The 67,883-nt window shown below is 58.8% G+C and overlaps 7 protein-coding genes across 7 annotated transcripts in view; 4 read left to right on the top strand and 3 right to left on the bottom strand.

Annotated features, from left to right (window-relative positions):
* TCF7L1 (transcription factor 7 like 1) overlaps window positions 1-2,339 on the top strand; it is a gene marked incomplete at its 3' end in the record, with an annotated part of 10,485 nt that extends 8,146 nt beyond the window's left edge. The window contains 5 exon segments of the mRNA XM_079547363.1: window positions 171-314; window positions 818-977; window positions 1,092-1,199; window positions 1,824-1,884; window positions 1,960-2,339. Coding sequence (XP_079403489.1) covers window positions 171-314; window positions 818-977; window positions 1,092-1,199; window positions 1,824-1,884; window positions 1,960-2,339 — 853 coding nt within the window.
* An 8,292-nt stretch (window positions 2,340-10,631) lies between these two features.
* On the bottom strand, window positions 10,632-13,492 carry LOC306956043 (caspase-7-like; the record flags this gene model as incomplete). Its single annotated transcript, XM_079547441.1, has 4 exons — window positions 10,632-10,924; window positions 11,573-11,702; window positions 12,893-13,065; window positions 13,291-13,492. 4 exons carry the CDS (start codon window positions 13,490-13,492, stop codon window positions 10,632-10,634), a joined length of 798 nt encoding a protein of 265 aa, XP_079403567.1.
* A 1,886-nt stretch (window positions 13,493-15,378) lies between these two features.
* On the bottom strand, window positions 15,379-20,806 carry RETSAT (retinol saturase; the record flags this gene model as incomplete). Its single annotated transcript, XM_079547491.1, has 11 exons — window positions 15,379-15,524; window positions 15,831-15,990; window positions 16,253-16,419; window positions 16,733-16,842; window positions 16,931-17,069; window positions 17,480-17,599; window positions 17,676-17,873; window positions 18,576-18,777; window positions 19,417-19,658; window positions 20,167-20,349; window positions 20,638-20,806. 11 exons carry the CDS (start codon window positions 20,804-20,806, stop codon window positions 15,379-15,381), a joined length of 1,836 nt encoding a protein of 611 aa, XP_079403617.1.
* On the top strand, window positions 20,805-26,292 carry ELMOD3 (ELMO domain containing 3; the record flags this gene model as incomplete). The annotated part of the gene is given in 13 exon segments (XM_079547490.1): window positions 20,805-20,849; window positions 21,009-21,167; window positions 21,538-21,619; window positions 21,848-21,910; window positions 22,109-22,138; window positions 22,141-22,160; window positions 22,164-22,295; window positions 22,508-22,631; window positions 23,488-23,610; window positions 24,461-24,591; window positions 25,188-25,264; window positions 25,364-25,491; window positions 26,087-26,292. Coding segments are annotated over 13 exon segments (1,320 nt in total).
* A 1,500-nt stretch (window positions 26,293-27,792) lies between these two features.
* ADRA2B (adrenoceptor alpha 2B) lies at window positions 27,793-28,914 on the top strand (the record flags this gene model as incomplete). The annotated part of the gene is made up of 1 exon (XM_079547414.1): window positions 27,793-28,914. One exon carries the CDS (start codon window positions 27,793-27,795, stop codon window positions 28,912-28,914), a length of 1,122 nt encoding a protein of 373 aa, XP_079403540.1.
* A 2,874-nt stretch (window positions 28,915-31,788) lies between these two features.
* Window positions 31,789-40,095, top strand: LOC306956076 (glycerol-3-phosphate acyltransferase 2, mitochondrial-like; the record flags this gene model as incomplete). The annotated part of the gene is given in 20 exon segments (XM_079547489.1): window positions 31,789-31,833; window positions 33,552-33,665; window positions 33,740-33,813; window positions 34,967-35,077; window positions 35,328-35,456; window positions 36,254-36,411; window positions 36,414-36,561; window positions 36,729-36,828; window positions 37,102-37,308; window positions 37,394-37,504; window positions 37,744-37,826; window positions 37,909-38,015; window positions 38,187-38,257; window positions 38,362-38,626; window positions 38,697-38,845; window positions 38,927-39,004; window positions 39,144-39,263; window positions 39,356-39,476; window positions 39,842-39,906; window positions 39,979-40,095. Coding segments are annotated over 20 exon segments (2,373 nt in total).
* A 49-nt stretch (window positions 40,096-40,144) lies between these two features.
* LOC306955990 (oxaloacetate tautomerase FAHD2B, mitochondrial-like) lies at window positions 40,145-41,968 on the bottom strand (the record flags this gene model as incomplete). The annotated part of the gene is made up of 7 exons (XM_079547375.1): window positions 40,145-40,267; window positions 40,553-40,640; window positions 40,724-40,832; window positions 40,898-41,060; window positions 41,155-41,214; window positions 41,291-41,507; window positions 41,763-41,968. The coding sequence occupies 7 exons, from the start codon at window positions 41,966-41,968 to the stop codon at window positions 40,205-40,207; spliced, it is 906 nt and encodes a 301-aa protein (XP_079403501.1). The 3' UTR covers window positions 40,145-40,204.
* Window positions 41,969-67,883: the final 25,915 nt, after the last annotated feature.

Here is a 67,883-nt window from a genome sequence, read left to right as displayed (position 1 = left end):
CAATGTCCCCTGGCTCCACTGTGCCACGTGCCAAGCTCATCCGCAAAGCAGTCCCCAGCAGGTCGGGGTTGAGGATCTCTAATCCTGGGAGGTCCTCAGTAGGATTTGGGGTGACATTCGGGGCCGTCGGTGCCTGTTTGGGGCTGACAACTTCGCTCCCTCCGCTGCAGCCTGATGTCCAGCCGCTTCTCCCCACACATGGTCCCACCGCCCACCCACGGGCTGCACCCCTCAGGCATCCCACACCCCACCATCGTCTCACCCATCGTGAAGCAGGAGCCAGCCCAGCCCAGTGCCAGCCCCGGCAGCAGCTCGTGAGTGGGGACCTGAGCAGGGGCAGTGGCCTTGGGGATGGGGACAAGATGGGGACAGAATGGGATGGGGATGTGGATGGGAGTGGGGATGGGATGAGGGTAAGAATGAGGGGGAGGTTAAAGGTGAGGATGGGATGGCATGGTGATGGGGATGGGGATGAAGATGATGATGAGGATGGCATGGGGTGGAACAGGAATGGGGATGGAATGGGATGGGAACAGGGACATGAGTGAGGATGGGATGGGATGGGATGGGATGGGATGGGATGGGATGGGGATGAGGATGAGGATGGTGACGGAAATGGGATAGCATGGAGATGGGGATGGGATGGGGGTGGGAATGGGATGGGATTGGGGTTGGGGTGGGGATGGGGTGGAGTTGGGATGGGATTGGAATGGAAACAAGAATGGGGACAGGGATGGGGATTGGATGGGGATGAGGATGGAAGGGGATTGGGATTGGGCTGGGGATGGGGAACTGAGCTGCGTGTTGCTCCCTGCAGGAAGTCCCCCGTCACAGTGAAGAAGGAGGAGGAGAAGAAGCCCCACATCAAGAAGCCGCTCAATGCCTTCATGTTGTACATGAAGGAGATGAGGGCCAAGGTGGTGGCTGAATGCACGCTGAAGGAGAGTGCGGCCATCAACCAGATCCTGGGCCGGCGGGTACGCGTCTCCCTCGCGCCTTCAGCTGCCTGCACACCGCTGTGGTGGCGCTGGGGACCTGCCGGTGGTGCTGCCCTGTGTCCCCGGGCTCCGCAGCACTCTTTCCCCTCGCAGTGGCACTCGCTGTCGCGGGAGGAGCAGGCCAAGTACTACGAGCTGGCACGGAAGGAGCGGCAGCTGCACTCGCAGCTCTACCCCACGTGGTCAGCCCGCGACAACTACGTGAGTGTGACCCACGTCCCCAGAAGTCTGGTGGGGTTGGGGGCTGACGTTGGTGGGGCAGAGGACCTGGGGATGCTGTGCTGCTGGCTCATGTCACCTGCCCTGTGTCACCATGACCCCAGTGTCACCGTGAGCCTCTGTTCACTGCGATCCCATGTCACTGTGACCCCAGCGTCACTGTGATCAGCCCAGTGTCACCGTGATGCCATGTCACCACGTCCCCTGTGTCACCATGATCTCCAGTGTCACAGTGATCCCGTGCCACTGTGTCCCGTGTCACCGTGATCTCAGTGTCACTGCAACCCCCTCTGTCACAACGATACCCCGTGTCACCATGAGCCTTGATGTCACTGTGATCCCCAGTGTCACCACAGCCCTAGTGTCACCATGATCCTAGTGTCACTGTGATCCCAATGCCACTGCAATCCACCACGTCCCAGTGTCACCACAGCCCAGTGTCACCACAGCCCTAGTGTCACCATGATCCTGGTGTCACTGTGATCCCAGTGTCACCTCGTCCCAGTGTCACCACGACCCCAGCATCGCAGTGCGCCAAGACACCGCATCCCTGCCCCTCACGTTTTGTCCCTCCATCGCACCTCAGTGCTTTGCAATATTTCACAGGGCAAGAAAAAGAAGAGGAAGCGAGAGAAGCTGGCCCAGCAGCAAAGCCACGAGGCAGACAGTGAGTACCCGGGCGGGAAGGGGCCACCATGTCCCCCCCCACCCCCACCCTCAGCGCCCACCCCGCACCCCGCAGGCGCGCTGCCCTCCAGGAGCAAGAAGCCGTGCGCCCCGCACCACCTGCCTCCCGACAAACCCTGCGACAGCCCGGCCTCGTCCCACGGCAGCATGCTGGATTCGCCTGCCACGCCGTCGGCCGCCCTGGCCTCGCCGGCTGCGCCCGCCGCCACGCACTCGGAGCAGGCGCAGCCGCTGTCGCTCACCACCAAGCCGGAGGCCAGGGCTCAGCTCGCCTTCCTCTCCAGCAAATCCTCCTCCTCCTCCTCCTCCTCCTCCCTGGGCTCCCCCCCGTCGCTGCTCCCCAGGCCCATCGCCTTCCCCTCGCTGCTGCTCTCCTCCCCGCCGGCCCCGCAGCAGACGCAGCCGCTCGCGCTGGTCACCAAACCGGCCGACTGAGGGGGGCTGAAGATGAGCCCCCGCCTGCTGAGCGCCACCGACGCCACAATCACGATTCCCGACGCAGCCAAACCATTATTGGTCAATATTTGACCTTTTCTGAACTGGTTTTTTTTTGGTGGGTTTTTTATTTTTTTATTTTTCCTCTTTTGGGAAGCAGACTCTGGAAGAAGAGCCGCTTTCCCTTACCAGCAGTCGACCTGAAGACTGTTTTGATTAAAAAAGAAGAAAAAAAAAAGGGGGAAAAGAAGGGTTGTTTTTTTTTTAATTTTTATTTTTAAGAAAGAATAAAAGAAAAAAAAAAAAAAGGACCCTTCCTCAAGGGAGAGTGCTGGGCATCCAGCGCCGGTGCCCCCAATGCTCCCAGTGCCCCCAGTTCCATCCCACTGCAGCTGGACGTGGCCCCCAGCGCGGTGCTGGGCTGGGGGCTGGGGGGTGGGGATGGGGGTGGAGGGCTTTGCCATCGAATCCCTGTTATTTTTCACAAAAACAAAGAAAGAAAAAAAGGAAATAAAACCACAGCTGCAACTTTGCTGTGTGAGCGTGGTGCGTGCAGGAAGACCCAGATTGGTGGAGCTCTGCTTTCCTCTGCTGTCCTCTGCAAATCACTGCTGCTGATATCAGCCTGGAGCCCCCGCGGCTCCCAAAGAGCCAAAACGCCGCTTTTTTTTTGGTCAGAAAAACCAAAAATCCGCAGTCCTGCGAGGGAATGCAGCCGTGTTCAGCCGACACCGGGAGCGGGATGCGGCCAGCAACCTTGAATGGGATTTCATGGGAAATTAAAGGCATGAAGAGACCTGTCACAAGAATTAAAGTCTGGACCGCGGCCAGACAGCTTCAAACAGATGTTGGACTTCAGCAGGAGAATATTTCTTTGTTTCACTTGGAGTTTTCCCATACGGAGAAGGAACATCTGTTGGGTGCTCTCCGGGTTCGGAGACCCTCCTGCTGCAGGGGAGAGGCACACGGAGCTGCTGCTCGTGGGGCTGTATGAAGGCATCAAGTCCTGCACGGCCGCATTCAGCCCTGCACAGGGCTCTGTGGCTGGGGCAGCAGCACACGTCCCCCCGTCCCCGTGCCACCAGGCAGCTGCCATCTCCCTTTGGATGGCATCTCGCTGTGCTCCGCTGGCACACAGCACCCGGAACCCATTTTTCTTTGGGTCACCCCATCCCTTGTCCTTATTGCGGCCATCAAACAGCCCTCCGGCACGTCGCGTCTCCCCCACCCTCCCAGAGCAGCGCTGGCCATTCATTAATTGAAATGCCTAATGAGGTCCCGGGGGTCTCCTGCGGACACGGAGCTAATTAGGGGCTCCCCGGGACCGCTCCTTGCGGGGGGTCGCGCCAGATGTCGCCCTGCCGCTCCGTACCGCGCTGGGCCGTACCGAAGCAGCCGGGAGCAGAGGCTCATACATTTTAATTAGCGTCGTCCACTTCTCCCATTTGCTAAGGGCTTTGATCCCGTATCCCGCCCAGCTCAGCGGACCTCGGGGCGCAGCGGCGGGGCCACGGGATGGGAGGGGAGGGGGTCCGCTGCCGCCGGGAAGCCTGGCCGTGCTCCGAAGGGGTCGTAGCCAAGAAGCGACGTCCCACGAGCAGGAGGGCACCGCGAGCCCCGCACCGCCGGCTCTTCTGCCAAACCCCGCTCTGACCCCAAAGCGCAGCCACGCAGTTCTGCGCCTGCGCGCGGCCCTCCCGCCAAGCACCGACGTCTGATTTGCATAGCCGAGCCCCTGATCTGCAAGCCCCGCCTCCTTCCACATAGTTCCCGCCCCCTGGCGGGGCGCGGCCCACGTGCGCGACCTCCTGCCGGAAGTTACGTTTCCTAGCGGAACCGGAAGCGGAAGCAGTCTGTAGCCGGTTGAGAGGAGCGGGGTCGGCATGGCGCTGCGGCTGCTCTCGCTTTTGCTGCTGCTGCTGCTTGGCATCGCTGCCGAGACCACAAACCGGGATGGTGCCGGGACCGGGACCTTAGGTAGCGCGGGGTGACCGGGGTGCTGGGGGGAACCGGGAGCGGCTGGGGGTCCGACTGCCGCGGGTTTTACACCGGCGCTGGGTCTGCGGGGGGGTCTGGGCGCCTCCTGAGCGCGGTGGGAGGCGGCGCAGGGCTGGGGGCGGTCCCCGGAGGACGCCGTGCCGCCGGGTTTCCCCCGTTTGGGCGCTGCCCTTCCAGCCCCCTTACGGGAGACTGTGGGCTCCTTTTGGCGGAGGTGGGCTGTAGTGGCCGGGAGCTGCTTAGCGCAGCCACACGTGCTTTTGGCACTGACTGCGAGCGCAGGTGGTAACTGCGGTCCCGGTGTGTTTGCTGACAGGTGTTGAGCAGGGATCAGAGAACTCGAAGTCCACCAAGCCTTCAACAAGCGCTGGAGAAGATGGCAGTGCACGTTATGGAGGTAATGGAGGGGCAACAGGTGAGAAGGGAGGTGCAGGTGATACAGATCAAAGCGAAGTTCTGAGAAAGGAGGAGGAGAACCAGCACAAAGAGGCAGGGAAACAAGATGAGAAATGGAAACGAAGCACTCAGGGCCAAGACACCAGCCAGAGCAACAGCAACAATAACAATCCATCTGGCAGTAACACTGCTAGCCAACCCAACACCCAGAACAGCAACAGCCAAACTGACACCCAGGGTGGTGCCCACGAGCAAAACACCCCCAATGACAACCGTCAGGACAGCAGGACGGACAGCCAAGGCAATCCGACCAAGCAAAATGGCAACACTGGTGGCCAAAATGGACCAAAAGGTGGCAACACCAATGGCCAAAATGGCCAGAAGGAGCATAGTGACAACACCAACAGCCAGAATAATGAACACCAGGACAACACCAACAGCCAGAATAATGAACACCAGGACAGCACCAACAGCCAGGCCAATGAACACCAGGACAACACCAACAGCCAGAATAATGAACACCAGGATGGCACCAACAGCCAGAATAATGAACACCAGGACAACACCAACAGCCAGAATAATGAACACCAGGACAACACCAACAGCCAGACCAGTGAACACCAGGACAGCACCAACAGCCAGACCAATGAACACCAGGACAGCACCAACAGCCAGAATAATGAACACCAGGACAGCACCAACAGCCGGAATAATGAACACCAGGACAGCACCAACAGCCAGACCAATGAACACCAGGACAGCACCAACAGCCAGAATAATGAACACCAGGACAACACCAACAACCAGAATAATGAACACCAGGACAGCACCAACAGCCAGAATAATGAACACCAGGACAGCACCAACAGCCAGAATAATGAACACCAGGACAACACCAACAACCAGACCAGTGAACACCAGGACAGCACCAACAGCCAGAATAATGAACACCAGGACAACACCAACAGCCAGACCAGTGAACACCAGGACAGTACCAACAGCCAGAATAATGAACACCAGGACAGCACCAACAGCCAGAATAATGAACACCAGGATGGCACCAACAACCAGAATGACCAGCAAGGCAGCAGCAACCAGCAACATGACAATGCCAACACACAGGACAGCAGCCAGGGCGCCCAGGCAGGCTCACTGGGAAATAACAGCCCATCCTCGCCGTCAGTTTCATCTGTTCATGACACCGAAGGCTCTCCAGATGGTGACGAACTCCCTGAGGAAGAGGATGGGATTGGAAATGGGAACGGTGCTGCCTTATTTAATAAGGAGAGAGAGAAGAGTGTTCGCATTTCTCCGGGGCAGAAGTCAGAGAACAGCCACTTCTTCGCCTATCTGGTGACCACGGCAATTATCGTCGCTGCTCTCTACGTTGCCTATCACAACAAACGGAAGGTGAGTGGCTCTGCTCCTTGCCCAGGTTCCCCCCTGTGGTTTAAGAGCTTCCTTCCCAGTCGTTGGGCAGTGCTGCAGGTGGGGGCACGCTCCACTGAAGATCTTTCTCCTTTGCTGCTCTCATTCTTGCCTTTTGCTTCCTGCTCAGGCCTCCTGCCTGCTGCCTGGGTTTGGTTAATGTTTAATTGGAGGCCTTGATCTCAACAGCTTTGAGATGAGCAGGGAGGAGTGTTGTAACAGGAAAGCGTTTGGATCTCGGTGGAGATGGAGGGGCCTTGGCTCCAGTGGGTATTTTCAGCAGTGAGAAATGGAGCTGAGGGAGGAGAAAAGGAAAAGACGTGTGCAGCTGCTCCGTGTTTCTCACAGATGCTGTTTTCTGCAGCAGGTTGCCAAAGGCTTGTCTTTAACTCGCACTGCAGGGAGAACGCAGCCCAAGTGACAACGCTCATCTTTTCTGCTGTTTTTCTCCCTCCTGCAAAGCTGTTTTTGAAGTAGGAGAGGGAGCAGCTTTTTTACTGTTTTCTGCATGTTGGGAAAGCCTAATGATTTCTTGTTTTCAGTCTTATTGCTTTTGAACGATGACGTTTGTTTCAAGTGCTTTTAGAAGGAGGCAAGCGAGGCTTCTCATTGGCCCACTAGAAAGCTGTTAGAGGTCAGAAAGACTGCAGGAGGTCGTTGATGTTCCTGCTCACCTTGTCCCTGCCTCTCTCTCCAAAGATCATCGCTTTTGCCCTGGAAGGGAAGCGATCCAAGGGCGGCCGGCGGCCCAAATCCGGCGATTATCAGCGGCTGGATCAGAAGGTAGGGGGGGCTTGGAGAAGTCCGTCTTGTTTTCCCCTTGAAACTGTTTTTCTTCTCTTGTCTTTCGTGCATCTTTCACATCGTTTTAGCTTTCCTTTTTTCCCTTTCCAGATCTAGATTCCTCCTCAGGTGTTCAGTGGAAGAAAGGTGCTTGGCGGCGATGAGACCGGAATGGCAGGGCCGCGCCGGCTGGCTGCCTGCTGTAGCACTGAATCGTAGCTTTGCTGTCGTCTTCAGACCTCGGAGAGCAGGAGGAAGGGGAAATGCTTTTACTTTTGCACCTGCACCTTGGTAATGTTTGATTCTCACTTCCTAAAAATGTGTTTCTCCTTTCTCAACTGCCTGAACCGGTTTCCGCTTGGGTGCCTGGCTTCTAGATGTGGCCCAAGAGAAGCCAGCTCTGGCACTTGACAGAACTTTTGTGTCCAAATGAAATGGGCCTTTCCATCTGCTGTACCGACGTCTCCTCTTGAAAACAAATCCGCCTGCAAAATGAGCCACGTGATTCCTTTCAGTCACGGAGCTGCTGTGAGCAGCGCTGTCCTGCTGGAGGCACGGACGTTCTCTTTCTCTGTCCATTGTATTTGGATGCTAAAGTTGGAGCGTGATTGCACTAGCTTGGAAATGATCTGCCAAGGACTCTGTTTGGCTTTGTTTCTTTTCTTCCTCTCCGCGATGAAGGCAATGTTCGCTTCACGTCTCACTCCTCACTCAATGCACTTATTGGAGCTGCCTTCGACCCTCGGTTCTGTCTTAGACTCCCTCACTTGCCCTGTGGCAGTTGTGCTCCGTGTGGCTCTGTTCTGTCGTGGTCCTTGCAGCTGAGATGCTTGCACTAATGAGGACAATTAGTTTGATGCTGTGAAAGCGAGCCGCTCAGGCTTATGAGGTTCTGTGCCGAACAGCTGCAGCGATGGAGCGAATTTCACCTCCAAGGATGACTGCGTTCCCTGTTGTTAAAATGTCATCGTGATGATGCTGAGTGGTTGACAGTCCTGAAGCATTTGGGATGAATGAAACTCACAGTCATTCAAACCTCTTCCTCTCCTTCAGTGCTGAGCTCTGCAGCAGGAGAGGCGCAGCTCCTGCTGTGAGCAGAAGGTTTGTCCTGCAGCTCCCAAACCCCTCTCTCCTCTCCTGCTGCTCTGTGCTCCCCTGCTTTGGGAGGTTTCATGTGGTTGATGTTCACCTCACCAGCAGCTTATTGCTGTTTTCTCAGCTTCGCTGTGGGACACTGAAATGAGGGCCGGGGATGGACTAGCACTGGTTGTATTGAAGGCTGCAAAACATGTTGATTCCTGAGCTGTTTTGCTGGTCTTATTTTTGTAGTTCTGCTCCAAAGATGTTTTACTTGAGACAGGGCGCTTCTGAAGGATGTGTGTAAAGTGCCTGCCTGGCTTTTTTCTTTCTTGGTTTTTCCTAATGGGCAGAAAGTGACGGCTGTGGCTCCTGGAGGGCTCTTCACACGGGTGCTCATCCCCCCCAGAGCTGCACAGAGGAGTCCTGTCCCCACTGTGAGGCCGGGGGGGGCTGCCTGTCCCCAGCCCTGCACCAAGGGTGAGCCGCCCACAGCTGCGGGGTGACGAGGGCAGGAAGTTCCCTTGTCTGGCCATGAAGGCTACAGCTGTGTTCTGATTTCCCAGCACAGAGGGAGAGAGGGAGAAAGCCCCTCTTGCCTCGGACCTCTGGGAACGACTCCTAGGGCTTCTTTTCCCTTCTTAATGCTGTTAGGATTTGTGCCACGTGTTTCAAACTGCTCAAGGAGCGCGAAGCCTTTTCCCTTTGGCCGTGGCATGTCTCTGAATGGTGGTGTCTGTGGGGATGGTGTCTGTGGGTACGTGTTTCCTTCAGGTGGGGCTGCTCCTGGGCCCGCTGCCTTGCTGGTGCGAAGCAGCGCAGTTTGTTTCCTGCTGCAGTGCAACGCGACTTGCTTTGAAGGACCAGAATTTTTGTATTTCTTTGTACTTTTTTTTTTTTTCCCCCTGTGTGGTAAAGTCAATAAATGGTTTAAAAAAATATGGAGTTTTGAGCCCTGTTCTGTGTGTGCGTGTCTGTAAAAGCTTTGAAGCTCCGTCTCCGGTCTCTTTGATCATCGCTTATGCTCTGGGCTCTGTGCAGAGCCTCCGTTTGTGGATGCAGGCTCAGCCCTCACACGACCAAGCACCCTGCAGCCGGAACAGAAGGAGAATTCCTTTTGCTTGGAGGCTGTTTGAAAAGTTCCTGCCTGCTTTGCCTCTCACCCAGCTGGCCCTTGGTCAGCAGCAGGCGAGGGTCTGCATTCCCTGCTTCGCCCACAGGGAGGCTTTTGGAGCAGCACCCAGCGCCGGGTGGCTGAGGAGCACAGGGCAGGGTGCTGCGGGCAGGCGAGGTGCAGCGCGGTGCTTCCTGCAATGGAACTTCCCCCCGCTTTCTGCCCTTGTGCCTCCAGTGTGGCAGAGGACGAGCTGGGAGGAGGAGGGGGCTGTGTGTGGCTTTTTACTTCTCACCTTGACTGGGTCGCTGAGGGCCTGAGGGAGGCAGAACGGTGAAAACGGGAGATTAAAAATGAAAGCTTTGATGGTGTGTTGGGCTCTTCGGAGCCTTCCTAAGGGGTGGAAGCACTGCCGTGTGCACCTTCAGTGTCATTTCCCAGAGAAGCAAGAATCGGGCTCCTCCAACAGCTCCAAGCCCCATGCCCAGCTTCACCCTGACCTGCTGCAGGGGTCTCCAAACTGTTCTCTTGCTACGGGCAGAGCCAGTGCACAGGGAGGGAGCAGCTCAGGAGGTCCCCCAACAAGAGGCAGTGCCATGAGACGCTGCAGCGCGGAGCTGTCGGGGCCGTGGCACCAGCGGTGTGCCGAGGGTCGAAGTCCTGCTGATGGAGCCCAAAGTTCTCTGAGGGCAGGGCTCTGCTATCGGAGCTGTGCTGCTCAGGGTTGAGAAATACCAACACCAGCCCAGATTGTCTGAGAGGCTCTCGGGGTGGAGACGAAGCAGATTTAATGGCTGAGCACACAGGGTGAGCCATGCAGGCGCTGCGGGGAGGCTCCGTTGTGCTCAGTTGTGTGCCAGAGACAAGGAGAAGCCTTGAGCAAAAGCATGGGGCCACGGGGTGTCCCAGCCCCTCCGTCCCAATGGAGCATCACCCTCCCCTTCCCCGCAGCAGGAGGAGGTTCACAAAGATGCAGCTTTTGGTCGTGAGCTGAGATCTGCCTTGGTGAACGTTCCCAAAGCCGTGCCCTGACTCCCGGTCTGAGTCAACCCGCCGGGTCTGACCATCGGTCTCTGTTTATTTTTTAGGTTTGGAACGAAGAATCAATCGTAAGGACCAACAGCTTGGGCCTGCTGCCATCTTTACACCACTGCTGTGTTTTTCTTGCGGGCAGGGCAGCAGGCAGGCAAACATCGGCCTTTCCTCCCTCAGAAGAAAAGCCTGTGTTTTGTGCAGGGTCACCCGGATAACAGGATCGATAAAGCGGAGCTCACAGCACTGAGGCTCTTTCATGAAGGAGGCGGAGGGGAGAAGTGAGCGCCGCTGGAGGGTGCGCAGCCACAGCCTGGGCTGCCATGGGGCAGCAGGTGACGTCCAGCCCAATACGTCGTGATGGGGGAACGACGCACCCCAGAATTTCCTCGCACCCTGGGCAGCTCCAGCACAACCCGGGGCGCCTTTCTGCTGGGGTTTCTGTCGTGTTTCTTCTTTTCCCCTTAAGAGGCTGCAGGCTTCTGCCTCTCCTCCTCTGTCCCTCCCTGTGTGTCTGTGCTGGGCAGGGCTTCACCCGCAGCCGAGAAGGGGAAGATGTCCCGCAGCAGGTTGGTGACGAAGCAGGGCATCTGCTTGCAGCCCTCGTAGGCGCCGCGGGCCTGGCAGCCCAGGGCTACGGCCGCATTGAGGCGGGTGGCCATGCGGCTCAGCGCCAGGCTGCGCTCCTCCCCGGCCAGCGCCGCCAGCAGGGCCTGCAGGAACATGGATCCCGCGGGGTTCAGGAAGGCGCCATATCCTGGGGGGTGCAGAGGGAGGAATGGTGTGATGGAGGCAGGAGGGAGGGCCTCACGCTGCCCCTTATGGGAAAAAGAAGTGCTGGAAATGGAACGTTTGGGTGCCTCGGAGTCAGAGGGACAAAAACTGCGAGCGTCCAGAGGAGGGCAGTGGGGGTGGGATGGGGCTGGGGGCAAAGCGGGAGGACTGCTCGGCACAGAGGGGGGGCTGAGGGGAGGACTTGTGGCCCTGCAGCCCCACATGGCTCTACAGCTCATTGTGATCCACCCCACATGGCCCTACAGCTCTACAGCCCCATGATCCCACAGCTCATTGTGATCCTACAGCTCCACATGGCCCTACAGCCCAATGGTCCCACAGTTCATTGTGATCCTACAGCCCCAAATGGCCCTACAGCTCAGTGTGATCCACCCCAAATGGCCCTACAGCTCTACACAGCCCTACAGCCCCATGGTCCCACAGCTCATTGTGTTCCTACAGCCCCTCTTGGCCTTACAGCTCCTTGTGGCCCTACAGCCCCTCATAGCCCTGCAGGGCCACGCGGCCTGACAGCTCTGCCATGACCCTACAGCCACGCATGGCCCCCCAGGAACACGGAAGCGCAGGTGCTGACCCTGCTCCTGCTGACCCTCCCTGGGGGTTTCCTCACCGGGGCTGCAGGCGAACATCACAGCGGTGTTGGGGGGGATGCACAGGTACTCCGAGAAGCTGTCTGGCTCCAGCTGCCCGCCGTCAGTCTCCACAAACACCCCCCTGTCCAGCGCAGCCCCCCGACATGCCTGCAGGCAGAACATGGCCGTTGGCTTCTCTGTGCTCCACTCCTGAACAAGGGAGATCCAGGGGGGCTTTGGGGCTGCTGTGCACCCCCATCCTGTGAAGAACCGTGGGGATGTGGCACTGAGGGACAGCGGGCATGGTGGGATGTGCTGGGGTTTGAACTTGGGGGTGTCAGAGGTCTTTTCCAACCTTAATGGTTCTGTGATTCTCTCTCCCCCCAGGAGAGGGGCAGCCTCTCTTCCCCTCATGTTCCTGCAGGCTCCAGGATTACGCCAGCAGACACCAGAGCCCTCTTGGGGAGATTCCCCTTGGAGCACAGCAGTCACTGATCCTATGCAATGGTTGGAGCTTTCTTCCAAGGATGGGATTTCAGGCAATGATGAGGAGCACCACCCCGAGGACACACACAGCCCCCTCCGAGAGCCTCCTCTGCTCTGCGTCACTGCCTGCAGGATCCTCACGGGCTGCCTGGAAGGAGCGGCAGCACGCTGGTACTCAGCATGCCGGCACTCAGCATGCCCTAAGGGGACAGCCCTAAGGGCACCAGCCACCCATCCTGGTCTGCAGTTCTGGCTGCTGGAGGTGGCCCATACTGTAGCCAGGCATGCAGGCTAAGCCCTCTTTCCAGCAGGAAATGAGTGCCACCAGCGATCTGTGCTTGCTCTCACGCGAGGATTTCCGTGTATTTGCACGTCTGCAGAGCCGACCTGCTGAGATCTGCCCAGGCTGCAGGTTGCTGCACTATTTGCTCTCATCTAATCCTCCCTAATCCACGGAGCACTCCAGGGCTCGCTTCCTGTGGGGTGTTTCTAACCAGCCCCCCCACGCTGCTCTTTGCCCAAATATCGACGTCATGGAATCTGAGGGCAACTTTTAGCAACTCATCAACACCCCGCTGGCATCTGGGAGGGAGGCTGAGCCCAGCAAGGTCACCTTTCCTGGAAGGGAGAAACCTGGTGAAAGTTGAGGCGGATGCAGGGCGCTCAGGGGCAGGGGAAGCGCTGCTGTCCTGGGCACGGGGCTGCTGCCAGCTGGGGAGAGGTGACCTGAGAATCAGCAAAAGCATCAAAGATAGAGCAGAGTGGCGAATGGCAGCTGGGCAGCAAAGTCTGCAATTAGAACAGCGCTCGTGCCTGTCTCTGCGTGCAGAGCCAACAAGATGGGGTGCAGTTTTGCCCAGCAGTGGTGTTACCTGGATGAAGAAGACCTTGGGTGTCTGTGCGAGCACTGGGCAGTTCTGCGCCGACAAGGTGCGGAAGATGCGGGTGAGCCGCAGCGGCCTGCAGTCACAGCCCAACACGGCCCCCTCCTCCCCGTGGCTGGAGATGATGCTCACGAAGTAATCCCCGTGCTCACGGCTGCACTCTGTGGGGCACAGCCACCCTCAGCTACCAGCCTCCAGCTGAGTGCTGTGTGAGGGTGCAGGGAGGCCCATCTCCGGCTCTGAGCCCCCGCTGTGTGATGAAGGGACCACAAGGGCCTGGGTGTGGGTGGGGGTTGGTCCCTATCTGTCCCAAACTGCCTTTGGGTGGTGATGTGGGGCACTGTGGAGGTGGGAGCCGGGAGCAGGAAGGCGGTTTGGGGGCTCACCTTGCTGGTAGAGGTCCTCCATCTCCTTGGCCGTCCTGTTGTGCAGCAGCTTCACCCTGTAGTTGAGCTGCGCCAGCACACGAGAGAGCTTCTCAGCTTCCCTCCTGGCTCCTCTGCGGGGCCTGAGCCCCACATCGCCATCACTGCTGCGGAAATCAGTGTTGACGATGATGAGAGCCCGGCTTTGCCGTGGCCGGGACATGCTGGGGTGGCCCCTCGGAGGGCTCAGAGGCTTTTAAATCCTGGGGCAGGAGCAGCGAGAGCCGGGTGCTCCTTCGGGACACGTCTGCTGCTGATGCAGTGCCTGCAGGGCAATGCCTGTCAGCTGCTGCGGAGCCAGATTTCATCTGGGTGTGAGTCACAGGGGCAGGAGATCCGGGCTCACCCCTGGGCACTCAGCTTGGGGAAGAGAAGGGCTGGGGAGGGCAGCAGGTTGCAGGGAGATGCCTGCAAGGTGCAGAGTGTGGGAGCAGCTGGAAAAGCCCTCCCTGCCTCTCCGCCAAGGGCTGCAGCGCTCCGCTTCCCCCACATCCCGGCTGCTCCCGCTTCTATTGCTGGCGGTGGGAAAACCACTCCTTCGTGGGCTCCCAGCAGGACTTTAACACAGACTGAAGTCCACAGAGCAGAGCCAGCGCTGCAGTGCTCACTGCCTGGTGCTGGGGCACCCACTGATGGCACACACACAGCGCTGCCAGCCGCAGAGCCGCCTGTGCTGCTGCAGGACGGGCACACAGATGGCTCCAAACCGCATCTCCTCTCTCCTCTCCTTCCCAAACTCTGCCTTCCCTCACGCTGCTGTCCCCCAGCTGCAGGACCCAGGCTCAGCCCCAATGCCAGCAGCACCCCGCTGCTCCCCCACCGCAAGGCACACTGCTCCCATCACAGCACAGTTTTATTTCTTGCCTTCTCGCCCTTCCCAGCACCAGCGCAGCGGTGAAGGCTTTGGTCGTGCTCCCAAATGTTTCCCAGCAGACAGACAGACAGACGCGACATCCGCTCAGGGCAGAACCGACAGCGCCACAGCATGGCAGGGCCACATTCATGGCGAGATCCCATCTGGAAACACTGCTGCTGCTTCTGAGCAGCTTTACATTGCCTTAAGTCAATCCATCCTGAGTGCAACCCATCCTGGCGCACAACAGCGCTTCCTCCGCTGCTCCGCTGAGCTCAGCCTGGAGCAGGGCTCCTCAGCACAGGCAATGCAGCCTGGAGCCTCTCCCTCACAGCACTGGGTGCGGAGCGTGGGAGTAGATGTGCATAGAGCACTGCAGATGTGCACAGAGCATTGTAAATGTGCATAGAGCATTGTAAATGTGCATAGAGCATTGCAGATGTGCACAGAGCATTGTAAATGTGCATAGAGCATTGCAGATGTGCATAGAGCATTGTAAATGTGCATAGAGCATTGCAGATGTGCATAGAGCATTGTAAATGTGCATAGAGCATTGTAAATGTGCATAGAGCATTGCAGATGTGCACAGAGCATTGCAGATGTGCACAGAGCATTGTAAATGTGCATAGAGCATTGCAGATGTGCATAGAGCATTGTAAATGTGCACAGAGCATTGTGCAGGGCTGACAGAAATGGGTCTGACAGAAAACCGGTTCAACACTGCTCAGGCAGCTCTGTGTGCAGAGGGAGGGATTCATTCCTCAGCCTCCACCACCCCGGGCATGGAGGCACCATGAGAAGCTTTCCCAGCCTCATTCAGTCCAAAGCTGCTGCCTGCAAGGGAAAAGCAGCTGTGTGGGGCTCGCTGCCCTCAGCCAGGCAAGTGCCCATGGAGCTGGATGCTCCTCTGGCAGCCCAAGCAGAGGGCATCCAGCGGTGCTGGGTGGTGCAGTGGTTGTGTAGGATCTTTTCCTTGTGTTGGGAAAAGGGCTTTTCCCTTCAAACAGGCAGTGGGGAGGAGGCAGCAGTGTGCGTGGTGGTGCGGTGAGATGAGCTGCAGTGAGATGGGACCCTGCTGGGAGCAGGAGTGGCTTCACGACCGGCGTTGATCCCACAGAGCCATTAGGGAAGAGCAGAGCTAGCTATCCAAGCAAGCCATCAGGGAGGGGAGGGGGTCCCACCGGTGGGACCCAGCCTCAGATCTTCTTCTTGCTATTGGAGCTCTGCACGCGCTTCCGCAGCTGCATGGCGTCCAGGTAGATGTTGCGCTTGAGGATGGCGCTGGTGCAGAGGAAGGCTCCCTGCAGTGCTCCGGCAAAGCCACACAGAGCCACGTCCTGCCCTGCGAGACAGAGGGGACAGTGCCACCCCCAGCTCTGCATCCCAGCCCCTCTTCATCCCCAGCACGGAGAGGGCTTTGCCTTGCCCAGCTCAGCACAACAGTGCCAGGCGGAGAGGCTGCACCCGGGGCTGGGGGACACGCGATGCCCCCCATTGGGGCTGAGTGGCTCGGAGGAACTTTGATGCGGCCCAAGCATCACCCCGTAGCGTGGCAGCAGCTCATCCCAGTATTTCATAGCAGGATTGAAGGCTTTGTCCTCCTACTCCGCTTCCCCAGAGTCACCCCCCGGAACGGAGGACGCGGTACCTGTCAGGTAGAGGTTGGGGACAGCGGTGTGCGGCCGCGCGGTGGCGATGGCTTCGATCTGCGTGCGCGCCATGTCGTGCTCCATGCCGTAGAACTCCCCGCGGGGGCTGGCGATGTAGTGCTGGTTGGTCAGCGGTGTCCCCCCCGAGATGTGCTCAACCTGTGGGGGACAAAAGGACATGGCGGTCCCAATGGAGCAGGCCACAGTGTGGGGTGCCTCGTGCTCAGGAATGCTGTTTTTATGGGGCATGGTATGGGACAAACCTCCTTGCAGACTTTCGGGTGGTGGCTGAGGCCACGTTTGGTCCGATGGGTTGGTGCCCCTCTGCCCAGCCAAACCTCACCCCTGCAGCCCCAGTGTGTGCTGGGCAGGCAGGAGCCGGGATCTGACCCCAACAGCCACAAACCCCGTGTCCCCTCACCTTGTCCTCGATGTGGGGGTACAGTTTGAAGACGGTCTGCATGATGGCATCCACAAAGGTCTTCTTCACGTCCTCATAAGCATCTCCCCGCTTATGGACTGGCCTGTCCTTCCACTCCTCAAACCACTCGTACTTGGCCATGGTGATGATAGACAGCGTGCTTTTACCTGCAGGGAGACAAGGTTGGGGCATGCATCCCTCTGCCACCTGGCGCCACAAAACCCAAATCCCCATTCTCACACCAACAATGGGGCAGCTCTGGTCCCAAGCCTTTGGTGCAGGCATCCAGCAGAGCCTCTCCTCCCTTCCTTGTATCTGCAGTGAACTTTCCACAAGCTCAGCAGCTTGGAGGCCCTCGGCCCGCTTTCCGAATGAAACCAACTCACAGCCCCCGTTTGCAGAGACCCGCAGTGCGACGTGGCAGCACTGGGGGTTGGCCAAGGAACCCCTGCCTGGTGAGGTTCAGCAGCGCTGCATCACCTGGGTACCGCATCTCCCACGTGGGGTCTTTGGCAGACGGGCTGGTGACAAACAGCAGGGGGATGTTGGCGGCCGCCTCGTCGCGGGAGCTGCTGTAGTAGCGCCACATTCTGCAGAGAGACGCAGAGGTCTGGGGTGCGGCTGGGGCTCCGAGTCCCCACCCAGAAACCATCTCTCCTCCATGCTTAGCGAACATACATTTGGTCCAGATTGGTATCTGGGTAGATGTAGTAGTTGGTGGCTTCCAGCCCCAGCTCCTGGCTCGAGCCTCTGAGTCCCACGAATACGGAGAAGCCAGCTTCGCCGTGAGTTGCCATGCGCAGCCGGGACTGAATCTCTGCGGAACGAAGGAAGGGGTGGAAAGTGAGGGTGGAGAGGAAGCTGTGCGCAGCCCCACATCGCCCCCATCGCTGCAAATCTAGCTGAGAGCATCCTATGTGCACCCACGGGGCGGGAGGACCACTGGGAGCCATAAAGCGGTGGTGCCTCCCTGTCTGGGGAGGTTTTGCTGATCGGTCCGTTCCCATTTGGGAGTTTTAGGGCAAGCCCAGTGTGGGGCTGGGCGTATTTAACCATGTTCTGTGATTCCCGTGCTCCTTTTCTGAATGTCTGCAGTCCCCAGCAGGTTGCACTGGGCTTTGCCGCTGTCTGGGAAGGAATTACCACGACACTCACTGATGGTTGGAGCTGAGAGGGGATCAGTGCCCTGATCCCAATTAAACCCAGCACTGCACGGGGGGCTTTTACCAGGCAAAGCGCGCGCCTCGGGCGGCAGTAGCCGCTCATAGGTGTTGAATATCCCCGCATCCGAGATGACGATGGGAGCGAAGATGTTCACCACGTCCTCGCCCTTCTTGACGCTCACACCTGGAAGGGAGGAGGGCTGAGGGTAATGGCAGCACAGAGGGAACGGGGGGAGCCGCGTCCCGGATGCGTCGCTCACCGCAGGCTTTGCCCTGGGAGTCCAGCAGGATGCTCTGCACCGGCGCCCGGCCCAGCACGTTGCCACCGGCCCTCTGGATGATGGGGATGGTGCGGAAGACGATCTCCCCCGAGCCGCCCTTGGGGTACCATGCGCCCCACAGGTAGTGGTGCACCAGGATGCTGTGCAGGGAGAAGCTGGCCTTGGAGGGCAGCACTCCTGGAAGGGGAGCACAGCGCGGTCTTACTGGGTTTGCAGCATGACCCAAAGGGGTTGGGATGAGGGATGGTTTAGCTGGAGGGACGCGTGTGGGAAATGAGGAGCAGAGGAGCAGAGGTCCATGTGAGGAGCTGGCACTGACGTGCCTGGGGCATCGCCCCGCAGATCTGGGTTTCACAACCCTTGGCTGCGCTCCAGCATCCTGAGTCACTCAGAACTGGGACAGGAGGGAGGAAAGTCAGGGCCAAAGGGCTGTGGGCGCTGGGTCAGGGCAGGACAGCCACTCCTCCACCTGAGGGGGTACTGCGGTCTGCAGGGAAGCTGAAGGACATGGGAAAGGCCCCGGGATGGGGTGGGTGCAGAGGATGCAGCACGAGGCGTCCTGCCCTCAGGGGTTCCATTAAGGTGGTGAAATGCAAAGGCAAAGCGGGGGTGTGAGGTGGGACGGGTCTGGTGTGCAAAATGAGGGCCTCTAAAAGGAAAGGAGGGGAAGGGAAAGGGAAAGAGGAAAGAATAAAGGGGAAAGGGGAAAAAAGAGGAAAGGGGAAGAGAAAGGGGAAGAGAAAGGAGAAAAAGGGTGAGAGAAGGGAAGGGAAAGGGAAAAGAAGGGACAGGAGAGGATAAGAAGCCTTTTGTTTTTGCTCTATCCAAAATTGAGGATCCAACTTTGCTCTGGTGTGCCCGAGCGCCCTGGCAATTTACCGTAGGTGGGGAAGATGTAGCTGAACACGGCCCTGAGCTTGGCGTTGGTGGTGAGGCCATCAACCACGTCCTTAACGCTGCGTGAGGTCATCTGGCAGAAGGGGCTGAGCAGGGACAGCAGCCCCAAGCGGCTCAGCAGCCGCACCAGTGGCAGTGGCAGCAGTTTTAGCACACCCAGAATCCAGAACCCAGTAGTGACACTCTGCAAGAGAGGAGAGCAATGTGCAGAGCTCACTGGGGGGACCTTTAGGGACTCCTGAGATCATCTTGAGAATCCCTGGGGACTTCTGAGGAACCCTTGAGCAATTCTGGGGTCCCCTAGGCCACCTTAGGACCCCTTTGGGGACCTCTGGGTACCCCCCCACTATGGGGGAGGCTGACAGGGGATGGATGCAAAATGGGATTTCTCCCTTTATCTGCTATTAGAAAATGGCACTGATGTGAATCTGCAGCACTGTGGGGAGGGGAGCACCCGACCCCACAAAACATCCCCAGAGTGCAGCCCCATTTCCCAGGGGTGGCAGAGCACAAATCCCACTTTCACCCCACGTGATGTTAATGGTGATGACCCAGGAGGTCCTGGAGCATCGCCCCGCAAATGTGGGGGCTGCAGGGTTTGTGCCCCCGTGCCCCACTCAGAGCACAGCTTATGGGCACCCTCTGAGCAGGGTCAGGAGCTCCGGGTGCAACATGCTGGGGCAGTTGTGCAACGTGGCTGCGCTGTACCGCTGCCAAACAGCTGCCCCCGGGCAGGGGGGCAGGAATTTCCCCCCCCCAGGAAGGAGCACGTGAGCCACGAGTGGAGCCACGCGCTGCGAGCGCAGCCCCACGGCCCCATTACCTTCACCAGCCGCTTGAACTCATCGATGGCGGCTTCCTCACTGGGGAACTGCTCCTTCAGCCTGCTGAAGTAAGTCCTGGCCCCGGAGCAGAGCTGGATGGCTTTGTCACGGCCGGGCTCTCCCAGCACCACAGCATCGAAGGTGGGAGGCATGGGGGCCCACTCCAGCTGCCCGTCTGTCAGTTGGTCCACCAGGAAGCGCCACAGCGAGCCGTCATGCAGCTGCCCCACGTAGTGGATCCCTGTGGAGTAACGCTGCGTGAAGTCGTGTGTGTGTGTGTGTGAGATTGGGGGTGCTTCTTCTCCCTACACTGCTGTCCCCACCCACTGCCCCACTTGGGGTGCAGAGTCCGTGCTCCGAGGGAAACCCACCTGCCCAGCACTGCATATTAGGAAGGTGGGTACTCATTAATAGAACCCCGTGCTGCGCTGCTGTAAATAACGGCGTACGGGCTGAGGGGCACACGGAGCTCAGTGGGGGCTCTGCGTGTGCAGGGGGTGCTGTGGGCTCTGGGCCCATTCCTGCAGCATGCCAGCAGGGCATGCCACAGCGCCAGCACTGCTATGGGCAGCACCGCCGCCACGTCCTCCAACAGAAAGAGGATGTGGGGCAAAGGCAGCTCTGCCATCCACCTCTGCTCATCCCACTGGGACCACAGAGCGACACCCTATGGGTGCTGGCCAACCAGCCAGATCCTCTCCAAAAAGGTTTGGGTCGCAGCCCCCTGCCCTCCCCGTGCCCACACGTACCAGTGTCGAACTCGAAGCCCTTCTCGCTGAACGCATGGCAGCAGCCCCCCAGCCTGCCGTGCTGCTCCAGCACCAGCACCCGCCGGCCCACCTTGGCCAGCAGCACGGCCACCGCCAGCCCCCCGATGCCGCTGCCGATGACGATGGCATCGAGCTTCTCCGGGACTTTTTCTGGAGAGAAAGCTGAGGGATGGGGGGTCCTCAGTGCGGGGTGACACCCAAAATGTCATCCGTGCTCGGATGGCATGGGGACGGGAGCAGCGGGAGCGGGGGTCTCGGGGTTTGCTGGGGGAGCGTAGGGAGGCACGGGGGGCATTTCGGGGGGATAATGGGCATGGCAGTCCCAGGGCATCCTGGGGAAGAATAGGGACGGGGCACCCGGAGAACCCCGGGGAAGTACGGGGATCCCGTGACATCTCGAGGTTGAGGGTCCCGGGGCATTCCTGGGGGGCGGTTCGGGGATGCGGATACCTGCTTTCAGCACCGTCCGACGAACCGCCTTATCGGTGATCAGCGGGGCCGGCGGGCGCCGGGTATCGACGGCAAAGGGGTTGGGGCCGCGGGACCCGATCCAGCGATACAAGGCGAGGACGGCGAGGAGGAGGAGGAGAAGGAAGGCGAGCACCGCGTACAGCGCCATGCCGCTGCCGGCAGCTCTGGGCTGCCTCTGCCCGCAGCCCTCCGTTTGGCCCCGCCCTCAGCCCCGCCCCCTCGACAAATCCCAGCCCCCCTCGCTAAGCCCCGCCCCTCTCCGCTAAGCCCTTCCCCCTCCGTGCTCCACACGCGCGGTGCATGCCGGCTGCTGCAGTCCCGCGCGCCCCCCGCCGGCTCCAGGACTACAGCTCCCGGCAGGCAGCGCGGCGGCGCCTGCGCACTGCGGGGCGGCCGGGAGGGTCGCGGCCGGGAGGTCCCGCCGCCGCTTCCGGTGGGCCTGGGGTCAGAGGGCAGAGCTGGGGGCAGCGGCGGGGGTAGAGGGGTGCGGGGCCAGCGGGGGGCCTGGGGTAGCCGTGGCAGGGATCGGGGGCGGGGTTACGGAGTGGAGGCCACCGGGGGTGGGCAGGGCCCCTTTAAGCACCTGGAGACCTCCTGGGCCGCGCTGGGGACTCTCTGGGGACCTTTGAGGCTTCCTGGCCGTGCTGGGGGTGTCTGGGGATCCCGCAGGCCGCATCGAGGACTCTTTGCAACTCCTTGAGGACCTCTTAGGTCGTTTTGGGACCCCTTCGGGTACGTCTCACACAGTCCTGGGGACCCTTGGGTACATTTGGGCTCCCGTAGGCCACCTTGGAAACCACTGGGGCCACCTTTGGGAGCTCTGCGGACCCTTGAGAAACCCAGGGCCTTCCACTGACCGGCACCGCCTTCCCCCCACAGGCCATGAACGCCCAGCCGGCAGACACCACACAGCCCGAGGAGCCCCCGCTGCCCCCTGAGCCCCTTCCCACACATGTCAGGGGTGAGCAGCACTGGGCCTGGGAGCAGCAGGGGACAAGGGCTCTAGGCTGAGATCCCAGCCCTGAGGCCTCCCAGCCTCCTGTAGGCATTGGGGTAGGATTGTTGGGTTTCATTATGGCACGTGGGGCAGGGGATGCCATGAAAGTGTCCTGATAAAGGCTATGGGGGGCACATGACCCCCTCGGGGTCTTTCCCAGCTCTTGCCTCCAGTGTGTGCTTCCCTTGGCAGGGATCAGTGTGGAGCAGCGGAGCGCCCAGGAAGAATGGGAGGCAGTGGAGGATATCCAGTCAGGTACAGGTCCCAGAAGTGCGTGGGATGGGGCCACAGCTCACAGAGGGGCTGGGGAGGGGCTTGGTTGGGGTGGTGGAGGAGAGCTGGGGAAAGGGCAGAAGGGCTGGGAGGAGGAGTTGGCTGCAGGCTCCCTTCATTCCCCACTATCCTAAGCCTTGGTGTTACTGTAGCACCAAGGTGTGTAGAGCAGCTCCCCAGGATGCAGCTGCTGCTCTGGGGTCAGGCACAACAGTTCTGGCACTCATTGCCCTGACGTGGATGCAGGGCTGACGCTGCCCCATGCTGTTCTGCAGTGCTGCTGGGGAGATCAGCTGGTCCTGTGCCCCTCATATCCTTCAATGAAGCACTGCAGTTCTTCCAGACCACAGACCTGTCCGAGTGCAGGGTATGTGCAGGACCAGAGGCTCCAACCTTCACTCCAGAGTTGTTCCCTGGCTCGTGCTCTCTAGTTGGGCAGCTCTGTCTTGTGCTCCTCTTTCCCATTGCTTCTGCCCTCCCTCAGCCGAGCTCTGTGGGACCCTTTTTCCTCCCAGCTCACCTGCTGGCTTTTCTCTCAGGGGATGGATGTGCCCTCATTTCTTTGCCTTCTCTCCGCAGAAGAAGATCCAAGCAACGGTGCACAGGCAGGGCCTGGCTGCTCTGCTTCACTTCCTCTTCGGGCCCCCCCGGCTCCAGCAGCAGCTGCAGGGCGAGCGGGACCTGGCTCTTGCCATTGCTCAGTGTGAGTGCTCCCTCACATCCCCCAAACTGCCACTCCTGTACTGTTGTCCCCAGCAGTGTCACGCTGAGCACTGCTGCTCCTGCATGGGATTCATGTGGAGCAGCTCAGTGGGTCTCGGGCACAGCACAGTCTGTTCTTTACCTGTGGCAGCGTGCTTGTCCCAAAGGACGTGATCCCTGTTTGCTTTACTGACACACTGATGTTTGCTGGTGGAGGAGGACAGATCTCTTGACTCTTCTGCCACAGAAGCTCTTCCATGTGTCTGCTTCCAGCGAGAGAGCTGCATGGTGCCAGGCATGGGCTGCACAGCCCTTCCTTGCTCAGTGACCAAAGCAAACGAGGTGTGAACCCAGAATCGTAGGGTTGGAAGGGACTTCTGGAGATCATCCAGCCCAACCCTGCTGCTAAAGCAGGTTCCTTGGGGTGGCATTCGTTCTGCCACGGCTCCTGTCCTGGCTCTGCATCCAGCACAGCCTTTGGGTCTGGCTGTCCCATGGCAGGTTGCTTGTGCTGAGCACATTTGTGCCAGGAGAATCCTCACCTGTGCCCCTGGTTTGTAGTTTGTCAAGGTTCCCTTGGCAGTGCTGCCTCAGCCAGCAAAATTCCACAGTGTTGGAGTTCCGTAGCACCAGCACTTATAAATGCACTGTATGGTGTTTCTGCGCCTCTCGTGCGTTGTTTTTTCCCTCTGTTCACCTCTAGCAGGATAAACGTGGGGAGGACATCCTCCCTGTTGCCCTAAGCAGCTTTTTGTGGGGTTTTGTTCCCCGCTGCAGCTGGTGGTGGTTGCTGTCCCACCACGTCCCCCTGGAGGCAGCTGAGGGCAGCAGGCTGCTCGGTGTCTTTCCTCCACCAGGTGGCTTGGATGATAAGCAAGCAGTGCACATGAGAATCCTGCAGACCATCTACAAGAAGCTGACCTGCTCCCCGCTGGGATGCCCGCGCTACGGCACGCACTGGGAGGAGCTTGGCTTTCAAGGTACAGCACGGAGGGACCTCAAGAACAAACCTCTGCCCAGAGAGCTCTTGCTGTTCCCATTCCCTCCTCCAGAGGTGGGATCTGGAGCCGCACTCCTTCCCTTTCCCTTCGTGCAGCTGCTGGTCGTGCTGTTGTTTCGGAGCAGGCATGTGGCTGCTGTCACAGGTGGGACGACATCTGGCCTGGTTTGCCCAGTGTCAGCTGCTGCCCCTGGGACAGTTACCTGTATCCAACCAGTGCTACAGAAGTAGCTGCTGTAACTGCTTCTCTGGGGCCGTTAATGTTCTTCATTAGCATGCAATTGCTGTGGCTAATGAGGCGTCTCTGGAAGGCTGGTTTATTAGTGAAGCTCTGGTCAGGGCTCTGGCGCTGGAGTTGTGTCACAGGTTGCTTTCAGCCTCTGCTGGGTAATGAAAACAGTGATTAAAGCTGTCTCTGCCTTGTTGGACGCAGTTTCACCCGAGTTTTCAGCCTGCCTGGCTAGAGTTAATAAGCCAGTTCTTAATGAAGGCTGAAACCCTCAGCAGAAGGTGAACGACTCCCTGTCCTCTATAGCAACAAGTAAACACCTGGTTTTGGGCTTCAGCCTTGGGATGGGCAGAGCTGCTAATTCCTAGAGATGTTATGGAAGCAGGCGTGTGAGTGGGAGCTCAGTGCCTGTTGGTGCCCATGTGAAAGAGGCTGTGGCGCAGTTCAGTGCCTGCATGGTGGATTCCCAAAAGCTTTGCCCCAGGCTGCCACTGCCAAGAATAATAAATGTGGTTCCACCACCTGTGAGATGCCAGGCCTGTGTGTGGGTGGCCCAGGAAGGAGGAGAGGCGTCAGGCTCATCAGAGGCCCTTTTTTCCAGGTGCAGATCCAGGGACCGACCTGCGAGGGACGGGGATGCTGGGCTTGATGCAAATACTGTACTTCGTGATGGACTCTCAAATGCTGCCTCTAGCTCTAGAGATTTTCAGGCTCTCCCAACACGAGACACAGGCACGTCCTTCCTCCTTCTTTGCTCGCCCTCTGCTGTGGTATTTACCTTTTTCTTTCTAAAGCTCAGGGGAAGGTAAGCAATGAAAACCTGCTGCTGTTCAGAGTTAGGGTTTGGCATTTTGCTCTTCGCTTGGTGGCAGTCTGTCAGTGATTTCTCCGTCAGCCTGAGGAACTCGAATGTCGTTGGTCCTCCTCCCACCGGTCAGGTGAGGAAGGGCCCTGAAGTGCTGAGGAGTGCTGATAAGGGCGGAAGCCAAACCATTTGAGTTGGCTTTCTGCTGGGAAAAAGATTTTGATGAACAGAGCTTCCCTGGATCAAAAGTTTTTTTAACTTGAGATGCCGGTCTTAAGCTTGCACCCTAAGTTTGCATGTTAAGCTTACTTCTTGAGCCTGGATGGGAGCTTGGTTGGAGACACAACGTCCATCTGAGCCCATACTCACAGTATCACTGCTCCATCCCTGACTCTGTTGCCTGCATCTGAAGCACGGCTTTAGGGCCATGCGGGTGCAGCGTAACGGGGCCAGGGCGCCTCTGAGTGCTGGAAGAGAGGAGCTCCCTTCCAGCAGAGCTGACGCAAGGCTGGTTCTCCTGCAGAATTTCCCCTTCTGCATCATGTCTGTGAACATCACCCGCCTCGTGCTGCAGGCGCTGAGGGAGGAGTGCCTTTCCAGGTGAGCTGTGAGCCGCCCTGAGCTGGGCGGGAGGAGCAAAGGCCTCCCCTGGGCTGGGGGGGGTGGGCAGCGCTGGCTGAGGCCGCTGCCCCCGGCCAGGGAGTGCAACCGCAGGCAGCAAGTCATCGCCGTGCTGAACGACCTGTACGCGGCGGCATTCCTGCAGCTCTACCGAGTGTGGAAGTCGCAGCACAAGACCGTCGCTGACTCTGGCTTCCTCCTGAAGGGTGCGTTGCGCCGTGCTTTGCCCCATGATCCTGGCTGGGACGGCGGCCCGAGGCTCAGGGAAGGAGCCCGGTGTGTCTGGAGCGTGCTGTGGGGTCCTGTGGAGATGAGGGGCTGCACGCGCAGCCTCACTTCGTCTGCACACAGAGGTTTCGTACGGCTGTGATGCTGACCTCAGTGCTGTGTTGTTTTTTTCCCCCTTCGACATCTCCAATATTAAAACCAGCCCCCTGCACTCAGAGGTGCGTGTTGCCGCCTTTGGGTGCCACGCTGTGCTCTGGTTCTCACAGCTCACTGATGTCTGTGGCACACGGTTGCTTAAGCTCTGTTTGCAGCGCGCTATGTGCGTGGAGCAGTGTGCACTGAACAGCAGGGATGTTTCAGGGCTTCTGCTGCTGAGCTCCGCTGGGGGGTGACAAGCAGCCTTTCGTGCTTTGTGAGCAAATGTAACTGTGAGCTTTGCAGGAGGGGATGCGGTGAGACGCTGGGACTCAAGAAATTAAGCTCATTGATGTTTGGTAGCACCTTATGCAGGAGCGCGTTTCCCCAGCGCCATCCCGGCCCTGCTGTTCTGATGCTTCTCTTTGACCTCTGCAGAGCTGGAGTTCTCCACCAAAAAGAAACCGAAGCAGCTCCTGAAATCCTTGGAGACCTACGTGAGCAGAAGCCCAGTGTCCACAGCAGATGGCGTCCAGCAACCGTCCCCTCTGTCCGTCAGCAGCAGCCGGGCTGGTGAAGAGATAAACTTCACGGGCATCTGTGACCTGCAGGTTGAGCTGGAGGGAGAGGCACGGCTGATCTGAAGTGAGGGGCTCAGTTCTGTGTGGGTTTGCAGCTCAGGGAGGGGAGCTGGGGAGCCGGGCAGTCAGCAGGGCGCTGCAGAGTGAGCATTCGGCAGCAGGGTGGTTGTGTCCATCCCTGCGTGCTGCCTGCAGTTTGTTGGCGTCGCTTGGAGCTGTAGGTGCAAACTGCAGCCTTTGACCCTTTCCAAGTAGAGGTGGTCAGGCTGGTGGTCACACAGTGTTCAAGGCAGGGTTTTCCAGCCTAAATGGGTCTGTGATTTGAAATCTGGCAATGTAGGAGAAAATAAAACAGCTGGGTTTTGTTAGCCACCGGCCTTACGCTGGGCTCCACGCCTGCCTTGCTGGCTCAGATGCGTGGCGTTGCCCATCCTTACCCAACACAGGTGGGAAACTTGAGGTTTCGACCTGCTGCAGGGCTCACTGCACGTGGAGGGGTGCGAAAGCCGGGGCTTTGCGTTGGAGCTCCTGGTTGCCCGTGGTGCTGATGGCACCCGTGGCTGAGGCTGGGGTGGGCAGCAGCTTCTCATTTGGGGAGCCCTCCTCAGCACCTCCAGGGAGTGGCTGTGCATGGATGTACCAAAATAAGCTGTTAAAAGGAAAATAAAACCAAACCAAACCAAACACTCCTTGGCGTTCTGAGGCTTCTTGCTGTGGGCTTGCTGGCGGTTTCCCTGGCTGGGCTGGGAGGGGAAAGTGGGCAGGGAAGGGGGCTCGTTCCCTTCTCCCCTTCTCAGCCCACATTTCAGCCTAGGGCTGTGCTGGAGGCAGCCCCTGCAGCATCCCCGGGGCTGGGATAGAAACGAGTGAGCGCAGGTTTGGGGTCAGCAACCCTAGTGGTGGCTGGGGCCGGGGGGGCTCAGGGCAGTGGGGGATTGTGGCTCGGGTACCGAAAGGGATACGGGAGCCGGGGGGGGGTCAGGGGGACACGCGCTGGCAAAGGGATGGGGCGTCATGGAGGTCCTGGGGTGAGGATGGCAGCCCTGGGGGCGGTGAGAAGGGGACGGGGGGCACCGGGGGGTGACACGCAGCCGGTGCCGAAGTGCCGCCGGGCCGTCCGCAGCTCCCGGTCCCTCCGCGTGTCCCCGGGTCCGCCCCGGAGGCGGGGGCAGCTCAGAGCCCTCCCGTCCCCAATAAAACCCGGGGAGGCGGCGCCGGCAGGAACAGAGCCCGGCGGCACCGGCACCGGTAACGGCAGCGGCGGGCGGGGACGGGGAAACATCCAGAGACTCGCGGGAAGGGTGTGGGGCTGGGGTGCGGGGTTTGGGTTGGGGCGCGGGGTTTGGGTTGCGGTTAGGGTGCAAGGTTAGGGTTAGGGTTTGGGTTCAGGGTTAGGGGTAGGATAGGTTGGGTTAGGGCGCAGGCAGCCCGGCAGCACCATGCCCATCGGGACCGCCGTCCCCCAGCTCTCCTCCGCCCCGTCCTCCCGCCCCGTCCCCTGTCCCTCCGAGGGATGCTGAGTGCCACTAGCCGGTCCCCGCGGCCGGGCCGCCCTCCCTCGCCATGCCGAGCCCCGCGGGCGGTTACTCGGTGCAGGCTGCCGCCGCCATCGCCGCTGCCATCACCTTCCTGGTGCTGTTCACCATCGCCGGCAACACCCTGGTGATCCTGGCCGTGCTGACCAGCCGCTCGCTGCGGGCGCCCCAGAACCTCTTCCTGGTGTCTCTGGCGGCCGCCGACATCCTGGTGGCCGTCCTCATCATCCCCTTCTCGTTGGCCAACGAGCTGCTGGGCTACTGGTACTTCCAGAAGGCGTGGTGCGAGATCTACCTGGCGCTGGACGTGCTCTTCTGCACCTCCTCCATCGTCCACCTCTGCGCCATCAGCCTGGACCGCTACTGGTCCGTCAGCCGTGCCGTGGAGTACAACGCCAAGCGCACACCGCGCCGCGTCAAGTGCGGCATCGGCATCGTCTGGAGCATCGCCGCTGCCATCTCACTGCCGCCGCTGGTCTACAAGGGCGAGAAGAAGGCGGCTCCGGGCGGCCGGCCGCAGTGCAAGCTGAACGAGGAGGCCTGGTACATCCTCTCCTCCAGCGTCGGCTCCTTCTTCGCGCCGTGCCTCATCATGATCCTCGTCTACCTGCGCATCTACCTGATCGCCCGGCGCCGGCACCGCCGCCAGCCCCACGCCTGCCCCGGCCCCCCCAGAACTGCCCCCGCCGCCCATGGGGACGCCTCGGGCCCCCGGCCCCTGCCTGCAGACAGGACCTCGCTGCTGGGCTCCGGCGAGCCAGCGGCGGCACCTGGAGGCTCCCCGCAGCCATCGGGGCGGCCCAGGGACACCGTGGCCACTGGGACGGGGCGCGTGGTGCTGGCGCCGGCGCTGAGCCCGGCTCCGTGGCGGAGGAAGGCGCAGGCGAACCGGGAGAAGCGCTTCACCTTCGTGTTGGCCGTGGTCATCGGTGTCTTCGTGCTCTGCTGGTTCCCCTTCTTCTTCCTCTACAGCCTGGGCGCCGTCTGCCCACAGCGCTGCAAAGTGCCTGACGGCGTCTTCCAGTTCTTCTTCTGGATCGGCTACTGCAACAGCTCCCTCAACCCCGTCATCTACACCGCCTTCAACCGCGACTTCCGCAGGGCCTTCCGCCGCATCCTCTGCCGCCGCAGCGCCCGCACGGCGTGGTGAGGGGCTCAGCCCCTCGCTGGCACTCAGCCCCTCCCGCTGCCCGCTGCTCCTTTTCCCCTTTTCCTCCCCTTTCTCCCTTTCCCCCCCCTATTTATCCTCCCCTTTCCCACCGCCCTGCAGGTTTGGGGCACACGCAGCCCCACGTGTTCCCATCCCAACAGCGATGCACGGGGGCTGCATTTGGGGGGCGGCGTTTCTCCCCACCTCACACGCTGTGCCCCCCATGAAATCAGGGGTGATTTCCCCCTTCTCCCCATCTGCCCCACATCCCGGCGGCTGCCGCCTTTTAACAATAAAAAGTATTTTGTATTCAGAGGAACCATCTCACTGTCTTCTCCCCGCTGCAGGGGATCTGTGGGGACAGGGGCAGCCGTGGGGCTGAGCCATTTCTGCAGCCGTGGGTCACAGGCAGCAAACGGAGGAATGCATGCGGCGTGAGTGGGAACAGAATGTTTGCACAGGGTCGGGTATTTATGGCAGGAAAATGATTAGAAAAACATCATCCCCCCCCGCAGCCCCCCCGGAGAATAACTCCCTCCCCTGGGGCATGGCCCCGAGGTCACCAAACCGTGATGGGGACAAAGCCCTGCTGGGCATACTGATAGGGAAGGGATTCTTGGGTGTCTGATACAGGCTTGTGCCACCCGGCCCTGGTCAGGGGGTGTTTGTGAGCTGTGCCAGTGGGGTGCCGGGTTCTGTTGGTGTGATGTGACCCACACCCGGCTGTTGTGGCTCAGGATGGTGTATGACACCCCATAGCATGCTGTGACCCATTGTCTGGCAGCGCACCACTACCCGTACTGATGGATCGTGGTTGACTTATGGTGGTGCGTGATGAATGGTGGCAGCGTGTGGAGACTTGTGGTGGTGTGTGGTGACCCACAGCAGCGTGTGATGAACAGCCGTGGTGCAACATGACACACAGTGGGGCACTGCGGCCCCACGTCACAGCCTGCGCTGATGCACTGGGACTCACGATGGCACACTGTGCCCCACATCAGTGGGTTCCCAAACCCCCAGGGCTCTGTGGGCCTGAGGAGGGGAAGGAGCCCACATGGGGTGGGATGTCCCCACGTCCCTATGGGCTCTGTGGGCCCTATGTGGGTCCTATGTTCCCCACATCACCCCTGGTCTATGGGGCCCCTCATGATGCTGCACAGTACCCCTGACCCATGTGTTCCAGGGAACCAAGCCCAGTCCCCCCACACAGAGACAGGGACAAGCAGAGGACGTGGGGCTGTGTACACTGAGCTCAGCCCCCTGGGACAGAGCTGGGGACATCTTGCTCCTGCAGTGGCAGAGCAGCGCTGGCCCTCCGCCGCCTCCCTGTCCCACCAGGGACGTGGCCTCTGGCCGCCCCAAAGCCAGGCTGAGCTCTTTGGGAAGGCTTTTCCCAGCTTGGACACTTCCCTCCCCATCCCGATTCGGCCCTCAGTCCAACCCAGCGTGCTGGGGTGGTGGCTGCATGGGAGAGGGCGTGCGACCGTGGCCGCTGCACGCTGAGATGCTGGGCCCCTTCCAGCAGTCCCCACAGCCCCTCCCCTTGCCTCCCCACATCCCGTATCAGTGGGGGGCTGTGGGGCTGGGCACAGCCCTGTGGAGTGGGAAAGATCCTATAGGGTTGGGAGCAGTTCTATAGGGCTGAGAGTGGTACTATGGGATCAGGCATAGTCTTGTGGGGTTGGAAACATCCTGTGGGGATGGGCATTGTCCTACGGGTTTGGGGATGGGAATGGTCCTATGGCGCTGGCCACATACAATGGGGATGGGCATGGTCCTGTGGGGTTAGGAATGGTCCTGTGAGGAGGGCAACAATCCAGTTGTGTTGGCAAACTCTTTTGGGGATGGCCATGGTCCTTTTGGGCTGGGCATGGTCCTATGGGGTTGAGCACGGTCCCATGGGAATGGGAATGGCCCTGTAGGGCTGGGCATTGTTCAGTGGGATTGGACATGGTTCTATGGGGTTGGGCATTATCCTGAGGGCTTGGGTATGGTCCTATGGGGCTGGGCATTGTCCTGTGACCTGCACACAGAGCCAGTGCCCACTCTGCCCCATCACTGCCCCTTTACTTTGTCCCCTCCCCACTCCCCGGTGCTCGCAGCCCTCCTCTCCCCAGTAATTTCCCCAGAACAGCACCGGGTTGTCATGGTGACTAACTGAAATCCCCCTAAGCTGGGTTTGCTGCAAAGAGAGACCATGTAAAATTCATTTCAACAAATCCCATTTATGTTTTTTTAACAATTTTTGTAACAAATCCCAAAGATGTAAGATCATAAAAAAGACCTGGGGGGATGTGGGGTGCGATGAGCTGCAGCCGGGGCTCAGCCTGCGGCTGTGGGGCTCCAGGGGATGAAGCTGTGTTTGCCCACAGCTGACATGGGATGCGAATGGTCCTATGGGGTTGGCAGCATCCTATAGGGCATGGGAATGGGCCTATAGAGCTGGGCATGATCTTATGGGGCTGGGCATCATCCTACGGGGATGGGAAATAGTTCTATGGGGATGGGCATGACCCTGTGGGATTGGACATGGTCTCGTGGGGTTGGCAGCATCCTATGGGGATGGGAACGGTCCCATGGGGTTGGGCTTCATCCTATTGCGGTGGGCACGATCCTATGGGGTAGGACACAGTCCTATGGAGATGGGCACGGGGGAAAAGGGGTAAAAAGGGGGGAAAGGCACAAAATAAGAGAGGGAGAGCCTAAAAAAGAGGGAGAATAGAGAGGAAGAGGGGGGCAGCGCAGAGCCCGGCCCGGCCGACAGAGCGCCATTCTCTGCCCCTTCACTTTTTTTTCCTGCCTTTTTTCCCTCCTCATCCTCCACCTCCCCCCCCCCGCCCCAGCGCCGCCTCCCGCACCGCCCCGGGGGTCCGCATGGCCGGGGGCCGGAGCGGGGCGGCAGCGCCGGGCTGTGCTGAGGTGGGCCGGGGGCCGGGGTGGGGCTCAGTGGGCTCCGTATGGGGGCTGTGTGATTGATTGGGGCCTGTGTGATTGGGGCCCGCGTGGTGCGGCCCCTGCCCAGGCCCTGCGGACCCTCGGGCTCCGTTGGGGCCGCTTCCTCCCACGTGGCCTTGCGGGATCCGTGAGGCGTGGAAGGGATCCGTGCGGGGTGGGACCCGAACCAGAGCCCTTTGGGTGGGCTTCCAAACCCGCGGGATCCCCGTGGAGGGGAAGGAGCCCGGGGCGCTGGGGAAACCCCCGAGGCCCCGCGGGGCGCCCCGAGCCAGCAGCCCCTCCTCAGGCCCGACCCCATCCGCCTGCTTCCTTCCCCCCTCCCCCAGCTGCACGGCACGGGGCCCCTCCGGCACGGCGCGGCTGCAGGCGAGGCCCCACGGCTCAAGGCCGGGCCGGCCGGTTCCCTGCGCCCCCGTGCACCCTGTCCGAACCCGGGCAGGTTCCCCTGCGGGACCCCCGGTGCCCCAGCGCACGCTGACGTCGGCCCCGCTCCTCCTTTTCTCCCCCGTTTCTCCCGTTTTCCCCGTGCTGCAGTTGACAAACAGGTTGTTTTTCTACAAGCGAGCTGCCAGGAGTCTCACTGAGTGCTGATTCCTGGAATGAAATGACTTTAAAATCTCTGCTCTGAAGCGGGGGAAGAAGTGTTTGCAGCCCCGCTGGCTGCGCCGGCTCTGCCAGAGGGGTTTGTGTGGGGCATTGAGCAGCCCAGGCCGTCGCCCTGCTCTTCCTGGCACCTTGCACCTCATTGGCAGCAAGCAGCTGCTGTGGTTTATTTTCCTGCCGTGTTTTTTGGGGGTCTCTCTGTGTTTGGAGATTTCCAGCAGTGGGATGCTGGGCGGTTGTTGCTGCCTGACCCTTCCCTTGGGGCTGCTGTTGTGGGGCTGGGTTTGGGCACGGAGGAAAGCAGTGCCGCTCCAGGTGCCCCCAACCCTCCCAGGGATGGAGGGGATCTCTGCGTCTCGGGGAGACCGTGGGGGTTTTGGGTGCAGATTGGCATCGACTTGCCTGGGGGAAGAGAGTGTGGGAGGGAAAAGTCAATTGCAGCTGTGCCGGAGCTGTCTTACAAAGAAATTCTTTTCCCGAGGGCTTTTGGTGCATTGGCTGCTGTTTCTCCCCCCCTCCTCTCCTTCTGCAGGAGAACAACTCATCTCCCCACCGAGGAGCAGCTCCCTTCCCTTCAGTTGCCTGCAGTGGAGAGGGGCTCGACTACCTCCTTCCTATGCCCTGTGGGTCCCACCCTGATGCCCTCCCATCCCAGATTTGGGGGAGAGGCCTCCTGGCTGCTCTTGTGCTCTCTGTGCTGTGAGACGGGGACGAGGCGCACATCCCCGTGTTCCCAGCTCTCGCTGTTCCTGTCTCCTCAGCTGAGCTCTGCGGGCCGTGCCAGACTCATCTGTGAGGGCCAGCTGCTACCAGCGCACGGTGAGCACCCCGGGGTGCTGGTCCTGCCCCGTCTGGGTCCCCACACTCCTGCAGTGATGGTGGCACAAACACGTTGGTAGTGAGCCCGGGGGGATGGCACCAGCAAACAGCACCTTTGTTTCTCCCCAGTGAGCCCAGCGGCGGGGCTTCCCTTCTCCCCGGTGGGAATGCATTTTGGACACCATTCACCCTCACGTCATTATTTCCAGGTGAAGGATGTCTCGTGCCGTCCCTCCCCTTACATTTCTGCCTTGTTTCAGATGAAGGCCTGGTTCTCTGAGTCGGGGCAAAGAGTGGAAGTTTTCATCCCCTCTCGGCGCTGGTTCCGGCCGCTCCTGAGGCGTTGCTGCCAGGCCTGCACTCCGAGGAGCTGGGTGAGCCCAGGTTCAGCCAAGGGCTGCTGTCTCCCGCAGCCAAAGCCAAGTCTGACGCCTTGCTCTGCTCCCAGGATGGCTTCTACCATGCTCGTCTCTCCTCCCTCGGCTTCCGCAGTGCCACCTGGGTGACGGAGGAGGACACCAGGTGAGGTCAGAGCCCTGTGCTGGGAGTGCTGGGCAGAGCAGTCGTTACAAATTTTGTTCTTTCTTTGTCCGAATTAAGTTACCCTGTGGCACTGGAGCGTGGGGATGCCTCTCTGTCACACTTGCTTGCTAATTAGTCCAGAAAGCAGTCATGCTAATTATTTTCTGAACTGTAGGCACATCTCCAAGTGCAGAGCGCTAATAACAGCAGAGAGGAAAGGGCTTGGTCTGTTCCTCTGCTGTCACCTTTATGGCCTCAAAGGGCAGCCAGCCGCAGTGTCGAGGGTTTGTGAGTTCTGAAATCAACACTTGGACTCTTGAAGCTCTTGGGAAGAGCCTGAGAAGGAGCAGGGGGGGGTTTGTTCTCCCTTTGGGCTCCAGCGCGAGGAAGATTTCATGCATGCTGGGCCAGCTTGCTCCCAGCCCCCATGTATGTCCTCCTCCCCACAGCCCAGTGCTGGAGCTCAGCTGCTGTGATGCTGAGGAGCTGATGTGGCTGCTCTCCTGCAGTTATCTGGTTTTGGAGGTGCTGGACTCCCGTGGTTCCTCTCCTTTTTGGAGCAGTCCCTAGTGGTTTGGCAGTTTTGCGCTGTGTTTTTTTCCAAATCGGGTCACGACGCTCCCTTCTGCTTGAAATATCCCAGCTCCCAGCTTTCAAACTCTCTGAATAATTCATGTCCGCTCAGTGTGCCTCAGGAGCTGTGGGATGCTGAAGAGAGGCTGGAGATGGGAGGCTGAGAGCGAGAGCAGACCCAGGTATCAGTCCCTGCTTCGCTGCCCGAGCGCCTTGCGCCAGCTTCCTGTGCACTGCAAAGCTCAAAGCCTCAGTTTCAGCCCTCTCTGACCTGGTGGTGTTTGTCTAGCTTGGATGTGGGGCACATTTGGGGAAGTCCCAGCTTGGGATGGAGCATTGCTGCTGCTGGCAGGGGCTGTGTGCTGAGCGGGCTGTCACTGGCAGCAGCAGCTTTGGGGAGGCTGCCTGGTGCCTTGGAGAGCTTCCCTTGCACCCCAAAGCTGCCAGCATGTTCCCAGCATGTTTCCCCAGCTGTAAGATGGGAACCAGAGCCTCAAACGCTTGCCAGGAGCCTGTGTGGGAGGTGAGGCAGTGCCGGCGCCCTGTGGCGCTCACGGTGCTCACCGCTTGTCTCACCCAGGTTCAGGGGCTGGCTGGTGCGACGGATCTGCTGCATCCTGGCTGTGGGCAGCTGGAAAGTGCTCACCGACACCCCCAGGGACCTCCTGGAGAGAGTCTGCAGCAATAAGAGGTGCGTGGCGTCGGCTCTCTGCTCCCCTTCGCTGCCACCCCCAGGGGTCCTCGCACGGGGGCTGCTCCGTGCCGCACGGCGCTGGGTGACGCGGCCTCGTCAGGCACCTGTCACCTCCACCCTTGTCACTGCTAATTGTACAGCCCAGGCTTGGCAGCCGGTACATTGTAATTACTGTAATCCATAACTGGCTTTTTGTCTTTTGCTGAAAAACGCGTTAACCCCTTGCTCCCACCTCATCCCCATGCAGGGTGCGGGATGTCGCTGCCAGCCAGGCACGCAGCTGCAGAAGGGGCAGCGAGTTCCAGCAGCAGTGCAAGGAGAAAGTCCTGGGGATCCTGGCTAGGATCCAGGCCCCGCTCTGCCTCCCCGTGCTCAGGTGGGTGCCGGCCCCGGGTTGGGGGTCCCAGCTCCATGGTGGGTCATTCCCAGCCCCGCTCTCCTCCTTCAGTTTGTGCAGAGCCCCACGCGTGGCAGTTTGCGACTCACAGCTCCGTGGGGATATTGTCCCCTCTGCAGAGCGGAGTGCAACACCAGAGTGGCAAAGAGGGGGAAAATGGCCACGCTGGGGGGGATGAAAAGCAAAGCAAAGCAAAAGGAAATTTTTCTTTCTAAGCTCTTTTTTTTTTTTTCTCTTTTTTTCCTTTTTACCTCCTGTCATTGAGAAATTGGCAATTAAAGGTTGCATTGTAGCCTAATTGCTTGTCTGATTGAGCTGTAATAAAAGAACCCTCTGAGCAGTCTGAAGTATTTAAAGGGAAGAAATTACCCTGGGGATAAAAGCATTCGGATCCTTCCCGTAAGCAGCGTGCGGGAGGACGGGGAGATGGAGGGGTAATTGACTTCAGCTTTTGTTGCCGGGGCAGAGGAGGTGGTCTTGTCACATCCAGCCTTTAATGTTTTAACTTAATTTGTAGTAAAGCTGTTTATTTGCTTCGTGGGAGCTGAGCAGTGAGACGAGGAGTCGATGCTGTGCAGTCAGCCATCTTGCACAGCCCTGTTTGGTGCTCAGATGGGGGGAACTGAGGCAGGCGATGGTGCAGTGATGGGGAAAGGATGTGCTCACAGCCCTGGCTGTGCTGTCCTGTTGCCTGGCTGAGGTTTTGGAGGGCTTTGGGTGCAGCCCGTGGCCCCGTACGGCTTTTCACCCCTGTGCTGTGCCTCTCCTCCCCGCAGGCTGTGCTGCTGGGCGCTGCTTCGCTTTCTGAGCCGCCTCTTCCTCAGCGTGCAGCTGCACCGGGGGCAGCTGGAGATGGTGCTGAGGGCTGCCAGGACGGTGAGGAACCTGCCTGCCTGCTCCAGGCACACCGCAGTGCCGAGCTCTCACTGCATCCTCCATCCCCACAGCCCGGCGTGCCGCTGGTTTTCCTCTCCACCCACAAGTCCCAGGTGGACGGGCTGCTCCTGTCCTTCCTCCTCTTCTCCCAGGGCCTGGGGGTGCCCAGGGTGACGGTGGGCAACTTGACCTGCAGCCCTCGCCTGCGGTAAGGCACGGGGAATCCTCATCCGGCTGCATGCGGCCGTTTCCCCACATGGGGTGGATGCAGCTGCGCACACCAAGCTGGGCTAGGGAGCGGGAAGGGCGCAGGGTTGGTAATGGGGACACGACCTTGTGCGGGGTGGGCGCTCATGGTGCTTTCTTCCCTTGCAGGGCCTTGCTTGGCTGTCTGGGAGCAGTTTTCCTGCCCACGAGGGTGGAGCAGGCTTTGAGTGGCCAGGATGGAGAGCTCCCAGCAGCTGTGCTGACCTCGGTATGTCTCACCCTGGCATTCCCCCAGTGCTGGGATGGGAATCAGAGAACGGTTGGGTTGGGTTTAAGGTGATCAAGTTCCAACCCCTGCAGTGGAGGAAGAACCTCCCTCCTGCCTCCCCAAGCTCTCAATGCACTCAGTGGGGGCATCTCGGGCTCACAGACAGAAGGGCAAAGCTGCCAGGCCACGCTAAACCCCCATCAATGGGCGGTGGCAGCTCCCACAGGCCCCTATGGTGCCATCGTCAGCCCCAGTTTTCCCCCTCTGCTCCAGTACGTCGAGGAGGTGCTGAGGAGCCAGCAGCCTCTGGTGATCTTCCTGGAGGAGCCCTGTGCCCTGTGGCACCTCTCCAGCCCAGCCCGTGCCTGGCTGGCCCCGCTGTGCCGCGCTGTGCAGGATGGTGCTGTGCCTGACATCCTCCTGGTCCCTGTGGGCATCGCCTACGACCAGACTCCCGACAGATTCTGCACGAATGGAGCGGTGAGGCTGCACACGGCGCCGCAGCTGGGAATAGGGGCATCCCTCCTGTCACCCCCCAGTAATGCTGCCTTCCCTCTCCCCCCAGCACAGCGCTCAGCCCCTCGGCCTCGGGGCCTGCCTCTGGGCTGCGTGCCGAGCCCTGTGCCGATGCTTTGGCTGCGCTCGTGTGGACTTGGCCCAGCCCTTTTCCTTGCAGGTACAGTGGTGGGGTCCAGTTGGGGCTCTTGTGGTACAGCTGGCTCCCAGAGCCCAGCCCGGTCCCCGGGGGACATGATGCAGCAAGGCTTGGGGCTGTGTGAGCCTTGTGGAGTTGCACAGAGGGGCTTGGGGGGATCTGCAGAGATTCCATGAGCCCGTGGGGCAGCTCTTGGAGGGACTGAAAGCATGAGTCAGCTGTGGGCTGCAGGCATTCATGGGCTGTGTGCTCCTCTCCAGGAGTTTGTGGCACAAAGCCTCATCTGTCGGAGCACCATGGGGAAGCCACTGGAGGAGCTGCTGCCCACCATCCTCGGCGTGCTGTAAGCCAGGGGGAGCAGTGCCTTGCCCTCACTGCCTGTTTCCAGCCCCGGTTTCCCACCTCTCTATTTCCTATGGCTCCAGACAGCCGGATTACAGCAGGGCGGATGGTCCAGAGCACGGAATGACCACCAGCTCAGAGGCAGAAGAGGAAATGATGGTGACAAAGCTGGGCCTGCACGCCCTGAGCGGTACGCAGCTCTGGGGAGGGCATGGGAATACAAAGGACTGCGTGTCCCCACTTCCTCTCTGACTGACAGCAGCCGTGCTGCAATTACTGCTCATTTCCATGTGTGGCTGCTGCACGGCAGCACCTGCGCTGGAAACAGGGTGCAAACAGCAGTGCTTCTTGCTCCTCGCAGATGCCATTGCGTGCTCTGCCATCACAGCTGTGGGGATCACAGCGGCACTGCTGCTGCACAAGTACCACAAGGTGAGGCCAGAGCCCTTTGGGGTTCCAGCTTCATCTGCTGCTGGAGCAAGCTTCCCGGCCTGCCCCTTATAGCTCCTGGCCAGCTGAGCCCCCTCTTCCTGCAGTGTGTGCGGCTCTCACAGCTCATGGCAGACTTTGCGTGGCTGCTGGAGGAGACGTTGCTACGGCAGCATGATGTGAGCTTCTCGGGGCAGCTCCGTGCCCTGGTGCTGCACAGCTTGGCCCTGCTCAGAGCCCACCTCACCCTCTACCATCTTGCACCCCTGGGTGATGTCATGGTGGTCGTCAAGGACTCAGCAGAGACGCAGTGGGAGCTGAGCCGCCACAGTGCTCAACTTGTGCCCGTCTTTGCCAGTGAGGCGGTGGGAGGTGAGCAGTAGGGTGCTGGGGGTCCCTGCTTTGGGCAGCAGTGACGCTGCTCACCGTGCTGTGCCCACAGCCTGTGCCATCCGTGCCCTGCTGCTGGAGCTGCTGCCCTTTGTGGGGGAGGCCCCCTGCCCCTCCAGCATCATCTTCAGTGAGGACGAGCTGCACTGCAAGATCCTGGCGCTGCTGCAGCTGCTGCCCCCCAACCTGCTGGGGCTGAAGGTAGATGCAGGTGGCACTAAGGCTGCCCATGGCACATGGAGGTGGCTGTGCGGCTCCTTGCCCACCCCCTTCTCCCTGCAGCCCTGCCAGCCCCTTGACTGCCAGAGCCAGGATGTCTTGGACAAGCTCACACTGTGCGGGCTGCTGGAGGCTGAAGAGGTGGGTGCCCTCCAGTCCTGGTTGGGAAGGGAACAAGGGACTGCGGCACGAATCCACTGCTCCCTGGATCAGGAGGTTTCCCTGGGTAGAGGTGAGGGGATGAGGACATGCAGTGCCAGCGCAAAGCTTTGCTCTGCAGGAGGGTGAGCGCTATCTCTGCGATGTGTCCTCGTGGCGATGCGGCAGGACTCTGCATTGGACCGACCTGGACTTCAGTGACAGTGACAGCGATGACAGCCACCGCAAACGCTGCTTCAGAGTATGCAGGGGCTCCCTGCTCCGTGGCCCTAGGATGCCTTGGCGCACTGAGGCTTAACAAACTCACTGAAAATCTGGCTCTTTCCTTTGCAGATCAGCGAGCCCAAAGACTCACCTGGCTTCCTCCTCTTCTTCTGTCACCTCCTCAGCCCTGTGCTGGCGACCTATGTGCGAACAGTGGCTTTCCTGGAACAACACAGCTGGCCCCAGCCAGGTAGGACTCCCCCTGAACCTCCCATATGACCCTGGGCCACCCATTCTGCCCCCACACCAGCCCCACTCAGCTCTGGGGGAGACTGAGGCACACTTGCACTCGTAACTCAGCTTCTCGCTGAGTTAAGCTGGAGGGGGCTGCGGTGCCGTGGGGTGGGGTGGAGGGGGCACTGAGGTTTTCTCCCCACCCCAATGCTGATCCTGCTCTCCCTTCAGAAGCAATGTGTGCATGTGCACTGCAGCAGTTCCTGGCAGAGGAGGACGGTTTGGGTGAGCGGGGGCATGATGTTGGGGGTCCACCCAACCCAGCAGGGCTGTGGGTGGAACAGGGGTGGGGGGCACCTTTGAGGATGTCTGTTTTTCCAGAGTGCCCCATGCGCACCCCCAGGAGCCTGGCGCTGAGCACACTGCAGAGCTTCAAGAACATAGGGGTGAGTGTAGGTGGGGGGGCTCTGCCCCCATCCCCATCAGCAGTCTTGCCGGTGACACCCCCAACCCCCCAGGTGTTGAAGGAGACGCAGAGCCCTTTGGGGCCCCTTCTGCACCTCGTGCAGCCATTCAGCTCCAGCGAGGGCCAGGGGAAGCTGCGAGCCTTCCTTCAGCAGTTCATGCAGCTGTAGCCACCAACCCTGTAGAGCAATAAAGCCGGGAGCAGCAGCTGTCTCCTGGTGCGGATTTATTGAGAGCCATCGTGGCAAGGCACGGCAGGTCTGAGGTGGAGGTCGGTCCTCACACCACCTTGTTGCAAATGGTGCCCAGTTCCTCAATCTCGCACTGCACCTCGTCACCTTGCTGCAAAGGCAGGAGATGCTGCAGCCCCGTGCATCTGGCAGCTCCTTCATCCCCACAGAGAGGATGGAGGGGGAGGGGGCTGCAGGGGGAGAGCAGTGGCAGGGTTTTCTACTTCCAGCAGGAGCCGGGAACCCAGAAAGGGGAAATCTGGGTTGCTGAGGAGGTTGGTGACAAGGGACAGGGAGGGGAACACATGAAGCTGAAGTGCTAACCTCAGAGGGAACTGTTCTTCTTCTGCCACACTGACCCACCCGGCCCTATGTAGTGACCCTACCCGATGCTCACCTTGAGAAACACAGGGGGCTTCCTGAAAACCCCCACGCCAGGAGGGGTTCCTGTCAGCAGGACATCCCCAGGGCGCAGCGTGACAAACCTGGGGGGCACAGGAGGTGTCAGCTGGTTGTCTCCCAAGCACCTGGAGAACCAGGATGCTGCCCCCCCCCCAATGCTACATACTGGGACACCCAGGCGACGAGCTGGGGCAACCTGAAGACAAGCTGGCTGGTGCTGCTGTTCTGCATCAGCTGCCCGTTGACGCTGCAGCGGATACGCAGGTTGTGGACGTCTGCAGAGGAGATGTGTCATCCTAAGGAGCTGGAAAAAAAGACCCCCCCTCTGCCCAGTCCCCACCTGTCACTGAGTCCTTGGTGACAATAGCCGGCCCTATGGGACAGAAGGTGTCAAAAGTCTTCCCCAGCAGCCACTGCCTCCCATTCCTTCGCATCTGCCAGTCCCGGGCACTGACATCGTTGGCCACAGTGAAGCCTACAATGTGCTCCATAGCCTCTGATTCCTGTGGGCGGGGGGAAGGCACAGGGACCTACTCAGCCAACAGAATGGGGGCACACAGCAGGGCTGGATCCCAGCACACCCTGAGAAAGCGTTACCTGGATGTGCCGCCCCGTCTTCCCGATGATGGCAGCCAACTCCACCTCCCAGTCCACCTCCTGGGGGAGAAGATGGCGTGCAGGGGGGCTGGGCCAGGCCGTACCCTGCAGGGGGAGAGGGCCCGCGGGCACTCACGCTGCTCTCGGCTGGGTGCACGATGTCATCGAATGGCCCGGCGATGGCGCTGGGGAACTTGCTGAAGATGAGCGGCTCCTTGGGCACCTTGACGTCCTGCTCCAGGCAGTGGTCGCGGTAGTTCAGCCCCACGCAGATCACCTTCTCGGGGTCGTCGATGGGCGCCAACAGCCGCAATCCCGCCCGGGGCAAACGGTGCTGGCCCGAGGCCAGCGCTCTGCGGGGTGGGACTGAGCGCGGGGGGCACCGGGCTTCCACCTGCGGGCCTCAGCGCCCGGCTCGGGGCACCGGAACACCGCAGCGCGGTGCCCGGCACCCGCCAGGGGACCCCAGCACACAGCGCGACACTTCGATACCCGCTCTGCCGCCCTGGAGGCACCTCGGGGATCCGCGAGTCCGCCTCGCGACCCCCACACCGACCTCCGGAGCGCCTCTCCATCTCCGGACCCGTTTACCACCCCCGGCCCCCCACCTGCGGGCAGCCGCCAGCCCGTGCTCGCCGCTCTCCAGGAAGGCCCGCATGGAGCGGGGCAGCGTAGGCTCGGCCTCGTTGAGATCCACCACGTCCCCACCCTCGTTCTCCTGCAGCCCCAGCCGGGGCCCGGCCGCCCCGGGACGCTGGAAGCGGAGCAGGCGCATGACGCGGGGCAGCGCCGCGGGCAGCCGGGCCGGGGCCATGCGGGACGCGCGCTGATGACGCAATGACGGCGCGACCGCGCACGGAAAGGACCCCGCGCGGAGCGCCCGCCCCGTTCGGCGGACCGACCAATGGGAGAACGGGGGAGGCGGGGCCGAGCGCGGGCTCTCCGTCAATGGCGGCCGCGGCCGAGGGGCTCCGTGCGGGGAGAGCGGCGCTGCGCTGCTCCGAGTCCTCGCCGCCGCCCGCTCCGCGCCTCGGGGCCGCCGGGCGCTGTTTGTCGCTCTGTGTGTTAAACGATTAAACGTTGAGCGTTCGTTGCTCACCGCTTCTGCCTGCCGTCCGTTCTGCAGCTCCGATTTCCCAACCCGTCTCCGTGCCCGCCTCTGGGTGAGGACGGGGCGGCGCAAACGGCCGTGTCGTAGGACTGCAGCCGCCGGCCCCGTTCGTCCCCCCGAATCCCCTCCCCTCCTCAGCGCCGCGTGGGAAATGCTCGGCGTGGGATTCCGGGGGAGCTGGGGCGGCTCAGCCTGCAGGAGAGGAGGCTCGGGGGGATCCCGGGCGCGGCCCCCCGTCGCCTCGTTCTGTGCCTGGGGAAGGAGATGGTCACGTACTGAGCATCGGGTGTGTTGGTGGGGGGGCCCAGGGCAGGACTGGTGGCCCTGGGAAGCTGTTGAGGGCCGCAGAAAGCACTGGGCAAGTGTGGAGCACTGGGTGAGTGCTGGGCTCCCAGCTCAAGGCAGACTCTCCTGTGCCAGCGCTGCAGGGAAGCTGCTCTGGGGGCAGGTTGTACTGCGGGCATCTCCAGAGCTCCCTTCCAGCCCCTGTGCTTTGTGACAGGCGGATGTGTGAAGGGAGGCAGCCAGCAGTGCGAGTTTGGTGGCTTTCAGAGTCCAAGCACCGCAGCCCTGCGATGCCACCGGGAGTCAGAGTGCCATCAGCCACGTCCCTGCCTTCGTCTCCATTCCCTGCAATGGAGCTGAGTCGGGTGCACCCGCAGGGATGGGGCGCCCACGGCCGCTGTGGGCAGCAGTGCCAGGGCCTCAGCTCCCTCTGGGATGAACTTCCCTGACCTCGAATCCCAATCCCCCCCTTCACGTTAAAACCATTCCCTTGGTCCCATCGCCACCCGGACACAAAAAAAGTTCATTTCCATCATGTTTATCATCTCCACTGAGACAACGGAAGGCCACAGCGAGCAGCCACAGCAAGTGCTGGGGACGGGGCAGGCGCAGAGCCGTGCTGTGACAGTGTCACAGAGAGTTCTTGTGAGCTCAGGGAGAGGGGCTGAGCTCAGCGGTCACGGAACCCCCCGCCGCCACTCTCGAGCTCCCTTGGCAGGTAAGGCAGCAGGCTGCTCTGCTCCCGGCACTGCGGCCCTCCGGCTGCTCCCAGTGCCCCACATCTCACCCAGCGCCCATTTGGGCATTTCCCCACAGAGAGAATCCCTTCACGGACGCTGACGGTGCTTCCGACACCCGACGCCGCTTTCTTTGGATTGTTTGTGCCACCACCGGCCTGCTGCAATGCAGTCCACCTTTGGCAACGCAGCAGTGCTGGTGGCACTGCAACCCCTCTACGTCCCCGTTGTCACCTACGTGGTGCCTCAGGTCTGGCCTGGGGTGCCCCGTGTCTGGGGACAGGGAGCGCAGCTCCCACCCGGGGGGCCGCCTCCATCTGTGTGTCAGCTCCCACCTTGGGGGCTGCACCCAGGGACGGCTCCCCCCGCGGCCCCTGCCCACCGCTGGGGACATCCCCTGCAGGCAGGGACACCGCAGCCCCCGCAGCCGATGGGGCTGTGGCCTGGGGCCGTGTTCCACGCGCAGCCCCCGCAGCCCGCAGGCGGCTGCCCGCTGCAGGACCCCCATCGCCGCGTCCTTCCGCCAGCACCTCCAGCACAGCAGCAGGGGCTCCCCGCGCCCTGCACCCTGCCCGCCAGCTGGCAGCAGGCGGCGGGGCCCTTTGCAGATGCCGTGGTGCTCACGGAGGGCCAGGGGCACCCAGCGCCCACCGACGCGTGCCCCCAACCCACCGCGGCTCCGCTCGGCCGCAGCAGCGCGGCGCTGGACTCAGGTGGTGAGTTTGGGGGCTGCAGGGCGGGCGGCAGGCTGTCCGCACTGGGCGGCTGTGGGAAGGCTGGCGTTGCCTCACTGGGGACGTTCTTGCTTTTCCAGCGGCGACAGCGAGCGCAGACGTGGCGGAGGACGTTGCTGATCTGCTCCCGTGGATCAGCGGTGAGTCTGTGGTCTGCAGAGGGGGCGGGTGGGCGTCCGCGCCGAGGGGGGGTGGGAAAGCTGGCATCGCCCCTGTGGGGATCTTCTTGCTCTTTCCAGAACTGACATCCAACGCAGGCATCCCGGTCGACACCTCGGAGATCGATGATGTGCTGGCGTGGCTCAGCAACGGTGAGTTGAGGGGCTGCAGAGCAGGCGGGGATGTCTGCACCGAGGGGCTGTGGGAAAGCTGGCCCTGACCCTTGGGGATTTCCTTCCTTCTCCAGAAGGGACCCCCAGCTCAGCTGTTCCAGGGGACGAGAAGGACATCGACAGTCTGCTCACCTGGATGGCTGGTGAGTGCAGGGGCCGCAGCGGCGGCGGGCGGATGTCCGCCCCGAGTGGCTGTGGGAAGGCTGCCGTCATCGTTCTGGGGGGGTTTTGCTTTTCCAGAAGCGTCGAGTTGCCCGGAGGTCCCCCAGCCGCAGCTGCCAGCCGTCCCCAGCAGCCTCAGCACCTCTCCTGCCATCGGAGCGGCCCCCGACCTTCCCTCGAGCGGCAGGCAGCTCGGCAGAGAGGCGCAGGCTGTCGCCGGGCCCCTCGGGGAGCCGTTCTCAGCGCCGCCGGCATCCTCTGAGTCGCGGCTCCGCGGGCACCTGATGGAGGAGGCGCGGCAGAGGCAGCCCCGGGTGCTTCTCAGCCGCCTGGCGCTGCCGACGCCCCTGGACGCTCGCGTGCCTCCATCGGCCCAGACCGCACGGCTGATGGAGGAGGCGAAGCAGAGGCAGCCCCGGGTGCTTCTCGCCCGCCTGGCGCTGCCGCCCGGCCGCACCTCCTGCCGCGTGCCGGACAGCCGCCGCCAGGGTGGCACCGAGCCGGCCGAGTGCCCGGCGCCCGCCCGCAGCGCCAGGAAAGGCGGGAGCAGAGGGCGCGAGCAGCGCAAGGACAGCGTCCCGGCCGGGAAGAGGAAGCTGCCCCCGGGCCAGGACGCTCCGCGGCAGAAACGGCGGCGCTAGGCGAGGCCGGCCGGGCTCAGCCTCAGCGGGAGCGGCTGCGGAAAGCGGCCCGCAAAGAAGGCGCAGCTGAGGCGCGGCCACGGCCCGCAAATGAGGCTCCCTGCAGCCCCGGGCTCCTCGCCGGCCCCTGCGGCACAGAGAGCAGCGGCGGTGCTCCAGGGGCACCGGCACCGGCCCCAGCGCTGCCCCTCCAAACCTGGGCTGTCCACCGACGTCATCTCGGACTGCTCCATTATCTGACACGATGTTCAATTAGGTTACATCGCATTAAGTTATTAAAGGTTTTATGTTCACTTTCCTACGCCTCCGCTTGCAGTCATTCACGCAGCACTAAACCCCCCCAAAGCCCAGTGCCCACCTGCGGGGCAGCACAGAGGGCCGTGTCCCAGCGCTGCCCCCACCTGCCCCATCCCTCCGCTCCTCAGTCCCCTCCCCTCCTCAGTCAGCACTACCTGGGGAATGCTTGGCGTGGGATTCTGGCAGAGCTGGGGCGGCTCAGCCTGCAGAACAGGAGGCTCAGGGAGATCCCGGCACGGCCATCGGTCCCCGCGGGGAGATGCAAAGAGGACGGAGCCAGGCTGCGCCCGGCAGTGCCCAGCAGCGGGACCGGAGGCTCACGCTGCAGCACAGCAGGTTTCCCTGTATGTCACCACAGAGACCCCAGCTTGGGTCAGTGTTGTTGGATAATTTTGCCAGTGATCACGATGCGGGAGATGAGTGCATCCTTGTGAAATGCATCAGCCCTGTGAACACCAGCCCTGAGGCATACAGATGGGCATACCTACTGCTTCCTATTAGTTCCCCTGGGACTCCATTGACAGCGATGAGGCCATACTGATCTTTACTTGGTGCTGGCTGGTTGCCGGGGGGTGTCTCAGCAGGAAAGCTGGGCTGGAGAGGAGTTCCCAGCTCCAGCAGTGCCTCTCAGCATGGCTATTTCCAGGGGAAATGGGTTCTTGTTGAGAGTCCATCCCATGTTTCGGTAAGGATGATGAAATTCCATTACTCCCCTGGTAAATTGCTGCCAGGCCTCGCCTCGACTTTTCACTTGTTGATACTTCCTACAAAGTTCCTGTCCAAAAGGAGAACTCGGGGATCGAGGCACTCTTAGGAAGAGTGAAGCCAGATTTTTCCAGGAGCAGGGGAAGTTCCTGTGGGAGAGCCATCTGAACTTGGGCTTCCTCTGAGACTTCAGCTGCCATGTCTCAGCACGGAGACGACCGCAGCTCCAATTCCTGCTCTATGAGGGGAAAGGTATGGCCGGGTGTTTGCGAGGTTTTTCTTCCTTTTTCTCATTCTCAAGGGGAAGGGGTGGAGCAGGGGGAGACCTACCGGTCCTTTCTGAATAACCGTTTGGGTTCTGTGCTCACTTCTGACAGCCTGGGCTAATGGCATGGGCACGGCTCAGGCTGTATTTTCCCTTAGTGATAAATAATGTTTCAGCACTCTGATACCCCACCTCTGGCATGATCAGGAACCTCTCTGCAAACCTTGGCTGCCCGTCCCCACCGACGTTTCTTCCTTTCTCTCCTCAGAAGCAGCGTTTCCCCCGTTCGGGAGCAGCAGCCAGCAGGCTGCCAGAGATCCGGCAGCGCCTGGCAGCGCACAGAGGGATGCAATGGGGATGGGCCGTCCTCACTGCCATGCAAAAGTGAGTTTCTGCAGTCCTCTGTTGTGAAGGATGGAGGAATGCATTCTAGGTATCACTTCTGAGCGGCTGCAGTGCTGTAGCGATGTCCAGTAACCACGGTGGAAGCATTAGAGAGGCCAACAGCGACAGCTGATGGCAGCAGTGAGACAGAAGTCTGTGTGTAAGTGGTGGTGCTCAGAGCTGAGTGCATTCCCTCTAGGGACAAGAGATCCGTGTCTCGACGTTTGCACCCGGTAGCGTTTTGTTTGCTGATGCAGCTTTGCTCTGCAGAATGCAGAGCTGTCAGGCAGACCGGGGTTCCTCTGCTGCCATGTGAGCAGCAATGAGAGCAGTACTGCTTTGTGTGAGCACACTGCAGTTTAAACCTCAGTTTCTGTTCTGGCTGTAGAACAGCGTCTTTTGTTTTCTGGGTTGGATGTGGGCTAACAGGACAGTGCTGCTCCTGGTGCAAGCACTTGGACTGCCAGCTGTTTGGCTCAGGAATGAAGTGTGTTTCCCAGCTGGCGCACCAGACTGCGCTGTTTGCTCGTGCAGCTGAGCTCTGCGCCTTGTAGAGCTGTCAGGCAGACGAGGGTTGAAGGAAGTAATACTTTCACAGAATCACAGAATCACAGAATTGTAGGGGTTGGAAGGGACCCCCAGAGATCAAGTCCAACGCCCTGCCAAAGCAGTTCCCTACACCAGGTCGCACAACTAGGTGTCCAGGCATGTTCTGAATATCTCCAGAAAAGGGGACTCCACCACCTCCCTGCGCAGCCTGTTCCAGTGCTCCGTCACCCTCAGCGTAGAGAAATTCTTATGCACATTTTTGCAGAACTTCCTATGCTATGTTTTAGGGATGGAGTTGTTTTCTTCAGAATGTCATTCAATCCAACACCTCTCATTAATCTTGTAAGTTTTCCATGGAAGCATCAGTTAGCCATCATGCATGTAGAGGGCAGGATTCCTGGACCTGAACTCCTAGTTCACCTCTAGGATCTTCCCTAAGATATTTTAATTCCAGGAGATTTCAAATGCTTCTTAAATCATGCTGCCTGTGGAACTTGCCAAGGAATGCAAAATCCAGCTTCTGCTCAACAAAACATCTTTTAGTAATCCCTTGGTCCATCTCAGCAACCCAAACAATAGCTGCATTTTCTTGTGAAGAGTGGCTACTTCCATTACCTGCCAACAGAGCTTTAAAAACTCATCTTGGACATGCAGTGCAAGTTCTAAAGTCCACTGTGTTGACCCATGTAGCAGAGAACTAGTGGTTTTTTATGATGGTGTCACTGCATAAATGGACAGGGGAAGAGTCACTGGTGTCATCTATCTGGTCTTCAGTAAGGCCTTTGACATGGTCCCCCATAGCATCCTTCTTCGCCGGGGCGCAGCGCTGGGAACCGAAGCCAGGAGAACCTCCGAGGCGCGGCGAGCCGGGGCGTGCTGGGTGCCGGGCCTTACTTTCTGTAAGTGCATTGCAGTTTGTACGATCAATAAGCATGCAGATGTTGTAAAGTATTGGATGATCAATGACTATACGGATAAGTTAGGCTAGTAAGATTGTCACATTGAAAAAGATAATCAGAGATAATTGGAAAGTGCTCACCAGTGTGGGAATGGAATGTTGTTTCTGCATTAGATATTAAAAAGGGCAATTGGTTTGAAGAAGTAGAACACAGTGTATTTGTATTCTGTAACTTATCCTTAGAAATAGTTGATCAAAAAGAGTGAACTAAAAGAGTGTGAACCTGCAGTACTCAGCCAATGAGGAACCAGGGGAGAAAGAGATCAGCATTGGGCAGTAGGGACTAGAAGATGTAAGGCTGTTTTCTGGGTGCGCTCCACCTTGCAGGAGGCCCGCCATTGCAATTGCAAATAAAATCTGCTTTATCAGAGATACCCTCCCCTCCCCTCCCCTCCCCTCCCCTCCCCTCCCCTCCCCTCCCCTCCCCTCCCCTCCCCTCCCCTCCCCTCCCCTCCCCTCCCCTCCCCTCCCCTCCCCTCCCCTCCCCTCCCCTCCCCTCCCCTCCCATCTTCCCTCCCCTCCCCTCCCCTCCCCTCCCCTCCCCTCCCCTCCCCTCCCCTCCCCTCCCCTCCCCTCCCCTCCCCTCCCCTCCCCTCCCCTCCCCTCCCCTCCCATCCCCTCCCCCCTTTGCCATTCCCTTCCCTTCCACTGCAGCATTTCTTGTTGGTCCCCTTCCCATCCCCTGCAGGAGCAGGACTGTGGGATCTTAGAGATGACACAAGTTAGCAACTAAGTCCAACACTTTATGGTAGAGCAACAGACTGTATAACTTTAAGTACACTTGTCACGTTCTCATTGGCTGTTACTCCTGTCCGTCAACCTGTAACCGTGATAACGCCAAGTTCCCTGCTACGCCTACTTCCCACAAGGGCTTTCTCGTACAGCACAACTTGCAACCAGTTGCTACGTCAAATTCCTTCACACCCTTATCATGTCCTTGATGCTCTGAAGGTAGCCTTGTTTTTCAAGCAGTCCTCAACAATCCCCTTCCATTACCTTGTAGCATCTCCTCCCAGTTTCCTTCCCTTTCCCTCCCTTGCTGTGTTTCCCCCCAGTCCCTTTCCCTTCCCTTGTGGTGTCTTCACCCCTTTCCCTTCCCTTCCCTGGCGCAAGAATTTGTCACGTGTCACACGGGCTGAATTCAGCCCAGCAGAGTCTGGGTGCTGGGCACAAGAGAATTCTGCCACAGTATTTCTGTTGCTGGGAGGGAACTATGGGGATACAAGGGGACACACGACTTCTGCACAGGAAATGTGCACAACTGCCATTCTGGGCACCCGCTCTTGCAGAGCATGGTCCTGCCAGGCCTTGTCAGTGGCTCTCGTTGCCACCCAAACTGCTCTCTCAAAGCACGGCTCCAGCTTCCTCACGTCAGTTGATGGCGACAGACACGACACCAGCAGACTGAGTGGAAATAAAGCCAATTCATTTTTATTGGGAATACTGCATCCAAAACTGAGGTCCCCAGTACAAGAAAGACGCAGAGCTCTTGGATCAAGAGGAGGGCCACTGAGATGATCAGAGGGCTGGAGCACCTCTCCTGTGAAGAAAGGTGGAGAGCATCGGGCTTGTTTAGCTTGGTGAGGAGAAGGCTCCAGGCAGACCTCATTGTGGCCCTCCAATTCTTGAAGGGAGGATGTAAACTGGAGGGGGAACAGCCGTTGACGAGGCTGGATAGTGGTAGGATAAGGGGGAGTGGTTTTAACTGTGAAAGGGGGGATAATCTGGTTCGACGTTAGCAGGAGTTCTTCACAAGGAGGGTGGTGACGTGCTGGAACAGCTGGCCGAGAGGTGGCGGATGCCCCTGGAGGCATTCAAGGCCAGGCTGGATGTGGCTCTGGGCAGCCCGTTCTGCTGGTCAGTGACCCCGCACACAGCAGGGGGGTTGAAACCAGACGATCTTCAAGGTCCTTTTCCACCCAGGCCATCCCACCAGTCTTTCATTCTATGATCTTCCATTCACAGGTGGAAATCTGGACAGCTTCCCAGCCCCCTTGCCGACAGCTCCACCGCGGTCACCACCGTTGGCTGCACCTTCCTCTCTGGAGCGGTGCGAGCATCGAGCCCTAGGGAGACGAGAAGAGCAGAGCGCGGAGCGTTACGGGCTGAGTGCAGGCAAGGCAAGGCAAGGCTCCAGCCCGGCTCTCGGGATCTGCTGCCTATGGAGCTCACCTGGCGAGCTGCTGCTTCAGCTCCAGCTTCTGCCGGTTTCTTTCTGCAGTGCTGGCAAAAGCCTCTTGCTGATGGAGGTGCGGCTCCAACTTGTGGAGCACCTGAGCCGCTCGCGGGGAAAGGAGGCTGCAACAGGAGGAGAAAGTCATCCCTTGGGCTCTGCTGAGCTGCCCCTGCCTCTGCCCTCACCCGGCCCCACACCCCCTGCTGCCCCCCATGTGTTCCCAGCCTTGCACCCCACCAGCAGTTTTTGGCCCGGGCCGTGCCTGTCCCCAGGCTGCAGTCACAGCCGTCCGAGAGCCTCAGGCAGCCGGCAGAGCTCACACACACTCACTCAGCATGCAGTGCCAGCTTGGTCGCCGTCCCCATTTTACTTCCTGGCACAGGATCCACATCCTTCCTCCATCTCCTTCCCACTTGCTGTCTCCTGGGCTGGGCTGGAGGATGCAGAACACGCACGCTCTCCCTGGCCACCAGCTGCTAAAGAGGAGACGCTGTCAGCAAAGCGGCTGGGAGCACGGGGCTGTTCCCCAGACGCCCTCTGCCAAGGGCCCTGCAGCAGGCCCCAGCAAGCAGGAGACTCGGCCCTGCCGGCCCACGGCTCCTGCCGCCCTTCCCTTCTCCCTGCAGGGCCGTGCCAAGCTCTCCTCCCGGGAGGAGCGGGCCAGCCCCTGCCATGCTGCGCGGCGCCCGTCCCGCTCCCACCCCCTGCGCCCTGCTGAGCTCGCACCCTGGCTCAGCGGCTGTTGCCAGCAGGGTCGATCCCTGACAGTACCTGGGGTGGACGCTGGTCCTTCCCTGCGCTCCAGCCTTCCCATGCCGCCATTTCTGCCTGTGTTTGCTCTATTTGCTGCTGGTGCATGGGCCATGTGCGGTCTGCTTCTTTCCACAGCGCAGACACTTCCTGGAGCTCCTGCAGAGACACAGCAGCATACAGGATCAGCCTCTGCCCCTGGGGCCTTCCTTCAGCTCCCTGCTCCTGCTCCTCTCCTCTGCCAGCCTGTTGGCACTGCTTTGCCCCTGAAGGACTAGGGGCCCCAAAGCCAGGGATCCACAACTCGTGGCAAACGTGGCTCAGAGGCCGTATTCCTCTCTCACGGCCCCTGTGTGTGCTGTGGCAGGTGGCAGGCCAGGAGGTGAGAAGAGACAGGGAAGGTGTGCAGCACCCTCCATCTATCGAAGAGGAGCTGAAGGAACGGACAGAAATGTGAAATGATGGTACCCTGGTGGCTGTGCTCCAGATCACTGCACACACAGAGGATTTTGCTTCCGTCCCCGTGGAAGCACTCAAGGGTCGGGCTTAGAGCAACCTGGTCTAGAGACAGGTGTCCCTGCCTGCAGCAGGGGATTGGAACCAGGTGATCAGAACGGTCCCTTCCAAGCCAAACTTTTCTATGATTCCACTGTTCTGTCATTGGTGCAGTCTCAAGCAGCATAGTCCCTGCAGCAAGGCAGAGACAGTACCTGTAGCAATCTCTTAGACTCCTTGGTGGCAGGGAGTGCAGCGCTGGTCTGTGCAGTAGATGCTTCCTTCTGTCCTCCTTTCTTTGTTCTGCGGAAGCCTGCACATGGCGGGAGCGTGCTACAAACAGACACAAGAGGAGTCTGCAGGAGCCCGGGGCACCTTGGTCTCCCCGTGCTCCCACAACAATAAAGATGGGCTCTGGCACAACACGGAGAGACCCCGTAAGGGAGAAGAGCTTCTGCCGTCAATACGGATCAGCACTCAGCTCCCCCAGGGACCGGGGACCAGGGTAGAACATGAAGCTGGTGTGTCTGCCTCGGGCGATCGTGCTGTGCGCTTGCTGTCCCTGGGGAGAACGGCCCCCCCAGGACACATGTGTGTCAGGAGCCTTTCTGGGTGCTGAGAGCTGGCAGCTCGGAAGGGGAGGCCGCTCCTACACGAGCGCACGCATCTCTTTCTTTTCACCCAAGGCCCTCACCTGGTAGGAGTCTCCTTCGCCAACTCTTGCTGCCTTGAACCTGGCTCGCGCTGCAGCATGGTGGGGGTAAGTGTATTCCGCCTCGGCAGCAGCTTGCCAGCAGAGAAGACCCCTGGAACCAAGAGAGAAAGAAGTCCTTCAGAGCAGCCCCACAGGCATGGCACGTGAACCTAGATCCAGTCACCCGGCACGGGACAGGGCCCCCCTCCCCACAGCTGGGACCCGCTCCCTCACCTCTATTCATCTTCCACTCTATTGCGGATTTCTTGTCTGCAGCAGCCTCTGCTCTGCTCTTTTCCACAGTGAGCTGAAACCTGGAAACAGAGAGTGACAACCCTTGAAGAAGGATGACCTCCTACCCCACGTAGCTGGTCAGCGGTATTTATCTCTGTGCTATGCAAAGCATGGCACCCTTTTCCTTCCTGGCCATGCCAAACCAGCACACGTAGCCTAAATTCCTCTGCATGTGCAGTCCGTTCCCTCTGAGAGGAATTGGGACAGCTTGGGCACCAGTAACACAACCGCAATCCCCCATCACTCCGGGAAAAGACACACACAGCCGAAAAGCAGCAGTAGTTAACCAGGAGCCAGACTTTCCAGGATTTCTCCCCAGCTGGATGCTGAGGACGGATACCCAGCAGGGCACGTCCCAGAGGAGGAGGTGGGAAGGAAGCCTGTCTGCTGGCCAGCTAAGAGCTGCAGAGGAAACACACTCACTTCGGGAACACGCGGATCCCACGGGTGGCAGTCTCTGGCCCGAAGTCAGCAGGATCTTCCATCCAGAGTCTCTGCAAAGGGACACCGATCTGCTGAAAGCTTGCCAAGGACATTTCTTCATGGCTCCTGTTTACAGGAAGCAAGCCTGGCTTCATGCCAAGAGAAAGCTGCTCTCCACCAAAGCCTCATCTGTGGACATCAGAGCTTTCTTCTGCTCTGAAGGAGCAGGATGGCAAAATAGTGAGGCCGTGCAAGAGCACTGCCAGGCAGGGGCAGAGATCCAGGAAATCTCTTTGCCGTGGAGAAAGCCGTGGGGGCAAGCGTGGGGAAAGGCCTTTGACTGGCCTGCCACGTCCAGGTTGGCCAGCGGTGATCCAACGGCGCACCTCACAACCTCCTCAACTTACGGTGTGGATCAGTGCAAGGACGGTGTCATTGCTCTCCAGCGTTTCAATGCAGCTGCAGAAGAACCTCATGCACAGGAAGTTGTCCTGGCAGGTCATAACGCCGAGGTTCTTGAACACGAACGGGACGGGAGTCTTGTTCCTCAGGAGGTGACAGTACAGGAGCACGCTCTCCCGCACGCAGCGCAGCACCAAGTGCAGTGGGACGCCGGAGGCTTGCGAGAGCTGCTGGTAGTTGAGCGGCTCAATCTTGACATCGTCTGCAAGGAGAAGGCACATCCTCACTGCCACAGCCAGCCCATGCAGCATTCATAACCAAATCCCACAGAAAAGGTCCTTTGGAGAAACAGCTCTTGGGCTGCGGTTCCTTTGGGAGGAACTCGCGCTGCACCCCGAGCTTTGCAGACACTTCTCTGCTGCTCCTGGCCGTTTCCAAAGAGCAGGGAGAACACAGCCGGCCGGACATGGGGTGGGAAGGGGAAGGTGGCTGCTGCCTTCTTACCAGGGATGATGTCGTTGGGAGACTGGAGGTCTGGCAGCCACAGCGCCCCGATGTTCAGTTCGAAGACGGGTCTTCGGACTGAAAGCCCCTCTTCTTTGCTGTGGAATTGCTCTCGGACCGCAGCAAAGAACCCAAGTCCTGGAACCAGGACTCCCTGCACAGGGAAAAGACAGAAAGGCTGACGAGCGTGTACTTTAGGGGCGGCAAAAGCCACGAACATCAGGAGCGTGGGGTCACTGCTCTCCCCGCTCCCCACTCCTGATGGACAAGGGGGTGAGATGGGTCTCTCTGGAAAGCTTTGGAAAACATCTGTGGTCCCTGCTATACAGTCACCTCCGCACAGTATTTCCCAACATCCTTTGGCTAGAGAAGAGCCCGGGCATTGACAGCACAGGGCTTAAGCCTGGGACTGATTGCCACAGATTATCCTTGGCACAGCCAGAAAACCCCCCACCCATTTCTCCCTTTGCTCTCCCCGTTCTGACCGCAGGGCAGAGCGAAGCCCCTGTGTGTGCCAAATGTTTGCTCAGGGCAGCTCTGGCCATGGGTTTCCCTCCCAGTTGGCCAACAAGCCGCTCTGGGCACCCGGCTTGGGCTCATCGTGCTGCTGTGGTGCTCAGGGAGGGATTGCTCTGCGGGCCCCAGGCTCCCGGCAGGATTGAAGCCTTCTCCAGGGCGAGGGCCACCAGGACACCAGCCCACCTTGTCCAGCTTCATCTGTTCCAGGATGTACTGAGACACAGCGTCCCAGACCGCCAGAATCTCTGCAAAGGAAAGAAAAGACATGTCAGGCTCCAGGCCAGCCTCTTCACAACCTCTTGGCAAGCTCCTCACACAGACAGCGATCGATACAGGCACACGCAGAAAAACACCACCATGGCTACGGAGCTGGGCTTTGCCCCGATTTCAGCCTTATTCAGAGCCCCAAATGGAAATGGGGACATAGGAAGCCTCTGGGACATGGGATATCTTTCCTCCCAGAGCTGGACTCTACAGAAACACCCTCTCCCAGGGAAACCTGGCCTTGGACTGCCCTATCACAGAACCCAGGGGCTCTGGGCAGCTCTAGTCTCAGGACCTGGCTGCCACGTGGTCCCCAGAGCCCAGCGGGACCCTTTGGCGGGGCTCTTGCAGCAGCCCCCAGCCACATCCAGCCAAGCACAGAGGGCAGGAGCTGCAGCTTTGGACTAACAGCTGACAGCCCCGTGCAATGCCTTGGGAAGGGGGTCTGGAAAGCCTTACCTTCGGTAGAGAGTTCCAGCAGCGTTGGGAACGCGGAGGCCAGCTCCGAGCTGACGCTCACAGTCCAGCAGCCTTCCATGTGGCTTGCCGACAGCCTCAGCTCAGAACTAAGGATGGCCTCCACCAACAAGGCTCCTCAACCAACCAACAATTCTCTGCAAAGCACCCCTGCTCCTCCACGCGTCAGCGAGGGTCACCCAGTGCAGCCTGGCTGCCCCAGAATCGACTCCTGGCCACAGAAGGACAGAGCGCCTGAGCAGTGCTGCAGCAGCACCCAGGCCCTGCAGGGAAGTGCCGGCCCTGCCGCTGCCCCGGGGAAGATCTGCTTGTGAGGCAGCAAATGGCACTGTGACATCAGCCCGTGTCACCTGGAGCTCTGTTAGGCATTGTGACATCAGCCCATGTCACCTGGAGCTCTGTTAGGTCACCGGTAGGGGAGGGGAGCTCCTCTTCCAGGAGGAGTTCCAGTTAACTTACTAAATTATTTTACGAAAGAACGCAAGCCTAACTTTAATGGTGTAGTAAGAGAAGTTGTTTCACGTCTGCTAAATAAACAAAACCCTGTGCGTTCTCAGGCACACACACCTCACGAGCTTGAAATATCATTATCGACAGTCGCTGTGGTTTACTCGGCAAATGGCACAAGAACCTGCCACGTGTCACACAGGCTGAATTCAGCTCAACAGAGGCTGGGTAGTGAGCGCGAGAGGCGGTCAGCCCTGCACCGTGCCTGCCATGCATCACACGGCACTCTTTCTGCTGGAGCCCACACGAATGTTGCTCAGTGCCAACTCTCCCATAGCCTGAGTGTTACATTGCGTTATCTGCAGGCAGACGAGATGCCAGCAGGTGCTGTGGAGGCAACAGACGCTGGCAAGAGAGGCTGCAGAAGGATTCCCGTCATCTTCCGGCATACACAGGCACACCTGGTGCCTTTGGAGATGCTCTGTTGCCATTAGAGCAGGGTTTCCAAGTTCCAGAAATGCTTTTCTACCAAGTTCTGCGAGTTGTAGGCACTTCAGAGCAAAGAAACCTCACCCACACACATCAGAAAAATAAACCCGTCCAGGGGAAGTCTTTCACTTAGAAACTGGTGAGCTGCTGGCACAGGCTGCCCAGAGACGCTGTGCGTACCCCGTCTTGAGGGGTGTTCAGGTCCAGGCTGGATGGCACCCTGGGCAACCTGACCGGGAGCCTGATCTCGCTGTTGGCCACAGCAGGGGGTTGGAACTGGGTGATCTGTGAGGCCCCGTGTGCTGAAAGGCAGCCATGTGGTCTCCCCAGAGCCTTCTGTTCTCCAGGCTCAACGAGCCCAAATCTCTCAGTCTCTCTCCAAAGGAGACATTCCTGATGCTGGCCTTTCAAGTCATGTTGCTGATGTCCAAGTTACGTGCCCATCATGTGCTGATGCTGTTGTGGCACTCGATGGGCTCAACAGGGAGAACAAAGACACCAACAACTTTGAGATAGGCTTATTTTACTGCCTACGACAAAATAGTAGAAACAATAATACTGGCAGCGTCTGTAGCCAAAGGAGAAGCTATCAGTAAAGGCAGTAAGCAAGGCAGTGGGCCTGCTCCTTGCCACATGAGCGCAGAGATGAAGGAAGGTACATCACTAATTGCCCCAGTATTTAACCATCACCCAGAGCCACAGTCACTGGGGAGCCCGTTTGCAATGAGGATCTGGAGAACCTCTCCCAGCCACAGGGAAGTTGCGTTCATCAGCAATGCATCCATCCCACGGGTGAGGCGTCCAGAGCCGCTGCAAGCAGCTCCAGCCTTTCTAGCACGGAACAAACCAATCGATGGCACAGTCCAGGGGAACAGCCGGTGCCCTCTTTCACCTCTTGGTTTTCTTCCCGAAGCCTGGCCAGGGCTCAAGGAGAAACAAAAGGAGTCGTGCTGCAGCACGGGCCTCTGTGGCAAGGCTGTCTGCCCAGCCCCCCTGCAACGGGCTTCATCGGGTAACAAACACGGCAGAAAGCTGCCCTCGGCTCCTCGCGGGGGGGGGCCGCCGTCGGCATGGAAACGCAGCGCGACAGCACGCAGGTTCCAGCAGCCCAGCTGATGTCACCGGCGCTGGGACTTGCTGTGCCCGCCCCGGAGCCGCAGCCTGCGAGCTGTCCCGGCCTCGCACGCTAACCAGCCGACGCCTGCCGTGCTGGATGCGGTCCCTCCGGGCAGAGGCTCTCCAGCTCGGAGCCTCGCCCGGCCGCGCCGTGGCTTGCCGGCCCGGGCTGTGCCGGCCGGGCCCCTCCGACTCCACTTCGGTCTGCCGCAGCGCACGCGGGCGCCCCGCCTTTGGAAGCGGCCGCTTCAGCCGCGGGGAAAGGCAGCACGGAGGCTGCGCCGGCCGCCATCGGCACGGCACGGCACGGCCTCCCTCTCATTGGTCACCGCCCGCGCCGACCCACCCCCCCGGCTTCCCACTCATTGGTCAGCACCAGCACCACCCCGCCCCCGGCCTCCCTCTCATTGGTCAGTGCCAGCGCCGCCGGCTGTCTTCTCGGGAAAATGGCAGTCGAGTCCTCCACCTGCGGGGCAGCAGCTCAGCACAGCGCTGACGACCATTCGACCCGAGCGAGAACCGATATAGAATATCGCTTATAAATAGCAGACACAGCTTCCAGTTACACCCAAAAGGTGAACTCAATCCAGAAAACAAAGACCAAACTGCTGAACCCATTCTGAAGATCAGGGCACACAGAACACCAAAAAAGAACACGGCTCCGTGCAGAGCCCTCACAGGGGGCAGCCAGCCCTTAACTGAGGTCAGGGAGGGCTGGAACCAGGCTCCACCCCTTTGCCAGACAAGAGAATTGCTCTGAGCTGTTCTCCACAGCAGAACAAGGTCTAATGGAGATAAAAGAGCAGTCGGCCCAGGGGGGTTCTGCCAGGCCTCAACAGGCATGTTGGCTGGGGGGGGGAGGGAGCCCTGCTAGGCCTGATCTTCTTTGCCGTCTGCCTGAGAGGTTTAGTCATCCACCACCTGATGTGGCAGCCTGGATGGTCTGCCTTGGGGCTGCGTGGACCAGCTGCACCCAGCCCTTGTGGGAGATCCCGAATCTTCGGTCAAGCTGGCTGACTGGCTGGGGAACCCTTACAAAGCCTGTTAGGCCAGGCTGAAAGCCAGCTGGCCGTTCATGGGAGCACTGCCAGGCGAAAGATGGCCAGCCAGCTGGCCCATGGAGCTCTGCGTTTCCAGACCCCTCCAAGCCAGCTGAAGGGGTTCTGCCATGCCAAAAGCTGGCAGGCTGGTCAAAAGGCACTGGCAGGCCGAAAGCCGGCAGGCCGGCTAGCCTGGGTGGTCCAGCTGGGGCAGAAGGATTTCAGTCCTGCAGGTATCTCCCCTTTCAAAGAGCTGATTCCCCTCCTGTTTGTAGGCTCCCTTTAGGTCTTGAAAGGCTGCAATCCTTGCTAGCTGTTCTTTGTTACAAGGTTGCAGCTCTTCACAGCATACTTCATACTGCTACTATGTGATGCCAAAGCTGACATCTGCTGTTTTGTCTCAGTAGACATCAGTGAAGGTCAGTGGTGTCATTTTTTCTACATAAAGGAGCTCAGTTCCACACCTTTGCTCCACACGCACTTCCATGCCAGGTGCCAGTTTGTCAGATTGCCCCACTGCTGCCATGGAATGCAGCACTGGTGGGAAGGCTCAGGCTCCCTGACACGCAGGCTCCATGTAGAATAACTGCAATTTAGCATTCAATAGAGGCATTTGCATTTTTTTCTTCTAAACTGTATTGTGACTAAAAACTAGTCCCATGTCCAAACTGGTTTTCAGGGTATCACATTTCCTTTGAAATGCTGTTTGAAATGAAATTTCCTTCCTCTTGCTCTCAGAGAAATTGAAGGAAATTTTAGAAGGAAACTTTAGAAGGAAAACAGAGAACAGAGGTCTGCTGCCGAGCTCCCTGGAAATGCTGGTTCTCTCTCCCATCCTCTCCAGGCATTTGGCTGGCCATCTCTAAGAGGGCACGGGTGTTCCAGAGCTGTCTTCTGCCTGAAAAACATCCAGCCAAACTAACGTGGAACCCAAGGCCAAGCACCAGACCTGGGCTGAGTAAGGGCTGCAAAACCCACCCGGTGGTCTTCATGGAGCTCGAAGGCCAGCCTGCCCTCGGTGCCCAAAGGGAGCAAGCGAGCCTGCAGCCACCGAGCTCCAGATCAGCCAAATGCCTGCAGTTTAGGGCTAAGGAGTTCAGGCCAGCACAGGGAGAACCTCAGAAGATCACAGACTCAGCATCTGACGGTGAGACCAGCCTGCCCGAGGGGGCGCCAGCAACACCTCTGGTGCGGTGCTGCCGGCACACGAGGGCTCCAGGTCTGGGGAGTGCCAGGCACCAAGGGGCAGAGCCGGGCTGTCAGGCAGCAGGCTGCTGTGCTGACATCACAATGGGCAGCAGGCAGCACCGGCCATGCTGTCACCGGGTCACCATGGCGACGTTTGTGACACGGGCACCTGGGAGGGGTATAAAGGCAGAGCGTGGTGGTGGGTCCCGCATCCTGAAGGAGCATCTGGCAGAGAGCAGATGCACCTGAAGGATGAGCTCCGGCATGGCTGTTGTCAATGTGGAGCATCCTGCTTGTGCCAAGCAGGCCGAGATAAAATTCTGGGAGGATGGCCCCGCCACACCGCGGGGCTACAGAATGCCAGAGGTCACCGCCAAAGGTACGTGGGTCCACAGCCAGCAGGGGAGCAGAGCTGCCAGTGAGTCCTGGCGCTGAGCGGGCAAGAACCAGCACGGGGACCACCTCAGGGCTGCGTCCGTGTGGGGCTGGGGATGGCGACGACATTTTCCATCTGTTGCCTCCCTCCTGCTCTGAGCTAGTAGGAGAAGTGGCAGAAGCAGAGCGTGACCTGCTTTTCCTTTGCCCTGCAGAGCGAGTTGCTGTCTGGGATGCGGTGGCTGACTACGTCCAAGAGCAGCTCCTGCTGTGCAAGGTGGGTCGGCGCCTTCTTCCCGCTTGTCTGCTTGGAGGGGTGGGAGCCCCTCGCCTTGGGCCACAGAACGCAATGACTCTCCCCCTCCGCAGAAAGCAGGGTATTCAACCCCCAAAATGCCTGTCAGGTACCAGTGGGCCTCCCACATGCATGGTATGACTACAGCATGTATGTTGGGGCTGATCACGAACTCTGGAAGCCTCTGGATTGAGGCTGCTGCTGCCCTGACTGCTGGGTTGTGTTTTTGGAGGGCAAAGGGAGGGAGAGGACCGTGCAGATCCTTCCCACTGCCCTGCCTGAGCTTCCGAGCAGTGGGAGAGGGCACAGCAGGACCCAAAGCACCGTCCGTGGACAGGGCAACCTTCAGCTCTTCCTCCAGCCTTAACACTTCAGCCCTTCCCTTCTCTTCCACGTGCAGGGAGTCCAAATTCCCACCTTTGGTTCCTTCAGCATTGCCTCCAAGCGGATCGAGGCCGAGGATGGGACCACGATTATTCAGTGGCCTGCATTTCACCCAGCCAGGAACCTTGCAGGCATCCGTAACGTCACGGATTACAAGGATTACCTGCCAGGTAGGAGGAGGCTTAAACCCTTTCTTGCTGCACAGACGGGACAAAGGGAGCCATCGCCTCCATTCTCAAAAGCAAACCTCACCCTCCCTCCATGGAGCCCGTCCCAGTACGAGGCTGTCCTGGGTGGTGACTGCAATAAGCAGCACTTGGGAAGCACCCACGGAGTGGCTGCTGCATGACAACCTCTGCCGTGTGATTTTCCAGGCCACAAGGAGCTGGAGGCCCTCAGATTCTCTGAGATGGCCACAGCTGCATCTGTGAGCCGGCAGACTGGGAAGGCCTGCATATTTGGCACAACGTCCCTCGTCTCCCACTGCCTGAGGAAGCGGGAAGGAGAACCTAGAAAAAGTTCTTTTCAAGGTGAGCTTTGGTTTCTCCATATCCTGGGCAGCCTCACGAGCCCAGAGCTGCTCGCACACAGCCCACCAGGACCTGGCCAGCTGTTTGGGCCGTACAAGTGCTGTGCTGCTCTCCCTGCCTTGGGCTCCTCGTGTCCCCAGTGCCTCAGCCGTGACAAGGATGTCCCACATCCTCCCTGTTCTTCCCCTGCAGGTCCCCTGGCTGCTGGACATGGTGGTGTCCCAGGTGGAGGCTGTAGCTTCCCTGACTTCCTCAGGCCGTCATCGTCTTTCCCAGGTGAGTATGTTTGTGGCTGCGGCCCCTGCTTCCCCACTTGCGTATGGCATCCTTCCACCCCCCCATATTCCTCCTCTCTCATGCCATTTTATACAATTTCTTACTTTCAGGTGGAGCTTGAGCCTCCCAAGTCAAACATACCTTTGTCCTGCAAAGTTTATTTGAAAACATGTAAGGTGGAAAGCCTTGGCTCGGGGTGGGCCAAGAAAGCAGGATAGCTTATCTGTTCCAATAGTATCATCAAGGCCCCATCCTCACAGGGTGGTCATGGAATTTGGCCACGGGACTCCACCCTGCTCCACACTCCATGCTTTCTTAGAGTCAGTGTGCCGGGCTCCTCTGGTGCTTGCCAACACCTCAGGTCACAGGTCAATTGCTTAGGGAACTGAGGGAAGGCTTGACCTTCTCTCCAGAGGTGGACATTTCAGCAAGTCACCTCCAGGAAATGCTTCCTGGATTGCAGACATTTCTGTGAGGTAGATCTGATGGGAGAGATGAAGGAATTTAGGTGACATTTTCATCCCTCCGTGGCCTGGGTGACCCTGTTTCCCAAGACAGTCCTTGGTATTGGGGCGCAGTCGATACTGGGGAATTATGGCCTCTAGGCGATGTGAGAATCTGCCTGCAAGCAGGTGATCCCAGCCAGCAGAAAGGGCAGCAGGAGCCCTGGGTCACACCGTGTCTTGTCCTTTTGTACAGGTTTAAATGGGAGTTTGCACCCAAACTACCACCTGGGAAACCCTGCAGGGCCTCCAAAAGGCTTTTGCCACGTCTTGGCCAGGGCAAGAGAGGTAAAGCAGCTGCCAGTCCCTCTCCACGCCACACACAACCAACACGTGATGGGAAAATCCCCAGCCCACCATCACCCAAAGGCCCTGACTTGTGAAACCATTTGCACCAGCTCAGCTCTGCCTCTCCTCCTGACTGCACGTTGTCCTCATCAAATCTAAGATGCTGGGTGAAATTCCCACAAGTGCTCCCATCCCAGGGCATGGCAAGAGCACTGGGGGGTCATCAGCCCTGTCCTTTCCCTAGGAAATGAGCCCTCAAAAGGAACTGTCACCTCCCAGGCACCACCCATCTCCTCTTTCCCAAAGCAAAGCCATTAATGCAGTCCCAAAACACAGCTGCACCCCAGAGAGGAGGAGCTGGGCATGAGGCACAGAGGGCCTGCGGTCTCTGCATCTGTGAGGGGAGCAGAGGCAGCCCTCTCGGGTGCTTTGGGACAGGCCTGAGCACCCCTGTGTGTCACTGGGCCAGCAGGTCTACAGTCAGTCTCCTCTGACAAGATCTCTCCTTCTCAATTCCAGAAGAATTTCCTGCACTGCCACCCCTCACCAGCTGGATCCACCTCACCATTCCAGTGGATACAACACAGTCTGAGGAGGGAAGAAGTGAGGACAAGAGGAAGGCAAGGTGAGACTGCAGGCTCAAGGTTGGGATCTGCACAGGGTGTTTTCCCAACCAGACAAGAGCCCATTACACATAAACACAGCACATGAGGGATGGAATGGTGCACCTGGGAGCCCCCAGTTCGCAGGGCTGGCCGCTCTCCAGCCCTCAGGGAAGCACTGGCACAACCAGAGAGGTGTGTGTGGAGAAGGCTGCTGTCACAGAGTTGACCAGATCAATCTATGTCCATGACAGGGGCGACAGGCCTCTGCCCTCCCTCCCCACCCCAGTCCCACAAAAATGGGAAGGAAGGAAGGGAGGAAAAGAGCAGTGGCAACAATCTATGGAGGAAAACTTATTTTACTATAATATTGGAATACAAGATAACACAATATATACAATTTAATTGAAATTGAGATTAATAAATCAGACAAGGTGAGAGAGAGAGTTCCCGGGACCGAGTCAAACCTGAAAAGCTTGGAACAGCTAGGAAAGCACCTCCAGTACCCACTGCAAGGCAGCAAGAGAGCATCCCCCCCACCCCGAAGGGCCAGATCCTGTGACTTCTGTAATGTACAGGGATAGGTACCTGGAACTGGGGCATTAACACTTTAATGCCCCGTACACTACATGATGTTTTGATGTGGAATACTCAACCCCCCCCCAAAACAAACAAACAAAAAAAAACAAACAAAAAAACAAACCAAAGAACCATGACAGCTGCGTTGCACCTAAGGGTCCTGGCTTGGGGTTGCAAGATATGGCCCAAAAGACATCGCACACTCACACAGACCTCTCCCACACTATTCTTTCAGTCAGCTGCCAGCAATCCCAGGGGAGGTAAATCCATAAGTTTATTCATCCATCATCTGAAGAGCCCCATCCATTCAGTCATTCATCATCTCAAGAGCTCCGTCCATCCATCCGTCCATCCATCCATCCATCATCTCAAGAGCTCCATCCATGCATCCATCATCTGAATAGCTTAATCCATCCAACATCTGAAGAGCTCCACCCACCCACCCACCCATCCATCCATCCATGCATCCATCCATCAATCCATCCGTTATCTGAAAAGCTCCATCCATCCATCCATCCATCCATCCAAAATATGAAGAGCTCCATCTTCCCTTCATCCATCATCTGAAGAGATTCATACATGCATCCATCCATCATCTGAAGAGCTGAATCCATCCGTCCATTATCTCAAGAGCTCTATCCATCCATTCATCATCTGAAGAGCTCCATCCATCCATCCATCCAACGTCTGAAGAGCTCCATCCATCCATCCAACATCTCAAGAGCTCCATCATCAATCCACCTATCACCTCAGGAACCCCATCCATCCATTCATCCAAAATATGAAGAGCTCCATTCATCCATTCATCCAACATCAGAGGAGCTCCATTCATCCATCCATCAGTTATCTCAAGAGCTCCTTCCATTCATCCATCCATCCATCCATCTATCAATCGATCCATCCACCCATCCATCCATCCATCCATCCATCCATCCATCCATCCATCCATCCATCCATCCATCAGTGATCTGAAGAGCTCCATCCATCCATCCATTATCTCAGGAGTTCAATCCATCCATTTCTCCAACATCTGAAGAGCTCCATCCATCCATACAAAATCTGAAGAGCTCCATCGTCCATTCATCCATCATCTGAAGAGATCCATACATGCATCCATCCATTATCTGAAGAGCTGAATTCCTCCATCCATCATCTTAAGAGCTCCATCCATCCATCCATCCATCCATCCATCCATCCATCCATCCATCCATCCATCCATCCATCCAACATCTGAAGAGCTCATTCCAGCCATCCACCCATCATCTCAATAGCTCCATCCATCCGTCCAACATCAGAAGAGCTCCATCCGTCCATTCATCATCTCAAGAGCTCAATCCATCCATCCATCCATCCATCCATTTTCTGAAGAGCTCCATCCATGCATTCATCCAACATCTGAAGAGCTCCATCTATCCATTCATCCATGATCTGAAGAGATCCATACATGCATGCATCCATCCACCTCAAGACCTCCATCCATCCATCCATCCATCCATCCATCCATCCATTCATCCATCCATCCATCCACTCATAATCTGAAGAGCCGCATCCATCCATCCAACATCTGTAAAGCTCCATCCATCCATCATCTCAAGAGCTCCATCCATCCATTCATCATCTCAAGAGCTGCATCCATTATTCCATCCATCCATCCATCCATCCATCCATCCATCCATCCATCCATCCATCCATCCATCCATCCACCCACCCATCCAACATCTGAAGAGCTCCACCCATCCAACCAAAATCTGAAGAGCTCCATCTATCCATCCAAAATCTAAAGAGCTACATCCACCATCCAATCCCTCATCTTCAGAGCTCTATCCTTCCATCCATCCATCATCTGAAGTTCTCCAAACATCCATCAATCATGATGGATGAGCTCCATCTTCCCTTCATCCATCATCTGAATAGCTCAATCCATCCATCATCTGAAGAGCTCCATGAATCCATCCATAATCTCAAGTGCACCACCCTTCCGCCCAACCATCATTTTTAGAGCCCCATCCATCCATCCATCCATCCATCCATCCATCCATCCATCCATCCATCCTTCCATCCATCCATCCATCCAACCGAAGAGCTCCGTCCATCCATCCATCCGTCTTCTGAAGAGCTCCATGCATCCATTCATCCATCCATCCATGCATCCATCCATCCATCCATCATCTGGAGAGCTCCATCATCCATCCACCCATCATCTGAATAGCACAATCCATCCAACATGGCTGGCTGGCTGGCTGGCTGGCTGGATAGTTGAAGCTCTTCAGAGGTTGTATGGATTGATGGAGCTCTTGAGATTATTGGTTGGATGATGGAGTTGGACATCTCTAGAGCTGCATCATATATCCATTCATCATCATCTGAGTGCTCAATCCATCCAACATGTGAAGAGCTCCATCCATGCACCCATCCATCATCATTTGGGCTACATCCATCTATCCACGCAACATCTGAAGAGTTCCATTCATCCATCCATCATCTGAAGAGCTCCATCCTTCCATCCATCCGTCATCTCAGGAGCTCCATCCATCCATGCAACATCCATCCATCTATCTGAAAAGCTCCATCCATCCTTTCATCCTTTGTAGAGCTCCGTCCATCAATCAATCCATCAAACATGTAAATAACTCCATCCATCCATCAATCATCTGGAGAGCTCTTTGCATCCATCCATCCAAAATCTGAAGAACTCCATCATAAACCCTTCCATCATCTGAAGAGCTCTATCCATCCATCCTTACAACATCTGAAGAGCTCCAACCATACATCCATCATCTCAAGAGCTCAATCCATGCTTCCAACATCTGAAGAGTTCCATTCATCCATCCAAAATCTGCAGAGCTCCATACAGCCACCAAAAATCTGAAGAGCTCCATCAAACATCCATCCATCACCTGAAGAGATGAATCCCTGCATCCATCATCTCAACGGCTCCATCCATCCATCCATCATCTGAAGAGTTCGATCCATCCATCCATCAATCATCTGAATAGCACAATCCATCCAACATGGCTGGCTGGCTGGCTGGCTGGCTGGCTGGCTGGATAGTTGAAGCTCTTCAGAGGTTGTATGGATTGATGGAGCTCTTGAGATTATTGGTTGGATGATGGAGTTGGACATCTCAAGAGCTGCATCATCCATCCATCCATCCATCCATCCATCCATCATCTGAGTGCTCAATCCATCCAACATGTGAAGAGCTCCATCCATCCATCCATCCATCCATCCATCCATCCATCCATCCATCCATCCATCCATCCATCATCATTTGGGCTACATCCATCTATCCATGCAACATCTGAAGAGTTCCATTCATCCATCCATCATCTGAAGAGCTCCATCCATCCATCCATCCGTCATCTCTGGAGCTCCATTCATCCAGCCAGCCAGCCAGCCAGCCATCTATCCATCCATCCAGCCAGCCAGCCAGCCAGCAAGCCATCCATAATCTCAGGAACTAATGTCATCCATCCATCATGATTTGGGCTCCATCCATCCATCCATGCAACATCTGAAGAGTTCCATTCATCCATCCATCATTTCAAGAGCTCCCTCCATCCACTCATTCAACACCTGAAGAGTTCCATCCATCCATCCATCCATCCATCCATCCATCTGGAGAGCTCCATCCATCCATCCATCCATCCATCCATCCATCCATCCATCCATCCATCCATCACCGGAAGATCTCCGTCCGTCATCGGAAGAGCCCCATGCATGCATCCATCCATCCATCTACTATCTGAGGAGCTCCAACCATCCATCCTTCCATCATCTCACGAGCTCCATCCATCAAACATCTGAAGAGCCCCATCCATCCATCCATCCATCCCTCCATCCATCCATCATTCCATCCATCCCTCCATCCCTCCATCCCTCCATCCCTCCATCCCTCCATCCATCCATCCATCCATCCATCCATCCATCCATCCATCCATCCATCCATCCATCCATCCATCCATCACCTGAACAACTCCATCCATCCATCCTTCCATCCATCCATCCATCCACCCGAAGAGCTCCGTCCATCCATCCATCCGTCTTCTGAAGAGCTCCATGCATCCATTCATCCATCCATCCATGCATCCATCCATCCATCCATCATCTGGAGAGCTCCATCATCCATCCACCCATCATCTGAATAGCACAATCCATCCAACATGGCTGGCTGGCTGGCTGGCTGGCTGGCTGGCTGGATAGTTGAAGCTCTTCAGAGGTTGGATGGATTGATGGAGCTCTTGAGATTATTGGTTGGATGATGGAGTTGGACATCTCAAGAGCTGCATCATCCATCCATCCATCCATCTATCATCTGAGTGCTCAATCCATCCAACATGTGAAGAGCTCCATCCATCCATCCATCCATCCATCCATCCATCCATCCATCCATCCATCCATCCATCCATCCATCATCATTTGGGCTACATCCATCTATCCATGCAACATCTGAAGAGCT

This window comes from Tetrao urogallus (genome assembly GCF_951394365.1).
Source record: "Tetrao urogallus genome assembly, chromosome: 27".
Lineage (NCBI taxonomy): Eukaryota > Metazoa > Chordata > Aves > Galliformes > Phasianidae > Tetrao > Tetrao urogallus.
This window is presented reverse-complemented; position numbering and strand designations above follow the sequence as displayed.